The 70,689-nt window shown below is 43.2% G+C and overlaps 2 protein-coding genes across 6 annotated transcripts in view; both read left to right on the forward strand.

The window, feature by feature from the left end:
- Window positions 1–15,943: 15,943 nt before the first annotated feature.
- ZFAND6 (zinc finger AN1-type containing 6) lies at window positions 15,944–52,509 on the forward strand. 5 transcript variants are annotated; one of them, XM_059482195.1, is made up of 7 exons: window positions 15,944–16,110; window positions 18,794–18,884; window positions 41,073–41,242; window positions 42,302–42,410; window positions 44,492–44,592; window positions 50,835–50,948; window positions 51,542–52,509. In XM_059482195.1, the coding sequence occupies exons 3-7, from the start codon at window positions 41,092–41,094 to the stop codon at window positions 51,688–51,690; spliced, it is 624 nt and encodes a 207-aa protein (XP_059338178.1). In that variant the 5' UTR covers window positions 15,944–16,110; window positions 18,794–18,884; window positions 41,073–41,091; the 3' UTR covers window positions 51,691–52,509. The 5 variants fall into 5 exon arrangements, with proteins under 5 accessions (XP_059338178.1, XP_059338173.1, XP_059338174.1 ...); XM_059482190.1 differs by having other exon boundaries at window positions 15,953–16,110; window positions 42,299–42,410; XM_059482191.1 differs by lacking the exon at window positions 15,944–16,110 and adding an exon at window positions 16,612–17,362 and having other exon boundaries at window positions 42,299–42,410.
- Window positions 52,510–54,689: 2,180 nt separating this feature from the next.
- Window positions 54,690–70,689, forward strand: part of FAH (fumarylacetoacetate hydrolase) — a 17,202-nt gene continuing 1,202 nt past the window's right edge. Inside the window, exons 1-13 of the mRNA XM_059482284.1 lie at window positions 54,690–54,855; window positions 57,043–57,153; window positions 57,771–57,892; window positions 58,905–58,954; window positions 60,768–60,858; window positions 61,386–61,483; window positions 61,741–61,793; window positions 63,158–63,257; window positions 63,990–64,120; window positions 64,861–64,936; window positions 65,465–65,511; window positions 66,824–66,925; window positions 67,911–68,028. Of these exons, the coding sequence (XP_059338267.1) occupies window positions 54,775–54,855; window positions 57,043–57,153; window positions 57,771–57,892; window positions 58,905–58,954; window positions 60,768–60,858; window positions 61,386–61,483; window positions 61,741–61,793; window positions 63,158–63,257; window positions 63,990–64,120; window positions 64,861–64,936; window positions 65,465–65,511; window positions 66,824–66,925; window positions 67,911–68,028 (1,180 nt within the window). The 5' untranslated portion in view covers window positions 54,690–54,774. The remainder of the gene's footprint in view (window positions 54,856–57,042; window positions 57,154–57,770; window positions 57,893–58,904; window positions 58,955–60,767; window positions 60,859–61,385; window positions 61,484–61,740; window positions 61,794–63,157; window positions 63,258–63,989; window positions 64,121–64,860; window positions 64,937–65,464; window positions 65,512–66,823; window positions 66,926–67,910; window positions 68,029–70,689) is intronic.

A 70,689-nucleotide genomic window follows, 5' to 3' on the forward strand; every position in this document is an offset into this window, starting at 1 on the left:
CCAGCTATTGTTTCTCTTTGAGACATTGTTTTCGTCCTCAAACATCCACATTATCCTGTCCCCCTTCTTCCTTTCTGTGGATTTGCAGCCCTGTCCTGCAGCGTCACCTGCCCCTGTGTCCTCCTGCAGGGAGGGAGGCAGAATGCAGGATCCAGCCTGAGCAGCTCCTGTCTCGGGTCTAAAGGGTTCTGAACACTTCTGAGCAGGGCTGGGAAACAAAGTCTGGCCTGAAAGCTCACACTCCTGAACAGGGATCAGTTTGAGCAGTTTAATCACCTAATTCCTGGTGATATTAGCAGGATAAGAATGCTGAGACAAACATTTACAAGCCCAATAACACACTGAGAATTGTGTTCTGATATGAAAAGTGACTTGGTAAAAATGTTACTTCCAGGATGCTGGAAGCTGCCCCCACTGAGTCCAGACCAAATGTAAGCAGTTTACAAGCAAAAGTACAATATTTCTTCCTTAGCTGCCAGCCATATAAATGCCCTATGCTCTAGGTTGGTTGCCCTACAGCCCACGTAGCTGTTTCCCCAGGTAGGTGTTGTAGTCATGAATTGGTGATGCTTTGCCTCTACTTTCTATTTGCAACAGGGAGGTTGCAGCTGGATGTGAAAAAGGTCGGAATAGGTTCCTTCCTTCTGATAAATGTACACCTGCTGGAATTGGAGCATCCAGTCTGCCTCTTTGATAACACAAAACAGAGAATTTCAGTTATTACTTTCTGTATGTAGCTCATAAATGAGGTAAGACAGACTCTGCTAGCTAGGTAAACCCTCACAGCTTTATAATTTTATTCCTTTTAATGGTTTTGCAGAAATGTAACACTCCAGAATGCTCTGATTCATGTTGTGCATGCCTCAAACAACTGCTGTGGTTCTTCCCCCAGAGCATTCCCCCTTGGCTCCTGCACTGGCTCTGGAGCTGAGTGTTGCTGTTGTAAACCTTCTTTCTACCCTCAGGTACTTGTTTGATATTCAGCCAAGGTTTGTTCTGTACCAATGATAAGTTTTACAAGGGGTTCAATGGTTAAACAACAAAAATGATAGATAAGAATTTCACCATTAAAGCTGACTACCCTCACTGGTGGTGCCTTTATGCCTGTGTTTCTATACATCCCTGTACTTATTTGAGCTAGGGTATGGTGACAAAACATTCTGTCATCATTAACACTGATGCTGATGTCTCCAGTCTCCATCTCCCCCTTTATTAAAGTTTGGTATTTTGATACCTTCTGACATAACTAGATGAAGAAGAATACTGAGTCAGCACAGCTTTTTTGCTATGAATAAGTGATTGCATCAGTGTTGACTCCTAAGGAATTTGTAGAAATTTATTTCTAGAGAGCAGCTGAGATATCAGCCTCCAGAGAACTAAATGATAGAAACTGGTTTCAATAATTATAGTGCTTTTAATTTGACACATCGTCCTTTTGTCATCACAGGTTTTCTTCTTGCTTGAGGAGTCTGAAGAAAGAGAATATTGACATTTGAATGATTAAAATCTGGGAAAGTTTACTTTCAGTTTGTCTGTAGCATCTCTGCATAGACAGAACAATCTGTTGAAATTAAAAAGATTATTAAGGCAATACTGTGCAGGGAAATTTTAGTGCAAAGAATTTAGCCATGTATGTCTGACCATATTAATGGGAATCCTACCACTAAATCCCTGTGCACTCTGGTACATAATTTACCTAATGATTTCAGTTAAGCACAAAAAACAAGCACCATCTGAAACTGTTTGACCTACAGTGCTTGGTGCTTGGGAGCCAGAGAGAAAACAGCCCTGCAGTGTGAGTACCTCAGTTCCCAGCACTGGCAGTGAGGGGTGAAGATGGGCTTTGGGATAAACATATTCTGGGGCATCAGTGCACACCGTAATGGATTCATGGCATGGGCTTTGGATTCAGCTTTTATCCCACTATGAGGGATGGACCTTTCTTACCCTCAGTCTCAAGAGTCCAGTTGGGCAACACTTATCTGATTAAAGCTCCTGGCTTCAAAAATGGCACTCAGCTGTAAGCTCCAGGAAACCTTTAATTTGCAAGGAATTTGGAATTATATCCACTTTGGACATAAACCACTTATTTTACAGTAAATTTTCTCTTTATCTTCCCTGTATGTAAGATTTCATCTTTGGTGTGTGCTGGTTTGGTATTTCCCATCTGCCTTTGGCAATAATTTTTCAAGTGAAGGTGTGATCAGTTGTCTTCCCTTGTGGTACAGTTCCGTTCATATCACAATAGGTTATGCAGGCAGCATGATATGGACAGTCTGTTAGGAACACTCTGCTATTTCAGGTGATAACTAAGTCCTCTCATAACTACATATAGCAACACAGTGAATTTTTTACAGTGACATAATAGAAGAATTTCTCAGCTTCCCTATCTTCAGCTCTGATTTTATCCTTCAAGTATAGGTGTCAGAGCCAGCCCCAAAGCAGAAATTAGAGCAGACTGTGGGAGCACACTGAGGATGCTTCATCTCTCAAAGTCCAGTAGAATGCTACATATCCTCCTACTACACTTAGGAAAGATTTGCTGTCTGCTAAATAAAGTGCTATTATCTGCATTACAAGTCAGACATCAGCAAAGCACCTACACATCTCTGGCTGAAGGCTGCCTGTCATCCCCCTTCCCACACATATCACATGTTAGGGCTGGAGTGAGTGGAGCTCTGAGTGTTTAGGTCCTGAGCCAAAGAGAGTTGGGCTTCACAAGTCACTGGACTGCTTAGGAAATATTTTAGAGAAGCTCATGCACTGCTAGAAATCAACCTTCCAAGTCCCAGCCTTGTCCCTGAGCTCAGTTGGAAATACTGTGCTGAGCATGGTCACAGGGAACCTAATGCTTGTGGAAGTGCCATCATCACTCACAAGTGATGAAACGACCACAAAATACCTTGGAGCATATTTTTACAAGCAGCAGCATATCAGCTCTTATGTCCTCATCAAATTCCAAATCAAGCAATTACCTTGCAATTCCAAATGGCAATATTATTGTTTGCTTCATTACCTGCTTTGCCTGCTAATGCTGTTTGTGCAGGATGGTCACTATTTCTCCAGCTTAGCAGCAGTCACGTTCTAGCAATGAGCAAAAAGACCCATTATCAGCCTTCCACAGCACCTTGGATCTCTTCAGATGAATAGTGCAATATAAACGTAGAGGATTATTTAAAAACCCATTGCAAATATTTCTAGTGTATTAGCCATAATAATAGTCTGGCTGTTTTATTTGGCAATAATCCAATTCCTTCATCAAGATACAGTACCTGGTGCATGTACTTGCAGACCAACCGACTGGCCTATAAAATAGCAGGGTGGCAAAATTATCAGGGAAAACAATGATGTGCTTTTATATTGCTGTAAGTTATGGGTGTGTAATAAAAGGGGAACATGAAGTTCTTGAGCCAGTAAGTGTAAAGGTGAGGGGTTTACAGCAGCTCTAAGTCCTGAAGTGTGCATTTAATACTGCACAATTTTTAGCTGTTCAGTCTGATTTTTGTGTACCTGACTAATAACAATAAAGGTGAAGCAGATAATGTAAGAGTTGGGAACTGTAGCAGGACAATGCTATGAGAAAAGAGCAAAGGGAGATGTGAAACGCTTCAAATCAAGAGTAAAAATGTACAGGCCTCCAAAAGAGCACAAATGAGGCATTGACCTAAATTCACAACACACATGGTTTATTTGAAATCTGAGGAACAATCCATAGAAAACTTCACTTTGATATTTAAGCAATATAGCCATAATAATACAATTAAAACCAATGTCGTTTCTATGAGATCTAGTTTCTAATCTAGTGCTTATTAACAAATCTGCAGCCACTCTACAAAGGGGGAATGAGGCAGGGCAGGGTGCCAGCACTGACAGAAACAGATATATCACATTCATTGGCACCTCTGAATTATATATGTTTATATAAATGTTGATAATACTCATCACTATTAACCAAATAATTCCTGAGCAAATGATGCCTGGGGATCCATACAACTGGCTGCTTTTTAAAACTTCATTTTTCAACCAAGCATTTGTTTGACATGAAGAAGACCTCCCTGGAAGGGTTTCCTGCGTTGTGCCCTTGTGCTGTCAGTGGTTGGCATCAGGTTTGGGTGTTGGTATGCTGTGTGCACTCAAGGTAGGCAGAAATTCTACAAAGGAGACTTGTACTGGACTCCAAACTCAGCTCAGTCCTGCAGCAGAGCATCTCAGCCTTAAGTACCATGATCTTTAGAAGTATCTCCATGAATATATTGTGATCTTCAGCCTTTCTGTGGCTGACTCAGGTAAGGATGGAAGAGGGGCAAGGTGATCCTTCACCACCTTGCCAGCTGCTTGGCAGAGTGGGTGGCCTTGCCAACTGAGCAAACCTCAGCTGGCAGATCTTCCTTAGCTCCTGAGTGTTTGTTCCTAAAGAAAAGCCTGGAAAGGAGCAGATCCTGGTATCCACATATGGCTCAGCTAATGAAGAGATGCTTTAGGCATGGAGCTAACCAAGCCTTAGAGCCCTCTGTGCTGCAGATGCTTCTTTTCTGTGACTACAATGGGGCTCTGTCATTCACCTCCTGTGAACTGTGGAGCTCTCCCACCACAGCAATTGTCACCAGGGTAGAAAGTGTTACTCAACACAAGTAAATGAGACAGCAGCTGGGTCTATGGTTAAGTCTAATCTGCTCTGAAGTGAGAACTGGCATAGGCCTAACCCTGCTGGATGAGTCAGTGGCAGAAGCAGGGTGAGAAGAGGAATCCCTCATTACCAGCTCTGAGATATAAACACATGCCTTCCCTCTCTGCCTTCCCAACCCTTCATTAAAACAGCGGTAGCAGTTAGATTTAGCTTATTTATTTTTCTCAATAAGAACTTTCACCTATTTTTCGAGTTAGGCAGGAATCCTTCTTCTCCTTGCCTTGCTTTTCCTCTGCTTTCTCTCTTCCCAAAAAGCACCAGAGTGTCAGGCTCCTCATGTCTGCCAACATGAAACAAAAATTGATAAGAAATACAAATGTTACATGTTTGCTTGGTTGCCCCATACCTGTCACCTGGGTACAGCTCTTGGAGCTGCATTTCATTCTTTGTGGGGCACTGCAGCCCCACATGAACATTTAAAAGCTGTGAGTCAGGCCTCCAAGAAAAGCCATGCGTGACTTAAAATCACAAGGTTGATCAAAAACAATAAAATGCATATTTTCAATTTGCCTTTGGGTTTTCTAAGGTCATCAGGCACACCCATTTCAAGTGTTCAAGCCCTGATTTGCAACCATTAAGGCTAGAAATTCAGGGTATTCATTTGTCATGAGCTACACATAATTCTTGTTTTCAGAAAAACAGGAAATATTATAAGACCTAATGGCCAGAATTGGCAGCACTGGTGCTGACACTGAATGTAAGCACTGAAACTAAATGCGTGATTTTTTTCCTTTCCATCTAGAGTGAGCGTTTTGCTTTTCACTTCAGCACAATGTCTCAGTGTTCAGATATGTCAAACTACTTGAGAAAGTGTAGATTGCTTTTGCTGAGGCTTTTTAAAATTCTGTCAATGAGTTGGCTTTGGATGAAAGTCCCAGTGGGGTGGACTGTCCTCACATTCTGCACTTTCAGCCTATGTGCCACTGACTTGGTTTGGGTTAGGTATATTCATTTCAGCTCCATCTTCACACAGCTCCTTATACTGGGACTGAATTTACAGTCCAATTTACTACCATCTGAATTTACAAGAGAAAAATAAGGAAAAAAAATAAAGGCGAGAAGACTAATTTTCTTTTTCTCATTGTAAATTTTTGGACATTGCAGCAAGATGGTCAAATGGCTGGACTGGGCACACCCCATCCTCCAGACCTTCAGACTAAACACCTCACTGGCAGCTTCATCCCTCAGGTAAACAGGATTCTGCAAAATGACAACGCAGCCTGTCTGGGCAGGGGACAGGCCACATCCCAAGGTAAATAATGAGCTCCCTCAGGGGCTCATGGCCATCACAAACATCACCACCTTCTGCTTCCTGTGTGCGGTGCAATTCCTGGAGCTTGTGTTCTTGGATGCGAAGAGAGCACTAATAGTACCTGCCAAAACATGTGGCCTTCCCTTGAAAAAAAGGGTGAGAAAACAAAATACATATGATAGATGTTACTCATGTTGCTTACTGCACTGTTGGCACACTGCACCTGGGGCTCCTATACTCACATCCAGGATCTGGGCATGAGTCACACATGCAGCACATGCATTTATGGGCAATCTGAGCATACACAGAACATAATGGGAATTTCATGGTGTCCCAGCTTGCTTTTGCTTCCCTTTGTGCAACAAGACGCCTGCAAATCCTAGACAGAGCCCTTTTTCTCTGAGATGAGGTTGCTGAATGGAAAAACATAGCATGCCCACAGGGAGCTGCACGTGTGGAACATGAGGGTTTTTGCTAGAAAAATAGACTAGTGTTGCACATTACTGCTGGCCATGTGTCCTTGGTGATGATTTTCTGAAATCACCGGATTCTGATGTCATGGTAGCACTCAGGAATCTTTATTAAGCAAAAAGTTTTCAGCCTCCACATTTGTAAAATAAAGCTGGTTCCGTGTGATTCCCCAGCATATCAAAAAGTGAAGACAAATAAGAACACACTGAACCTGTATTTTGAAGACTGAAATTCTGCAAGCCAATCACATGGTTTTGGGGGACCTGAAATTATTTTTGAACAGCTTGTGTTGACAACTTTCTAATTTTCCTTTAATAGCTGTGTCTGTGCTTGTGTGGTTTGGCTTCCTACACATTCTCTAATAAAGCTATCAATGTTTTTTTGTATATGTTAAACTTTATTTTTGTCTTCTAGCTCTTCAGTCACTAACAGGAGATAGTGTTATATGCAGGGCAATATTCAGGCATTACAGGATGAAAATGTAGACTATATTTCCCTGGGAAATAAAGTTTTCAGACAGTCTTTTCCACATATGGAAAAGGAATAAAAGCTTCAACACTACTTGTTCTGGTTCCCTGCTTGCAGCAATAGAGATGTTGGTTTGTTGGAGTTTTTTCTTGCTTGAAAACAGAAAGATTGTTAAAAACAAGGATTCAAAATGGAAGGACAAAAAAGGCACAGTGCTAACACAAGATGTTGAAGGTAAAATGTTTGTTAGCCTTGAGTGGTAGTGTCTCACTTCCATGAGGTTGTTTTACTGCAGACAAAACACAACAACACAGCAATTAATAAAATATTAAACATTGTGGACATTTTTAGAAGGACATTTTTATAGTTATACCAGGTGCAGTGGCATTCTTTTAATTACCTGGGCATGACAAAGAATGCTTCAAAGCTGAAATGTTAATTCTTTGCTATGCATAAGGCAATAAAGGTAACAGATAGGGAAGGGAATGAGCTGCAGGTAGAAGATTCTGATCTGTGCACAGAAATGGTCAATGAGGTTTGTTCTCATCTCCCCATTGTGATTACACTGATAACAGGTAGAAATCATTTTGAAGGGTATAAAACACAGTCATAAAAAAATCAATTTATTTATCCATCAGATGAATTCCAAGTAGTGATGTCTTCCCAAATGCTGGCACTCTGCAGTGTTTCCTATTGTCCCTTACTCAATTTAATATATGTAACACTGTAAGGGTAACTGCTCAGTCACCTGCTAACACCCACCATTGCCTTCCTCCAGACATTTACTCAGACATTCCTCAAGACCTTACCAGAAGCTCATTCTTCAGGGGAAGAATCAGTCCTGACTCCACTGAAATATTTTCTACAAGTGGTGTCAATGAGAAATCAAACCACATTTTTTGGCCGTTAATCAAGTTGTCCCCTGAGTATTGTGAGTGTAAATACTTGCCCCTATGCTGGATCTGCTCCCTGGACGCTGGTTAGAGAAATGCTTCCTTAGCAAGAGACTGGGCCAGAGAACACCTGAGCATCTGCCATGCCTCAGCTCCTGATGACTTCAAGGACAGCTGAACTCATCCCATCTTTATCTGCCTTCTGCAGGTCCTCGCTCTTCTTCAGGACCTGATATAATCCTACACTCTTTGACACTCAGCAGCTCACAATATGATGGAGTATAAGGTAGGGAAGTACTATCTCACATCATGGCAGAGAGAAATGATGCATTTTGCCCAAGATCATTCAGAGGATCTGTTGTAGCAGTCAGAAAAACATCCCAGAGAAGTAACTTTTTGTTAGGTATGAACTAATACATATGTCTTTAATGTTTATTATTTTTCCCTGTTTTACTTATTGCTCTGTTTTCCCTGATTTACTCAAGACTTAATATTGATTTTGAACTGGGATGTTTTGCTAGTAGAAAGCTTTCTGGTTTATGGTTTGTGTTTCTCCCAGCTCCTCTCTTCTGGTAGTTTGGGCTCTGGCAGCCCAGCTCCAGCAGAGCTAGCAGTAGTTTTATATATGATCAGTGCTTCTCGTGGTATTTTCTGCATACACTACTGTAGCATAAAATAGCACAAAAGGTTGTGTGTCTGTACCACAGTTCATAACCCAGCATTTTAGCACCAATGCATCTCCATCACTTCTTTAAGCTGTGATCTGGGCCAGCTGAACTATAAACTAGGTCACCATCCTCTTCTCCTGTTCTTCCAGACAGGTGGAAACATCTCAGGGACAGGAAGATGCAGACAGAGGGGGGTGATGAACCATATCCTTCAGTGGCCAGGCCCACCAGAGCTCATCTGAGAGCTGTGACAGGGCTGTGACCACTGCTGTGTGGGTACACACTGCACAAGGTCTTCACAAGCTGCCTTGATTACCAATTATTCATATTGTAAAGCCAGAGTTTGGCACGGGCTATGACTCAATGAATATTATTGTGATTGGTTTTACAGCCCATGTGGCTCAGTGATGGCTGCTGGTAACACAGCCTGAGCTTCAGCTGAAGGTGGGTTGAGCACACCTGTGTTACATAACAGCCACATCAACGCCTGCCATGCAGACATAACTTAGTGTTGACATTTTCAACTGTGTCATTAGGTATGCCAGCAAATGAAGAGCAGCAGTACTAAGCACTGTTCTTTGTGAGCTTGGTGTGGGGTGTGTAAATATTTTGCCTCAGTTAAGGAAAAGAAATTAGGGAAAATAAATATTCCCAAGCGCATTCTAGAGAATGCTAGATAAAAGAACAAAGCAGAGTATAAAGCAGATTTTATGAGGCAGTATTTACAAAGACCTTACATATCTTACACACCCTAACATTTTCATGGCTGAACTGCACAGAAACCCACTCTATCTTCACATGCAGGACACTATATTCTAGGAGGTGTAACTTTCAGAAATAGCAGTGTTTTTTTAAGTAAAGAGGAAAAACCCAAAAAACTGCAGAGCTTTACTGTGGTATACTGCTCTGTTTCTGCAGAACTTTATTGTGGCAACTCTGATAATTACCAATTTCCCACAGGAGGGAAGATTTTGCAAGCCTGTAAGATGTCTGCTTTCATTTAGAAGAGGAGAAGTAGAAAAGTAAGGAGGAAGCAGAGAGAAGCAAGCTGGGAGAGAGGTGTGATTTATTGCTCTTCTACTGTAGACCTGTCAGTGATCCAAATCCTTAATCTTGTTCTGTGTGTACTTTTTCTCAGGAAGTCCACTGGGCATTTCCTGTGTGTAACTCAGGTAAGCTGCTAGTATGGCTTTTTAATATCTCCTGGGCAGTGCACAAGACATGAAAAGACAGCACAGGGAATCAGGCATAAGAGTTTCTTCATTTTAAATTAAATTAAACAGTATATCAGCTGGACCAGAACAGCTTTTATAAAATGCATCAGGGATAGGGTAGGAATGAGGATGGACAGGCTCCTGCTCTGATTCTGTCCCTGTGGTCCTCACATAGGCTACAGCCGTGCAGGAGCTGCTCAAATGTGATACTACCCAAGGGATTTCCATCTGTTCCAGGACAACAGGAACACGATACCTCTCTCTCTCTCTGCACCTTCCTTCTTCCTGGGTAGAGTACAAGGAGCACAGTCTGTAATCTGTGCTCACCAGCAACTCTCTGGGAAACTGCCAGCTCAGAGGAGTAAGATGGATAGACTCTGTCCCTCCTGATGTGATACAATGAGCAAAGTACTCTGCAGAAAAGCAGGAAGGCTGGGCCCAATTTCTGGCTAGGAAGACTTGGGAATTTCTGTGATTGCTTTAGAACCCTTAAATGAAAGCTACTACCCAAAGACAGCCCCCACTATCAATCTTCCAAAAGGCTTCTTTTCTGAGGAAGAATACCAGGACAGCAGTAATCTCATCTCAGCTTGATGTCCTCTGCCAGAGTTAATGAGAGAGATCAAAGCTGATTGTGACACAATACTTGGATATTGTGGGACAAAAATATGTGCTGTAGGTATATTAAAAGCCTCAGCTTCAAATTTTCTAAAGAAAGCCTACAAAATCTCATATGCATTTCGAGGATCTATGAAACTATAGAAATGTCCTGTTTCATAACTTTCTCCAGTAGAACGTTTTATTTTTTTTAATCTATCAAAATCTAATGACATTTTGACAGAGAAGAATAATTGTCTAATTTAAGGAAACTGATCAGATCTGCTTTGCAGTAAAACTTTTTATCACCTGCAAATTTCCAGCCATTCAAGTATCCAAGACTGCTTTAGAAAAATACTTCAGGCATTATAATTTTACAAGAAGTGAGTAATTGCTTGGAGAGTTTTGGAGAACAAATGGTTTGCTTCTAAGCAATCAAAGTGATGTTTTAGCTTGCCCAATGAGGTAGTTCCCTCAAGGAGCTGGAGAATACTGACACCAGATACTCCCTCTGTTGTTGCAGCAGATTCCTCTGGCATTGATAAATAACCTATCTGAGCTAGCAAGGTCAGATGGACAGGAACAGAACAAACAGGAGTGCCAAACCCAGAGCAGTCTGGTGCTCCTGGCATTCCTAAGCAGGTGGGAAGATGGCTGAACAGACATTTTTGTCATTTGGGACATTTGTACCTAGATCCTTGACAGGTGCTTCAGGCGTGTTGTTTACTTTCTAGACACCAGGATGTGTCCAGGCACTGAGTTTATTCATGCACAACAACCCTCTAAATCCAAGAATCCAGTGACAAGGTATGAGCTAAGAGCTCTCCTACATGCAGTGGAGACAACAAAAAGTTGCAAAAGCAAAAATTGGCTCAGAGTACCTTCAGGGAGGCATTAAATTCTGCTGGATTTAAAGGTCTCTGAAAGAGTGCTGCTATTAAAGGATCACCAAGCAGTGATGCCCTGACAATGGGATTTCACTCCCCTTAAATTTCAAGGGTTAGAGCAGAAACAGGTAGGGCCAGCTTTCCTGAGTACATGGAGACTTTTCAGGGGCCAAAGCCACCCTGTTAAAGCATCTCTGGTCCCTGTGTCCTAACAATTTAGCAGCAGGTCACCAGAGCAGTGGATAGCTTCTAGGCTTTCTGTGCAGTGACCCATTTATGGAAGGGTTTATGCATACGGTGAATGGCTACTTTAATATTACAGAATTTAGGAGTCCAGGTTTTAAATAGTAATTAATAGTAATTAATGCTCAAACCCTGTAGCATAGACAAAGCACAGACAGACATGTTCAGAGGGTTGTGTTATGGGCAGAGAGGCTCCCAGTGAGACTGGAGCTGCTGTGTTGATGACTAGACATGCACAACACGAGCCACTCCTGCCCTGAAAGACTTTACTATCCACACAGACAAAGCAGATGCAGGAGAAGAAAAAGCACAGAGGTGCAACATAACTTCTTTGCCTAAAGTTACTCATCAGCCCACAAAGGCACACTGTTCTCCTCAGTGCTCAATGAACTATTTAACATGGATATTAAAAGCTTAAGTGGGGAGTCATTAGGGCTTTAAAAGGCCCCAGCCCAGATTTCTAAACAAGGCTGTCTAGAAGGAAGCTCCCAGGTTTGGAACCACGTGGCAACACTATCTGCCTCATTTTGAAAGATGCTGAGGTGGGAATCGTCTGATGCCTGGCATCTCACAGGTTTCACCCATTAATTCTCAACCTCTACCTGCGTTTTTACCCATTATCCCTGATGATCACTCAGTTTTTCACCAGATGATTTTTTTTCTCCCATCCTCTGAGAGGCAGAAAAACATTTCGTTATTTCTAGGGATGGACTCATGTCTCTGATTGGGAAACCAGTATACAGAAAACAAAAGCAGAGTATTAAAGTTTTGAACAATATGAGGCTTTTTTATTCCAACCATTTTCACAACAGGCTTGATGAGTAAGGCTCCAGAATGCCATACTTAAATGCCAAGAAATTGGATTTTCATTTCTGCTCTTTTTTTTTTTTTTTATGAGAAATAGTCCCTGGGTTGTTTTGGAAAATGAATGCTGAAAGCTGGAAATCCTGATGGTAATTGATGTTTTTTCATTTCCACATGTGCATCTTTCTTGCAAACTATGTAGCATCAGCACAGTAAATATCCTTTATGTAATTTAAAAGTAAAATGCATCATGGAGCATGCTAATAGAGCTTGATGGTAATATCATATAAACAGAAGCATGAGGGAGCCTGAAAAAATCCTGGGCCAATTTCTGCTCTTGGCTAAAATCCTACAACCCCCTTGAAGTCAGTGGCATTCTGGGCTTGCAAAGCAGAATTTGGACTCTAATTCTGCAAATCCCTGAATGTGGGAATTGCAATGGAAAGCTGGCATTGCTGCTCATGAAGGCCACTGCCAAAAAACTGCTGGGCCCAATTTCCAGTAGGCCTGGGTAGCTGAAACTCCAATTCATCTTCTTAGGATAAGGCTTAGAACAGGGGTCAAAGTACCTGTGGATAAAAAAAAAAAATCCAGCGAGACTTAGAATCAAAATAAAATTTAAGATTCACTTGCTCAACAGAATCGTGTGCTTATTTCTTTCCTATTTTTATAGTCTGTCTCTCAGGAAGCAGAAGCTGATTCTGCTCTCAATAAACCTATGGTGAAAATCTCAGCAGAGTCAGGAGCTGCACACTGAGCCCCAAACAACAAGATTAGAACTGAAATGATGTTAGCACTTAACACCAGATCCAAAGCCCACGAAGGTGAAGAAGAGACTTCCCATTTTCCAGCTCTAAAGATAAATCTACCTCAAAATGAATACATTACTAAGATTCCTCTAGTGATATCTAAAGCTTTAGCAAAAGAAATAACAAGCCACTGTAGCAGAAGCAAACATAAGAGGAGGCAAAGGAAAAGGTCCTCTGTGTTAGCAGATAGATTAAACGGATTTGGGAGAAGCAAGTACAAATCAGAAGAAACCTCCTTCAGAAAAATTGTGCCCATATTTTCTAAAGAGGTACATGAATAGATAGTCCTTAAAACCATGAAAATGAGTTGTGCTGGGGAATGAAGGTGATGGGAGCATTAATATATGAAAGCAGAGCTGAGTAATGCAGGTCAAGGAGAACAAACACCGTTCCAGTTGTGACGTTACAGAAGAGGAAGTAACGTTCACTGATTACCTCTCACCAGTTAGCCACACATCATCAAATCACTGGCACAGCTGGGAAAAACCTTTCACCTGGCTCTTTCAGCTTGGACTAGGATCTCCTAATTGTTTGGAGTTTCTTTTGGATTTCTCTGTCAAAGCAAAATCATGCCTGGTAGAATGAAGTTGTTTCATGAAGAACATCCCACTGAATATCAGGCTCCCCATGCTTCAGGCAATCCTGTGCCCTACTGAACATTTGTGCACTCAAAAATAAAAACTGTTGTGATCAACTTAAGGTGGACCAATAGCCTCCAACTCCTTCTCTACAGTGGTCCACAGAAAACAGGCTTCTGTTTTCAGCTGCTGGCTCAGAATCACTTTTGACTTCTTCAGCTGATTTCAAAGCCAAGGATGCCCTTCTCTGGGTGGTTAACACCTTAGCCATTCCTCTGATTAGACACTTCCCTTTTAATCCTTATCCTACTTGACTTCAGCAAGGTTTTTTAGCCTATCAGTACCTAGATCCTCAAATCAGAAAGCTGCACACAATTCAGTATTATGCTTTTCATTCACAGTGGAACAACATGTATTTGTAATTTTTAAATGCATCCTTTATTCTACCCCAAGAATAAACCTGGCCATCTCGTTTGGGAATTTTCTTCCTCAGAGACAGCTTGACTACTGGCTTCTTTAAAATGCAAATGGCATGAAACTTTGTGTTCCCTATTTTCCTAGAGTTTGTTTGCCTCTTCTGAGCTATGGCAGCTTTTGACTGTACCAAACACAGTGATTCTGAATGCCCCAAAAACCCCATTTACTCCAGCATTATTGCCAATGAGTTTTCTCTTTTCAGCACATGAGAACTGATGAATGTCACCCGCAACTTGAGTAAGATCACATTTGAACATTCTGCTGCTCCCCCTTGACATCTCATGCCACAGCTTCACATTTGTTGCACCATGTGTTGCTGGTCAGTAAGTCCCGGCAGGAGGTGTCTGTCTTGTTCACTGTTTGCATTTCCCTTGTATTGGCACTGCTGTTCTGCCAGCTGCTGTGCCGGTCACTCCCAGCTGCAGAACAATCAGTTGGCCTTTTCCTGAACAGTTGTGCCCTACTATTCTGCATTTATATTTCCAATGATGAGATGAAATTTGACACAAAGAAAGCAGTCCGAGAACAACCAGAGGGAATTAATTCAAGATTTAAAAAAAACATATTAAAAAGAGATGATCATGGACAGGCTGGGAGGAATGCAATCATCACTCCCTGCAGCTCCTTATGATTACTGCCAAGACCATGAAAGTGCTCCAAATAATGTTGTGATAAATGCTGTGATACCCACATGCAATGCAGGTCATCTCCTGCTCATGCAACCTGGCATTTGGAAAACCTATTGCATCAGCAAAAGCAGCCAAGACTGAATAATCTCGACCAAAATAGCTGTAAAGCTATGCTAGCACTTCCATGCTGGTTGCACCAGCATTTTCTAGTGTTGATCCAAGCTCTGATATTCAAAACAAACAAACAAATAAGGTGTTTTCTTCCCTTTTAGGGCTTTTTCCAGGTTTATGGATCTACCTACTCAGCTCTAAATGTGGGGGATGGCAAGCTCTTAGCAATGAGAAGCCTCTGCTTTGATTTTATCTTTGCTGAAATCTTTGTGTCCCCTTGCAATGCTTTCCTCTGCTCAAAAAAAAGACTCCAAATTTTAAATCTCTTCAGAGTATCCCTAGGAAATCAATGATCCTGATGGGCCCATTTCAGCTCAGTATATTCTGTGATTTTATGAAATGGAAATGTCTTTTACCCAGCCTCAGCTTCTCTGGCTGCGCGACTGCACACTCGTCCTTCCCTCCTCCAAAACTCTCTGCAAGCTCCACTCACCTCCTGGCAGCTACTCCAGCCCTGGCCTGCTCCTCTCCCCTATCCACAGATAAAATTCTCCTTTTTTTGGCTTGTTTCATGTCCCTGGAATCCTGTACTCCCCATCTGCTCCCATCAAGTCACTCAGCATCCTTAAATCTCACCTTTAAAACCTCCCTGCATGGTATGGTATGGGCTGTGACAAGCAGGGAAAATATATTAAAAAAAAAAAAAAAGTAGCTATATCCATATATATCGGGTGTGAGGTGTCCATATAAAGAAGCAGCAGTGGATTGTCTGAGAGCCCCACAAGGAGAGAAGAAAACACAAACAAGAAGGTGACATTATAGATAACAAGAGACTCCAAGGGCACCGCAGGGCACAGAAGGCGAGGGGCCTGTGAGGGACTGACCCCACACATCGCCCTGGGCCCCGCCAGGAGACACCTTCCCCTTCACGGACCTGAAGGGCAGAGGGCGCATCTACGGGTATTTTACAGCAAAATGAATTTATTTGTGGGGCAGGAGCGCGGCCGCCGCCGCCCCAGCAGCCGCAGCACGCTCGCCCTCCCGCCGCCGCGTTCGCCTCAGGTCACCCCTGCGGGCGGGGGGGGCCGCGGGCGGGCGCTGTCCCTTTAAATAGCATTCCGTGGTTCACGTCGCCGCCGTCGCCGTGTAATAATTACTCGCGGGCCGTGGCGCCGCCTCCCGCTCCCCGCGGCCTCCCTGCCTGGGCTCCGCCAATCAGCGCCCGCCCGCGTCACTCCGAGGGCAACGAAACACGGAGAAAGGGGAAAAAAAAGTTTGGTGAGGAGCGAGCGGGGCCGGCGGGCACGGCGGGCCCGGCGCAGGTGAGGGAGCGCGGCGGGGCCGGGGCGGCCGGGCCGGGGCTGCGGCGGCGGCTCCGCACCGCGACGGGGCGGGGGGACGGCGGCCGCCCGCCCACCGGCCCTGGCGAGCGGCGGAGGGGCTGTGGGGAGGGTTCCCCCTTCGTGCCCCCGACCCCCGCACGCAGCGGGCGAGGGGCTGCGGGGCGGCGGCGGGCGCGGGGCCCGCGGCTCTTTCTCTGCCTTTTTTGGTGGTTCCGTCCTGCTCTCCCCACCCCCGTCGGCGGCTGCGTGCGCAGGAGCCATCCCGGGGCAGAGGTGTTTGTACTCGTGTCCTTGGGTGGAAGGGAGAGGCAGAGCCGGCCCTCGGCCAGCGCTGCGCCCGCCGGGCCCGGCCCCGCGCCCTCCGCACGGCCCGCGGGGTTCTGGCTGCCCTGGCCGCCCCTCGGTTCCCCCAGCCCGGAGCGGGCCCCGCTGCCCCTCGGGTGAGCCCGGTGCGGCGGCTTTGGCCGCTGTGGGGATGAGGTGCTCACAGGGAATCACCGTGCGCTTTGTGTTGTACCACTCTTCCAGTTGAACCAAGGGTTAACGTTTGCAAAGTCCGTCGTACTTTGGCGTTTTGCTTCATGAAAAGTTAGTGTTGTTGTTTTGATGTTCGCCCTGGAAGCCCGTGAGATTTAACCCAACTTGGCTCCTAGGCTTTGCCAAAAGCCTGGAATGATAGATAAAGGGTGTGAACATCCACTCGTGTTTCCACAGGATGTTAGGATTGGGTAACCTTAGAAAATAAAAAGGGCAGTTACCTTACTGCTAATAACAACAGCAGCAACAACGAAATACAGAAGCTTCCACCGTATGTGCTGGTGTAATGTGGAGGCATTCGGCAAAACCGTGGTGGTTTCTTCACCCCCTGCATGGCTTGACTTCAAGCGCACTGTTGTGTTCTGAAGTCCATTCCCGGGTGTTTGTCCAGGCTTGTCCTATAATAGGTGTCATTGCATAAGAGTTACAGGGAGCAAAGAGCGTGCCGAGCTTCTTTCACTCTTCTAAGGTTCTGTGCTCACATCTTAACTGTGCCAAACTCTGCACTGAATAGAGAAGGGCACAGCTTGGTAAGCTGCCCCGTGAACTTCAGCGAAAGAAAAAAAAAAAAAAAAAAAAGAAGAAATTATTCTCTTCTTCCTCCTACTTACAAGAAAACGTTTTTGTTTGTCTTGTGTCATCTTAAATAATTTTTTGCACAGAGGGCTAATCCTCTTCTGAACTGTGGCTGACGGTAAGTCAACAATTGAGGAAGTAAATATGTCAATTCATGCCTTTGTCTCTTCCCTGTCTGTCCTGTAACTTTTACAGCTTTACTCTTTGAATTTTGTCTGATTTGTTTTTGTAGTGCTGAGGTACCTGTTCTTTACTATCAACAAACTTTTAGAAAAAGGGGATTGGGTCTTTTCTGATCTGCCTTGTATTTTTCAGGCCAAAATAAATGCATTATGGGAGGATTTTTGTTCCTTATGGTACTGAGATGTTAGTGGCATAATTCCTTGGGTTTATTACTTTGCAGATAGAGAAGAAGATATTCTTCACTAGTGGGAAAACTGTCTCCTGTATATATTCATAGAATACCTTTTAAAATGTTTGTCCTAAAAACCTGTGAATCATGTTAAATTTATTTTAATCTGTTATTATTTAACTTCTTGACTAATCATGAGTTTATGGCAAAAATTAGCAGAGTTGTATATGACATAGTATCCTTACAGGAGTGTCATTGAAGAATGTAAGTTTACATTTCAACTTCTTGTTACTGCGTGGTCTCAGATGGCACATTCAAAACCTTACACAAATAGCTTGAAAGAGATAGTGGCAAGTTATCAGAGGGAGAGTAACATTAACACAAAAACTACTGAAAAGTTGCTATGGTTACAGATAAAGGTAATCCCTGTTTCTGTGAAAGTGTGTCGTTTTGTAACAGCTATATTAATCAGTCTGATTTCTGAGAAAATTGGAAGTATACAAACTTCTGGCTCCATTTTCTTGGCAGTTAATTGCTATGCAGCTTTTTTTTTTTTTAATACTGAATGGGCTGTGACTGGTATTCAAGATACATCATTTGACCTACAAAGATTATTATAGATTACCTATAAATGCACTTGGACCATGCTGAATTCAATGGAAACTGTAGTATGCTTATTTTTGCTCCACCCAAGAGTTACCTGATATCAAGGAAGTGTCTTTTAAAATGTCTAGATCCTTTTTCAAGGACTTTGGCTGAGGCAAGTGATGTGGCCCTCTGTCACCAGAGACCTTGGCTGTGCAGCTGTACAAGATAAAATTCTGTGTTCTGATTTAAAAAAAAGAAAGAGAAAACATGCAACCAAATCACACACCCTGCCAAAAACTCGAACAAGCACCCCAAAGCAAATCCATATGGCAGCTGCTGAGAAGTTAAAACCTGTTAGGGGTATCCAGCTTTGTAGGCCAGGAGGCCACAGGGCAGGGACAAATATTTCTGTTAAGGGCTTTTTGCCTATATAGAAAGAGTTGGGGTGTAACATGCTGGAACTTTAATAATATCTGAAGTCAGCTAAGCTTTGAGATAGCTGCTAAAACAATCCAGTGGGATGTGTCTGTCTGGTGTGTCTGTGCTGCTGTCCAGACAGCTCAGCAGAGCTCTCTGTGTTTACCACATGCACCTCTTTGTTGTTTCCAGATCTGATTGTTGCAGTGCAGTAGTACGTCTGGGATTGAAAGCAGCAAGAGGAATCTCTGAAGTTCAAGATTACTGAAATCTCATCAGTCTGGTATGTTGTTCTCTTCAAAGTCCTGGAATAGCAAATAGAATTCTTTGTACGTGAGGGCCTCCTTAGTTCCAGCTAAGGATAAGTTTCCTGCTAGGTTTTGGGACCTTGGCTTTTCATCAGCAGTTTCATTCTCGGGAAGCAATGTGCTGCTAAGAACTATGAACTGTGTATTGTTGGGCTTCTGTAGAAGATTGTTTTTGGTGGTGGTGTTTGAAGCAGGACAATGAACCCAAGCTCTGGGGACCTTCAGTCAACATACACTCTGAACTTGTTTTCATCTTGCTTATCCAGCTTGGAAATTCTAGGTACTTTTGCAAACTTTCAAAACTAAAACTAAAGTCACGCTGGAAAGGAGCAGACTTTGCAGACTGATGTATTGAAGAATGCATAATATGAAAAGGAATGTTTGTCTCTTCACATAGGGATTTTTTTCCCACTGCCTTTATGTAGACATGGCACTCATGAAATAATGGGGTTTTTTAGATTTGATTAAAAAAATTTATATTGTCTCAGCCATTTCTCAAATGCCAAAGTTCTGAAATTCCTATGCTAATGTACTTTTAAAATTGATCTATTTTCAGAAATACACAGCAAGTTTGGGAACTATTGTTTATAAATAGGGTTACAGCATCTGAGGGTGTGAAAGGCATGGGAAGTTAAATATTACTTTGAAAGCTGTCTGTAGTAATAAGAAAAGCTAGAAGTCTGAACTATAATAATAATAAAAAATTAAAAATTCAGCATGCTGTAGTGCAGACAACATTGACAACCAGAGGGTAAAGTCCTTTTCTCCAATGCCAGTTCAGTGTGTGTATGCAGCAGATCAGTTTCTTTGCTACTTATTAACATGTACAGAATCCAGGAGATGTGATGGATTCAGGACTGAAAACCAGGTGCAAAATAGTGAAGAAAGCTCTTGTGGTTCACACTGATCTGCTGGGGCCTGGATTGAGTAACAGTTTCTTCATCTAATCCCTGAACAGCCATCACATGTGGCTTTTGATCACTACTATTCTTGTCTCTGTTTGAACTGGTGACTTACAGATGGAGGGCTCTGTTCCTGATCTCTTGAGCTGTCAAGTCTCCCAAAGTTGCTGTCTTGTGTGTGTGTGAGATTACAGAACAAATGGCCTTTTAGCTGCTGCATGATTACCGTAGTCAAATGAGAGTCAGGTGCTCTTTTACTGTCCAAGTGCAAAGTTGGGTGGCAGCAAACTGATTTTTTTTTTAACACTGCTGTGAAATGTTTCCTGCTTAGTCTTCTTGCAGCTGCTATCTGCTGTTTTCCTTTTTTCTGCTTTGCTACAGATATTTTAATAGTAGCAAAGGCATAATTTGAGCCTGAACCTTAAAATGTACTTGTTCCATTTTTCCAGAATGTGTGTGTGTTTAGAGGGAAAATAGATGGCTTCTTGCAGAAACTGAGGCTGAAAATTAGGCTTTATAATCCAGTTTTACTGTTTCCTTCAGCATGGAATAATGACTCAAATAGCAATTTTTTTATGCATGGATTCCCAATATTTAGATTCAGATATGTTTACCTGTGAATTCTAGTCCAGTGACCTAAGGGTCAGCCATGAATCTAGTTTGGATACTCCACAGATGATGTGGGGATCTTCACTTTTATGAGGATAGCAAATTACTCTTGGGGTTTTCTTATTAGGACAGTTATGGTGTGGGTGTGTTTGGGTCTTAAATGAGGTGAGGTAAGAAAATCTGGGAGCCCAGTGCTGAGTTTGCTTTGCCATCCCCTTCTGCTCTGGGTAAGCCACTCTCTTGCTCATCAGAGGCTTCTGCCAGCTCAGAGTCTGAAGGCAGGTGGAAGGGGCTGATTAGCACCAGAGCTGGTTTCAGGAGCTGGCCAGACTGCAGGGCTTGTGGGGGGAAGAGGTGGGGAGGAAAAGGGATGGAACATCTCCCCTGCAGTGATAAGAGCTGCTAGTTGCCTGTGTGACAGAAACATGAGCTCAAGTGTGGGATGTTTGATGATAAAAATTATTTTTCATTGCCTTTACAAGGTGGTGAGACTGCTGTGGTAGCAAACAGAGCTGGAGACTTTTGGAGTAGTGTATTTTATTTGGGTTTTTTTCCCCTGTTCTTTTTAAAGTACCCCAACAACAATGTTGACTATAGGGTTCTCCTGTCTTCTAGCACTTGGCAGTTTGGTTGCTATCATTTGTGACTTGTGCTGCTGTTTCTATGGGCCTGAAGTTAATGTGCTCTGAATTGAAGCTTTCCAAGGTTGATTTCTGAGATACTTGAGGGACACTTCATTGGTTTGTTTTGTTTGTGTGAACTGTGTTCTTGGTTTTGATTGCTTAGATAAGGGTTGATAAAAAAAAGTGTCATGCACGTATGAGTTATGCTCAGGGGACCCCAGATCAGCTACCAGCAGGGCACTAGATTCAGGTGCAAGGATTAAGGTCTGGTTCTTTCAGTTTATATTTTAGGTATTGTGTGTAAGTTATGTGAATATTGTTAATTCTGTTCTTGTAGTGTTTCATACATATCAATTTATAACCAATTGCTGCTTTTCAGTCGCACTTGGATTTTTGGCATGATAGGTTGCTTTGAAATAGGTAACACAAAATGTGCAATTTCATCGTTTTAGCAGAAGTAAATGTCCCTCCTGAAGGTGTTTTTTATGCTCTCTTTGGTGTATCACAGCTCAAGGGAGCACTTAGCTGTAAATATTTTCCTGATGCTGTGCAGTATTTGCAGTAAAGCAGTGTGCTGGACTGCCTTGGACTTCATTAATCTGTATTAGGGAAGTTAAAACTTCCCTATTTTGTGGTAATGGCAGTGGGTGAAGGGAAGGCAGGCAGTTCCAGCACTGGGAAAGGTGACAAGAACCAGAAACAAGTTTTTCCTCTCTGCCTTCGCACAGGACAAAAACAACCCCAATGTGCTTATGCTGACAAGTGCTTTATCTTCCTCTGGCTTAGTATTTTTAGATATTTTACACTAAACACGTGAAAATACTTTATGTAAGGCAGCCTTGCTACCCAGATAAGTCTTGTGTAACTATGATGATGCTTGTGGGTGCAGGAGGGAACACTGACTGTGTTCTGCCTCTTCCCTGTGTTGCTTGTTAGGATGGGGCAAGGTTCGTTTTGAACCAGGTGTCCTATCTGCACAAATATTTAAGCCTTGTTTTGTTTTTACTCATCTTGTCAGTGGATAGTTGTGTTTGCACGAAGGAAAAAGAACCACTTTTAGATTAAAAGTCAGGTTTTGGTGTGGTGCCGAGAGGAAGCTGTGCCGTGAGAAACGCTGCTGTCATAACGTGACCAGGATTTTGCAAATTTGTTCAGCCAAGTGAAGCCTGAATAAGCACAAAAAGTTTCTGGCAGAAGCCGTGGTACCTTGTGGGATGGAGACAGTCACTTCCTGCGGAGCTCCTGCTGACTCATGCTTTAAATGGGTGGAAGTCTTTGGAAGCGGCGACCCGATGTATTTTTAGCCGGGGTTACTAATTTATATCGTGTGCTCGGCCTCCCGGGGTAACTCCAGTCACCCTTAAAGCGCGGATGGGCTCCAAACCCACAGCTAATTTTATCCCAGAAGTGGAGCAGGCGGCAGTTGTGTAATTGCCGCGGGAGAAGCGTTCCCAGCCCGCTCGGGTGTTATCCTCTCTCCCAGCCCCGAGGTCCCGTTCGGGAGCGAGGTGCCGGGAGGGGTGGGAGTCCCACAGGGACCGGGGTCCGTCCCGGGCATCGTTCCCGGGGTGCGCCCGCCCGCGGCTCGGGTTTGTCGCGGCGGCAGCGGGGCACGGTCCCTTTAAGAGCGCGCGCCCTGGGTGCCCGAGCCCGCCCAGCCTAACCTGCTAGCGAGGAAAAGTTCTTTGCGTGACGGGCAGCCCGTCCCGCCAATCAGCGGGCGCGGCCCGGCCGGCGGGGCGGGCCTCCGCCGGCTCGGCCAATAGGAGCGGGAGGGCGGGCCCCGTGCCCACGGTAGGTTGCGCCGAAGTGCAGCTCCAAGTGAAGTTAATCTGGGGTGAAGCGAACAGAAAATTGTGGAGATCGTGTTGGTAGGAATTTTGCCCTTCTAATCGCGTCGTGTGGCGTCGTTCCGCCCTCCGGGGCAGCGGAGTTCATGTGCGTGGGGCTTTCCTTCGTCGTTCCGCTCTCTAATGATGGCAGGATATTAACATTTATGCAGGGAAGCAGAACAAAAGGGCTCTTTAGACAGGAAATAAGGTGCTGAGAGACTCAAACTTGACCGAGTTTCTTTTGTCATCTCTCGCCTTGCACCGGGTGTTCTGGCGTGGAAGAATCGAGCGGTTCCACATTATCTTATGGAGAAATGTTAATTCTAAAATAGCGAGGATAATGCTGCTGTTTTGGAGTTACACAATGTTACAGGAAGAGAGCTCGATTTTAACTCTAACTTCCCTGATTCTGATGAGATTGGAGGTAACTAATTATGACAGTTGCTGTGGGATTATTCAGTGATAGCATTTGCTCCAAGTCATTTGTCTTAAATTGTCCTTTGTTGTATCACTGAAGGCTGCTGTGCTGTTGTCTGTGTGTTTGTTCTTGATGAGAAGAACGTCTCGCAGGTCTTTAGCATTTAGAACAAAGATATGTAAAAACTATGTAAAACATGGCAATTTTTTCTTCAATTTTAATCAGTTTTGTAGGGTGTCTGGGTCTGATTACAAACACAGGCAGGAAAAATGAAGTGTTACTGCTCTGTTGTGCAGCTATTACCCTTCCAGCTAAGGGTGGGGGGAAAAAGGGGGAGACGATTTTCTTTTTCCTTTGGAATTGGTCTGAATCCCTTTGAAAACCTGTATTGCCTAATGGTAGCAGGTGTTTTATTTGAGGGAAGATTATTTTCAGTTTCTGCACCAGTTATATCATATATGGTATTTTTAGTGCCACTTTGTGCATCTGAAAGGGCTTCAGGAGCAGGAAAAGTCTGAATTGGCATGGGATAGGGTGAGAGGGAGGAGAGCAGGAAGTGGCGAGGCAGGAAACAGGGGGGTTCTAATGGGAATGAAGACTTTCTTTTAATTGTCACCCTTTCTGTATTAGATGAGGCCACATACAGAACAAAGCTTTCAGATTGGGAAATCTATTTTCTCACTTCCCTGAATACTTCCTGTTTTTATAAAATCACTTGTGTTGATACACAGCTGCTCCTGGGAATTGGAAAGAAATACTCATGTCCGCAATACTTGTTGAGTCTAAGAAGTTTGATGGGTTTTGTGTGATTAGTCATGGTGATAGAAGAATGGATGTGAGAAATTGAGCAACAGTCTTTCAAATGACCGTGGAAAGCAATTGCTTAGACCTTTACTGAATGTAAACAAGTGTTATTTTCAAAGTATACCTCATTCTTTCAGTTTTACATTGAGGCATTCTGTTTTCTCCCAAAATGCTGGGTATAGATTGCTTTTTTTGTGTATATATATCAGTGTGTTGACACATTGGTGTCTTGCCGTGGGCCAGTGGTTTATATATCTGAATTATTAATTTGCTCCTGCTGTCTTTATCTGTTTATGCCATTTTTAAATGTCCTGAATTGTGTTTAAACTTTAAAAATACTGTTTTAGAGTGGGCAATGACTATATATGGTCTTTTAGCTGACAGCTGAGGTAGGTTTCTTGTACTGGGTTTAAGACAAGGATACATAAGTGTTTAATACCTGGATATTAATTTCTTTACTTCCATGTGATGCTAGGCCTAAGACTAAGTGTCTGGATCAGGTGTGTGAGGTGAGGGCAAGAAGAATACTAGAGTTAGCTGGAATTTCTCTAAACTGAAGAGTATGTATATTAGAATTACTAAAACTAAAACAAGCCAACTAAAGTATTTTTGTTCTATTAAATATTACATTTAGCCAAAAACTGGTTTCATTTAGAACCAGATAAAGCTGAATACATGAGGAACTTGGTTCCTGTTGCTTGATGACTGAGCAGCCATGTTTCTGAGTCCCCTCTGGCCCCCAACTTAGGGAGGATGTATTATCTGGGACCAGTTTTGCTGATTTATTCAACACAGGAGTGAAATGCTCAACCCTCTTGCCACATGTATACAGTTCTAATGCAGGCTGTTTGTAGAAAGCAAATCTGCCCTAAAGGATAAACACAGCACTTTGCTGGCACAGCTGTACAACTTCTGTATTCAGGCTACAGCAAATGTTTCTTGCCTGCATTCAAAGCCGTTGCTGGCAGGACCTGTGTTGTCCCTGCACAACCATTGGTTGTTCCAGCATTTCTTGTCCATAAAACCTTCTCCTGCACATGCTCCATCTGCACATCTTAAACACTGTGAATGTGTTGTGTGCTGTGGGATTTATGTGTCTGCTTCTGCTGCCAGCATGGAATATACATCTCTGATGTGAATAAGAGATTCTCAAAATCCACTGTAACGCTGTGTACAAAACACAGGATGAAATTTTATCTCCCCTCTTTGAGACAAAGGACATCTGTGCCCTAGAGTCCCCCAGCTGCTGGTGGCACTGCCCAGTGTGAGGTGGGTGGCCCAGCATCAGCTGGGATGGTGACCCTGCGCTCTGTTCAGTGCTGCTTGGGCTGTGTGCCTGCCATGGGCTGATCTCTGTGAAATATCCCCCAGCCTTGTGGAGGGCTGAATCAGGAGTGTGGGCTCTGGGTCCCCCTGCCTGTTGGTGGCACTGCCCAGTGTGAGTGGGTGGCCCAGCATCAGCTGGGATGGTGACCCTGTGCTCTGTTGAGTGCTGCTTGGGCTGTGTGCCTGCCATGGGCTGATCTCTGTGAAATTTCCCCAGCCTTATGGGGGGCTGCTGTCTACCCTGAACCCAGGAGTGTGGGCTCTGGGTCCCCTCCTGTTGGGCCCTCTCTGCCACACGTGTGGCCTCCTGCACACTCCCAGCAGAGTGGTTTCTGTGGCACTGCAGGCACAGGCAGCTAGGCTGGCTCAAATTGTTCTGAACTCGTGGCTGGAGCCAGCCCAACTGGCTCTTTTCCCCTTCTCTTCCTCCCCTTGTTTCCCAAGTGGTTTAGGGATCATTTCTGCTAATTGCCCTGTGCCCAAGGCAGAAGGGAGGGGGACAAGAATAATGTCATCCTAGAGCCTGTCAGTGATGCCCAAACAGGGACACCTGCCCTTGCTTTTGCTGGGAGGGTTGGCCTCTAACTGGTTTTCTTGCAGTTTCTAGGAAAGGGCTGAGCTGGGGAGGTGTGATCAGCACAGGGCTGCTGTTGCAGGGCAGATTGGTGCCCAGGACCAGCCCTGTCCTGCAGATACAGGGGCTCCTCAGGAGATAGTTGTGTGTCCTCCTGTGCTGTGCAGCTCGCTCTGGGTGGGGCAGATCATCTGCCCAGTGATGTTTACACTGTAATAAGGTTTTGTGAAAATAAGCATTTAATTGCACATGACCTACAAAGGAATAAAAATAGTTGGGATCTGTTCTTGGTTTAAACTCCACTCAACAGAGGCATGAAACATGTTTGGGATTTTTAAACCTTCTTCTTTTTTTTTTTTTTTTTTTTTTTTTTTTACCTTTACAAGTATCAGGAACATTAAGTCTTTCTTCCTTGTTCTTGTTGGATCTCTCAGATGTGTCATAAGCTTCTCAGCTGTTAATTGAAGGGGTGGGGTGGTATATTTTTAACAGATCCCTTCTTCCAAGTGTGTTTATAGGGCTTTTGAGCTAAACAGAGATTAGTTAAAACAAAGCTTTGACATTGCAAAAACTGTTTCTCCTCAATCATGTTGGGGTTTTTTACTCATTCTCCAATTATTGAAAGAAACTGAGGGGTTTTTCAATTTGAGAAGTAACTTTTTTGGCTATTAAATTATGCATTAAGAGATAAGTTGATCTAAATGGAACAGAAGATGGATCAGGTTAGGATTTAACTCAGTTTAAGACAGTATTTTGAGTATTACTTAGACAAATGAACACACTCATTTGAGTATTTCCTAAAAATAGCTCCTTTCTAAGCAGCAGTTTTATTAAACCCACAGTTCTTCCTTTAGCTTAATGCCTCAGCAGTCTTGCAGGAGCTCAGACTGCCTCTGTGCTGAAGACCACCCCTGCTCAGCTGTTCTGCCCTGCCAGGATGTATTTGTGTCACAGCACTCTAACCTTCAGGGTATGGTATTTGTCAGTCTGAAACGGAATAATCCTGTATCTGGAGAACTGAACTACAAACAGTGTGGCTGGCTTGGCAGGCCTGGCAGCCACCCCAGCAGTTCAGCCAGCCCAGGGTTTAAGGCATCACTGCACCAGTGTGTCCTGTAATTCATGATGCTAATGCATCTTTATCTGTGTGAAGAATTAGGGAGACAAATATCAACTGAATAGTCAAATTGGAATGGGAGCTTAAGAGAGGTATTTCTGAGATGGAGGTGAGGTGTTTTGGGCTTGTTGAAACCTTTTGCATTGCATGGGATTTTTTATGCAAGGCCTGAAGTTTTCACCATTGGTTTGGACAATGCAGGAGTCTGGATGATTTTCATGTGTGTGCTGTGGAATATAATTGTGCTGATGAAAGCAAAATATTGCATGAGAAAGGCAGGTACTTTCCACTTAAGGTTTAAAATATATTTGCAGCAAGAGAACCACTGATTCTTCAGGCAAAAATGTAGCATTCTGTACCTAAATTGGACATATTAATGCATTTTATACAGAATGCTATCTCTAAGTTAGATTGCCAGAAGAAAACATTCAGTGAGTTGTTGATCATGCTGGTTTCAAGGATGGGGTGGCAGGAAAGATCTAAGCCTCCAAAGAAGGACAAAATTGTTTCTCTACTACCCCTTGTATGAATTTTGTCTGAATTCAACATGTTTTTCTAAAATCAGGTACAGTCAAGTCCTTAATGCAATGCAATGTTGTCATGTACCAGAAGGTTTTCTGTGCTGTGGGAATTGGGATCTGCATCATTATCAAGGTGGGGGCAAAAGAAGTGGTTGTGAGTGTTAAACTGAAAGGTTTGGAGATTGCTGTCCTTTGCCAGCTCCTTCAGAATCAGGTAAGATGCTTATCAGGTAGCTTTAGTTGCTAATACCAGAGAGTTTTCTAAGTGAATTTTGCCAGACTTCTCATGTTGGGTTTATGCTATCCAAATATCATGCTGGTATGGCATGCTGTTGGATATTGGTGTCAAGTTCTTAAGTGATTTTGTAGGTATTAATTAGAATTAGTTATCAAATAAATGTTGTCCTTCAGGTGAAAGGTGACAAGAAAAGTAATTATTGTTTTATGATACCAAAATATTTGATTACTAACGTGCAAAGAAAGAGAAGGAAATTGTGACAACATGGAAGGACTTTGCTGAAATGCTTTTTAGGGCAAAGACTTCAGAATAGCTCAGTGGAGTTGAGTACCAACATATTTTCATGGAGTTTGTTTAAAGTATCCTTGGAGAGGAGGAAGGCAGCATTAGTAACAATAGGTCAAGGTAAGTGTATTACTATTAGTTACATAACAAACAAATTATCAGTTGTGTGTGACAAACCATGCAGGGGCTAAGACTAGTGCTGACATAAAGGAGTGTTTGATTTGTAGAATGGTCTGGCAGCTGGGAATGTTTATTGCCTTCTTAATAAGTCCAGTCCAACTTGGTGCTTTGAGTGCTTTTAAAAGAGATTTTAAACTTCTGTGCACAGCAGTGCAGTAATTGCTTTAATTTTTTTCTTCCAATATAACAACAAAAAAATCTCATTTCACACTCTGGTCACTTGGTTGATTTTGTTGCCTTCCTGCATTTGCTTTTCTCTTACTTGGTGTCATTGAAACTTTTGGCTCTTGCCTCTGGTCTCTTTCTGCAGGAATTAGCTTGTTATTCTGCAAAGTCATAATGTGACTGTGACCCATGGTCTTAAGTTTATACCCAGTCATTCTGTATATAAATAAATCCCTGATTAGTTGCTACCTACTTATCCTTCTGTCTTCAACCTCAGATCCCACACTGCACAATCAGAATGCTTGGAACATTAGTCTTCTCTGAGTAATACCTCTGTCCTTGCTGCAGCTCTGACACCTTAATTTCTCACACTGTCAAGGCCTGAAATGAAGAATTTTTTGAAACTTTTTTGTATGGCCTGGAAGCTCAGCCTGGTGAACTTAAACGGGGTGGCATATGCAGTGTAAAATTGCAGTGCAGTGTTGCTGGGTTTCCTGAAGCACCATCAAGGTTTACAATGGCACAGTTGGTTTTTGAAATGCAGGTTAATGGTTAAAATTAATGGGGTTTTTTTAATGTAAGGAATACAAATATTCTTCCACAGTTGTGTGGGGATTGTTGCCCTCACAAAGGGGGTGTGAGACAGAAGGGATTTGTGGGAGGCACTGTGAGGGCTCTGGGCTGTTCTCCAAGCCGTAGCGAGGGCGCTGCTGTTGTGGAGCCGGCGTAGCTGAACCTGCTGTGCCTGCGACTGCATCCTTAGGCCAGCCTAAAGGGCCTTGTTCTTGCTGATAACCCTCCTGTTTCTGACCCAGTACCATAACAAAAAGGAAAATACTTTGTTCTTTTTTCCATTGTTTCCTGATAATAGCCCTGTTGCCCATAGCTTGTGAATGGAAGGGAATGAACATCATGATATGAAGCCACACGTTGTTGACAGTTGAAGCTCAATATCCTGTGAGCAGATTTTTTTTCTCTCCCCATTTTTATCCATTCTGAAGTGACACTGGCTTTAATATGCCAAGCGAAATAGTTGGTGATCTGGCCTGCATTTTTCTGTTTGTGTACTTTTCCTTTATATTGTGAACTTTTCTTTCTTTAGAAAGTGCTGTTACTTTGCCATGTGTCAATCTGTCCTCTGGCAGAATACAATCTCTATGGCAAGAGGATAAAAAGAGAAATCGGATCTACTTAAGGAGTTATTGTTCAAAATGTTTCTAAAAATGTAAATTTCTGTTTATGTGGCTTGAGGAAAAAGGGGAAATCCCAGGGCACTACTTAACAGCTTGGCCTTTTTGATTACAAGTCCCTCCTGTAAAGCCATTTGTGGCTTTATTTTTCCATGTAGAATTGTAGAAAAAAACTCTGTACAAAGGTAGCAGAGTAATAAGTGGGGAGACAGTGGCACCCAGCCATGCTATTTTTAGGTGATTGTGTTCTTAACTTGCTGATCTAAGTGTTCTGGGCAGTGAGTGGGGGAGACATTGTACTAGAAATGTGTGCTCACATAGTGGAATCTTGTCTGGAAACAGAATGAATAGCAGACTTGGTTATCAGGAGGGCAGTTCCGAGAGTTGTAACTGGAGTATTTTGTAGGCAAAAACGATGCCCTGGTGATTAAAGCACAGTGTTTGCAATGCAGACTCTTACTCGAGAGCTGTCAGCTCTGGCTTTCTCCTCAGTTGAGAAACTGAAATATGTGCAGTCTGTTCTGTATGGGCTTAGGGAAGAAGTGTAAAAAACTATTTTCTGTTCCATGATGGCAGTGGGGGAAGAAATGCCAGTTGTCCTCAATCAAGTTGCTTCCAGTATTTTTTTAAGCTTTTCTTAAGCAGTGACCTCTCCATCTGAGCAAGTGGTGTACTTCTGGAAACCTTCAGAGAGGAGAGTGTCTCATGGCAAATTTCTGATAATTCCCTAGCCCCTTATCTGTTAACTTGACACTTAGATAGTTAAAGCTGACACAAGGCAACTCTCACTAATTCACGCTCTGACCTCCCGGTGATGTGGGCCTTTTTCCTTGTCTCAAGCTCTAAGAGAGGCTATGCCTTAAATTTTAGTTCTGCTACTGACTTGGTAGGTTCACCTTCCTCCTGCAGTGCAGTGTTAACTTTGACTCCTCTGGCACAGACCTACAACCATAAACCAGATAGAAGAGCCAATCCAAGATTTTGAAGAATGAAGTCTTCAGGGTAGATCAGTTCCTGTCCCAGCAAAGCTGTGACAGGTACAAAGCTGTGACAGAGGTATCTAAAGCCCCAAATTACCTGTTTCATTATTTCATCTATTCATATGCATTAGTTGCATATGAATAGATCCTGAATGCATGTTTAGAGGTTGCAGTTGGATGTTTACACGTTCCATTGTTTCAGGGAGTGTGAAAGGAAGCTGAGAGGAAACTAAGGGAAGATGCAAAACTTCAGAGTGTGACCAGTTGGTCTATTCCTATCTTCAGTGAAACTTGACAGTGTATTAAAGTGATGGATAAATACCAGTTGTCCAACATGGCAGCTGCTGATCACCTGTGAAGTATTTTCCTATGCTTTGTGCAGGGTGATAAGTTTTAGTATGTAATTTGTTTGGGATCATGTAAGCTGGCTTCCCCAGTGATTGAAATAATAATTAAGGGATAAAAAAAGCAGCAAACACCCCTCTCTTTCCAGAATAGCATTGAGGTTAAAACAAAGTAATACCTTTGAGTCCCTTGACTAAATTTAAGTGTATTGAAAGAGATGAGGAATGCAGCTTTGCCACAGGGAACGCTGTACTTACACCTCTTCTGCCGAAAACTTGTCCTTACATACCCTCTTTCTTTGGTCAGGCTTTAGGTTGAGTTCCCCATCAAACCACAGTGAGGGTATTGTATAATTTTACACACTTAAATTAGATATAGTGCATAATTCTAAATGGAGCTACACATCATGCATGATAATCACAGTGTTCTTGGAAGTTAAGCTGAATTCAAGATGCCCTAGCCAGAAATGATGACAGTTTTATTTATTAACGCATAGGAACCCCGATATTAGAGCAGGAGCTCTTAGTAGAACTGTGGCATTATAAGCTAATTAAAATTCTACATAGTGCTGTTTATGAAAACAAATTATAATGTGTTTTGTGCTTACTGTCAGTTTTCAGCAACAGGTGCTTTGTTAACAAGAAGCTGTCTATTTCAGGAACTCGTGTTAAAGCGGCTTTTATCTCTTCTGGGTTTGATATGCTTAAAATAAGTGAAACTTATGCTGTGTTGAGAGAAGATTACTTATTCACTGAAGCTCAAAAGAAGCGATTACTGAATCTATCTATTCTTTCAGTAATTATGAGGGTAATCTTGTAAGTGTTTGAATCCTTCTTACAGATTATTTCTCATCAGTGTGTTAAGTCAAACCTGTTTTAAAATACAGCGCCAAAGATAGTTTATGGAGTTGCTCTCCTGCATCCCTGTTGGCCTGGTATTCTAAAGGAATTTAGAGAATTCTAGAATCTCCTGATTCTAATTCTATACAACCTCTGATTTCTGAAATGGCCAGCTTCAATATCTGATACCAGAGAAGGCAGAGTCTGACCCTGTCTGCTCTGTTTCAGAATAGCTTTCTTACCTTTTGTAGAGCATTTTAAAAGAAGGCATTTCTGTTATATGACAGATTTTAAGTTAACCTTAAATTTATGGGACTGTGAAGGGCAACTCAAATATTCCTGCAGCACCTGAATGCCAGAATACAGGTATGAGATGGCACAAACTCCAGAGGAAAGAAAAGGGCTCCTCAAGCAATGTCTGACTTGTACAGCTTGGCACCAGTTCAGCCACACATGATGGAAGCTGTGTGAGCTGACACAACCAACTGCTGATGAGCAGTTACTGACATGGTTTGGTTTCTCTAATGGGTGTAACTTCTGAGTTTTTATTCCTCTTGAGCAGAGATGCCAGAGCAAGCACTCTAAAAGGGTGCTCTTTTAAAAGTAGCTGCATGTTCTGTCACAAGTGTAACTTCATGTAAGGTTTCTGTGTCAGTCTTGTCTCAGAGACAGCCATGTTCCAGAAATGGGCCTGCTCAGCCTGTCTGCCTTAGATCTTGGGTGAGCTGGGGAGGCTAAACTGAGTAAGTACAACTTCATATCTGGGGAGCAAGCCACTCTTCTCTGGCTTGTGCATGGACACACAGTGCTTTGGGTAGGACAGCATGACCAGATGGCTCACCAGTGTCTTCTCTGTGTTCCTCAGATATACCTTTTGAACTTCTTCACTGTGCCTCCCCCAAGGACGCCAGATCAAAACCAACTTCCTGAAACACACAATATGCTCTTTGCTCTTCACTTTTCTTTGTAACTCACTTAGAAATTGTCTTTACTATGTACTGAACAGCTACAGTTACTGTGTTGCTCTCAGTGCTTTTAATGTTTAACTAGTTATGTTTATTGAAGGCCCCTGTCATAGCTTGCTGTAAACAAGCATGTCTAGCTCCAAGGGTTGTTTGCTGTTTTTTCTCTTGAACCCAAGAAGTGAGTTTTGTTGTGTATGTGGGTTTTGTTTTGTTGTTTTCACTTGCATTCAGGTTGACCTCTCCAAAAAGGCAGCTTTGTCAGCTTAGATTTTCTGATAGTCATCACTGGAGAGACAGAAACTTAGAACATGCTGGTGGTGCCTCTTTCTGAAAGCATTTCTGTGTTGCTCTGGACTGGAGTTTGCTGGATGAATTGGGGTTGCCTACAAATGTATCGTGCTACTGGGGGATAAGAGGCTTTTAACTTTTCTAAGTCAGAAGAAAAATGATGTTTCTTTGAATCTCAGGACGTTTGGATTCTGTCATATGCAAGGGTCTAGTTCTAGTGGTGCTGCAGTGTTAGTCTAGAACAGCTAGGAAGTCTCAATGTACAGGCTTAAATGTACAAACAGTGATAATCCCTGGCATCCTGATTTGTATTTTGCTGCTTTAGACTCAGTTTGAAATACATGATAAATAGAAGTGTTGAAGGCTTTATACAGAGTGCTGCACTTAATTTTTTAGGTGTCTTAGCAGTTAGCAGATGCTCCATAAAGTAGTGGTCATTTCTGCAAAAAAACCCAGCATCACACCAGTAGCTCTGTGTGGCAGGTTTCTGCAATTCCAATGCAAATCCTTTGTCTGTACTCTGCCTCTTTGTAATCCAAAATAGATAAAATATGATTCTTCCTACTAGGTAATAAAATGTACCTCCTACATTGCTTGTTAATTGTTGGGGGGTTTTTTTAAGAATTAATCTTCAGTGGAGTAATGGCCTTCATGGAATTGGCCCTTTCTTTGGTGTGTTGACTATACTAGAAAGTTTGGAAATTAAGTATGAAAAATTTGCTTATACTTGTTTTTGTTGGTAGATTTTCAGTGGTTACTGCAAGCAATGAGATGCTTTTGCATGAGGTGAATGAGAGTCTGAGGTACCACTTTTACAGAAGTTAATCTTTGGGTCTGGTAATCCATGCTTTGCAAAGGTTAAGCGTGGTCACAAGTAGTAATTACAATTTCAAAGTAACATCTATTAATAGTGTATGTAGACAAGCATGGAAAGCTGAGTCCTTATTATCAGTGATCTCCTTGATACCAGTGTAGAATCTGTGCATCTTTGTTCTTGCTTAGCAAGAGTGGAGAGGTTGTAGTGAAATGTTCTCTTGTTCCTTGTGTAACCTTGAGTACAAGAGCAGTCAGCTGTACTTAGCAGCATACAGGCTTTAACACTGGAGGCTTTGTACCAGGTGTTCCTCCAGGGTTTATGATATTCTGGCTCAGATTAGTTACAAAAGTTGCTAATGTTGTGTCCCTTCTTAAGACCTGAACTGTCTCTTTTGTCCATCTGCCACTTTCTCTCATGAGTGTGTCTTTTTTTCACTAGAGTGATTCTTTCACAGTCTTTCTGACATCTTAAATCTGAGATATCGCTTTCTTAAGAATTCCAATTTTATTTACATTTTTGTTCTTGCATGGAAGGATTTAAGCTTGCTAACTAATAAAAATTGGAAGTGAAGAACAGACTAACTCTTTACACCTTTTTGTAAAGTTTCTGCTAGGAGTGTCTAGTATAAGTACTTGATTGTAGCCTAAATTAGGTCTATGCATGAAACAAAAATAAAAAGCTGTTCAACAGGAATAGACAGGAACATAGTAGATATTAAATAACTTGTCAAGTGAGTTAAAAGAACATCTTATGTAAGTCTTTGGTCACTAGCGTGAGTATTATGTTTTTGTTATGAAGTCATATAAATTCTATTTCACATTGCAATTTAAAACTGAGCAGGAAAAAAACTGGAGGCTCAGTGGAATGGGTGGAAAGCTTTAAAATGTATGGATTCTCTTGGTGCTGAGGAAGTTGGAACTCCTGTGTTTTGAAAAATGCAGCAGCTGTGTGTTCTGCTGCTACAGGAACAAAGAGGTCGCTGCCCTTACAGATCTGCTTGCATAGCTGGTCCTTAACCATATTCACTTTTTTTAACTCAAAGCATTCTGATGAAACTGGGTCAGAGTGTAACTACACATGTAGCTGTGCTGGCAAATGTGAACCAGCTGCAGTGCTTTAGCAAGGGTGAGCTGTAAGATGAAATGACATGTCTGACTGCAACCAGCAAGCTGGGCTGAGCTGCAGTGACTGAGGCCCCTATTCAAATCTGCCAGTTCTTCTTGGCTCCATAGCAAGTTGCTGGGACATGATAATGCCTTAAAGCAGCTACAAAAGACTGCTCAGTGAATATAAATTGGAGCCTTTTGGGAGACAGCAATGGAGTAAAAAATCCAGGACTGTTCTGTAGCTTGCTTTTAATTTGTGATTCCAGTGCTTTATACCCTGAGTAGTGTCCTGCTGGAAGCAGGACACCTCAGCAGCAAATTCCAATATGAACTGGTATGCTCAATCACAGCTAGTGCTTTGGGAGCTTCTGCTGCAAGATTCAACAGAACTTTGTTCTTGGGCTTTTATTTGCCCTTTGTTTTGATAAGCCTGTAGAGAAATGGATTTCCTATTTATTGCCTTTTGTACCAGCCTGCCTTTTCATATGGTGGTACAGGTGGTATTGGGTGTCTGTGCCAGTACATGCTAAAAAGTGAAATGTATTTTTGTGTGCCCAACTTTGTGTTTTATTTGTGCTTGGAATGAAGCTTTGTGCGTTTAAGCAGCACCCATTACCACTTCTGCAGCTCCTTCTTTGCTTCATTAGCACAAAGAGAAAATGACCATTAGTGTTGATGCTATTTCAGTCAGTGCTGAGCTACTTCATTATAAAGGTGATTATGACAGAGGAGGGAATATTTTAATCACTTGTTAAAATTGGATTTATCATTTGAGGTGAGTGTCAGGTAAAACTGTCAGTGTGCTGATTTTGACAGTGAAGAGTAGTTCACACTGTTCTGCTTTCTCTTTGAGCAGCAGTTTTGAAGCTGGCATCAGAATGGCTCAAACGGTGTCTGCTGTGCTGCTGAGGCACAATGCTGTTTGGGTGGTCTCAGCATTTGCTTTTGGGAGGGATCCTTCCCATACCAGTCACAGATTTTAGGAGTGCTTGCAGAACACAAAACTGTACTGCAGGGTGTGAGGATCTGCTTGTTTTCCTTACCAGAACCTGAAGTATGAGGGTAACTGGTGTTCAAGAGACCTTTTTCTTTGGGGAAGACAGATAAAGAGAAAGCTGGCTTCTGTGCCAGTTTTTTTTTTTTTTTCTTGTCTAGAATTGGGGGGGAGCAGTGAAAGAGATTATTCTTAAACCTTGTGTGTTTAATCCTGCTAAATGCTGCTCTCTCTGATCTTACTGATTAACATTTGAAGCCTATAAAGCTGGGGTATCAGTTATTTGAAACTAGTGGCATATAAACATTTTAATTAAAGGGAAAAGAAGAAAGGGGGTGGGGAGGAAGACCAGTATCACAGTGCCTGCTCTGTGGGGAAGAGATGTCCACAAGTATTTTGTTGCTTGCTTTACAGAATATTGGAAGATGTCTCTTTTTCCAGAGAACTTGATATCCAGAAGATTTGCTCTGCTTTGGTGTTTCTACATCTCCAATTTATACATTTTATAGGCATGTCCTTTCCATATTTTTTTGCTTGGTACAGAGAGGAATTTACTCTGAGGATGTGATGGTGAGGGAGGAAAAGCAGGACGTGTAGCAGCAGCAGTAAGAGGGCATTATTTAAATGAATGAAGTTGTGTACTGCAGGAGTGACAGGAACAGGTAGACTGTAAGTACCTTATTTGTAGGAAAAGGAGGGCTTAGCCTGCAGAGATGTGTGCTGCCATGCTTCTAGTGGCAATAGATATCTTTAAGAAACAGGTAATTTCAGCTGAAGTTTGGCAATTTTTAGCTAATACAGAAAGAGGGTGTTTATTCCATAATCTTCAATGAAGTAGATGTTCTGGGGTTGCGTTGAGAGGAGTTGTTGAAATCTCTTGCACTTCCCTCTAGTCTGTTCCTTCTCATTAGGGCTTGTACAACTGGTTATACAACTATATTGTAAAGCAAAGCAGGGAACGTGCTTAAAATATTGTGAAGAGCTCTGTCATTTTGTTGTTTTTTTTTTTTTTTCTTTAAGATAAATCAATTCTGCATTCAGAATAACCTTCAGAATTCATAGCATTACTCTATGAATGCTGTGCAGGCACAGCTCTGGGGGATCAGGCAGAGCCCAGAGGCATTTCCAGGAGCTTGACAAGCTCCACGTTTGTTTTGTGACACCTCAAACCGAGAGGGACGTACATGTTGATCCCAAGACCTTGTTGTCATTTCAGCTATGAAGCTGCTTCAAGTGTCATGCTGAAGCCAAGCTAGGGGAAGGCCAATTTTGAAATTATGGATCGTGTATGCACTTGGGATTTATTTTACAGTAGGCTTGATGCTCAGCAAGGGCTTGCTGCCCCTAAAAAGGGTTGTCCTATTTTTAGCCATGTCACTTCCTGTGCAGTGTATGTCATTTCTCTGGAGTTGATCTTCTGTCAGATGAGCAAGCTCTCCAGTGCACCAGAACAAATATTTGTGTTGTTTGCATGAGATGGCTGAGCTGATGTGGCTGCAGGCAGGGACGGGGGCAGCAGTGGCCAGAGCTGTGGGAGCATGCCTGCCCCTCTGACAGTGGTTTCAGCAGTGACTGCCCACCTCTGCTGCTCTGTGGGATGTTTGGGGTCAGTGATGCTGTGGGTCTTCTGCGTGAGCCATTACAGTTTTGAAACAAAAGTCATCTGAAGCTGAGCCAAGAACTGGGCTGGTGGGAGGTCCTTCCCTCCCCCAAACACATCTGCTCCGTGATCACTCACTGCCCCTGTTTGCTGTGCTGGGGCCAGAGTCTGGCTGCTCTGCTGGTGGCAGCTTGCCTGGGGCCCGGAGTCCCTGTGCAGCAGGGCTCTGTCATCCGTGTCTACAGGACAGGCATGGCTCGAGTGCAGGGGCAGAACTGCCAGTACTTGGGTCTCTTTCCTTCTCTTCTCAATGCCTGGTGCTGGCTAGTGGCTCTCTTAGCAGCTCTGCTGCTGAAACAGGCGTTTCCACACGTGTCTGCAGCTAGACCCTCTCTCCTGCCCAAATAGCACACGTGTGACAAATGAGCTCAGAAACCAATCTGTGTTGAAACTAATTGGCAGAAGGTGGAGTGGTTGATTTTTTTTTTTTAAGTTTGATCATTTCCTTGTTTCATTTTGGTACATGTGAGTACTGAAAGGGAGGGCAAAGCATGGGAGAGCTCATTATACTGGTTGGTTTGGCATTCTGTGGCTTTAGGGTTCAAGTAGATGAGTTCAACCATCCCAGGAGCTTACAGGCTGCTAAAACATGTGTTGTCCCTCCTGGGGACAACATGTCCTTCCTCACATCAGTTCCAGAGCCTCTCCTGTGTTGGACTTTCTACTTGTTCTGTTTTTGCATCTGTACTGCTTGAGCTCACTGAACTGTCAGAAAACTTTGTGTTGGTGATGGTCCTTTCTTTACCTGGTGGGTTTTTTTGGTAGCTCAACAGCAGTAATTGTGTGGGTGAGGGGGATTGTACCAATTGTCCCCTTCATATCCAACAAGCTGTTGTCTTGGTGCAAGTTCTCCTTTGGCTTCATAGCATTGCATCAGGTTGATCCTATCTCTTATTCATTGTATTTCTTAAATATTAGCAACCAATGAAAGATCTTCCGCTTCCTGTGGCCCTTATTAAAACTCTGCAGAAGAATCCCTGGCACTTCCCTTTGGAGATTGAAGTGTTTTGGAGCCTCATGCCAGTGGCTTGTGCTTTGACTGGTGACAGGATCCACTGGTTAATGAACTTGGGAACTGGCTTAGCTGGAACTCAGGCCAGCTTTTCTTGTTTTTCGTCTGGGCATCTTTGGGCACCTTTCACAGTTTGTTTATTGAATTGGAGGCAGAACTTTTTTTTTTTTACATCCAAGTTAGAGATTGTTATTCCGTGTTTGTGTTAGCACCTGATCCCTTCAGCAATGTTGTCTTGGAGAATATTAGCAGTGGCTGGTGCAGTTACTGAGATCCTGTGTGCTGTTTGAAGCTAATATTGAACAGAAAGAAAATCATGGTACAATCTGGAAGTTAGTGTAGGGTTCTTTAATATGCTGCTGCCTAAAGTTAAAAGGATTAATACTACATTGTGACATTGAATCTCTATTAGCTCTTGAAATATTCAGTTGAAAGTGTTTTTAATTAGTCTTTCAATCTTAAACATTCTATGCCAAAAGTGACTTGCGTAAGGTTTCAGTTTTAAATTGGTTCTGGTTACCAAAGCACAGCAAACTCATATTCATTTGCACTTCCCTGAAATGACTTCTCTGAAATGTTGGGCCCAGCATAAGAATTAAATTCCACATGCACTACTTGCAGTTTCATTCTGAAAGACTGTCTGGAGAAAAGCAGGAATGAAAGTGCTCTTTCAGCTACAAGTGCAGTACTTCAGCAAAAATCAAATTTAGCTGTCGTGTGAGGTCAATGGGGGCTTTGTATGTTGAAAGCAAGTGATTCTCTGTTGGGGTGGGGGAGTGTAGTCAACAGCTGAAATAAGCTTAATTGCAGGTTGAAGCTGAAAAAGATAGTATCAGATTTTGGTTGTCTTCCTGCCTGTACCTCTTCCTGGTCTTATATCTCGAATCCTTCCTCGTCCATAGAGAGCCTTATTGCTGTGAGCAGAAGACTTGACTTGTTTCTGTGTTGCTGTTGGCTTTGCAACCCAGAGGTTTGCTCTTGGTATCAATTTCATGTGTTTTGGGGAAATAAAAACAAGATGGAGTGGATGTGGGTGTGAGAGGAGATGAGGAGATTTCTCTGGAAATAAAATAATGGGAATGTTGTTTGTGTTTGGCTTTGAATACCTCTTATGTAAAAGGAAATCTTTTTTAGTGTGGTACTACTATGGTTTCATCTAGTTTTATAACATGGCAATTGGTGAAGTGTTCAAGTGTCTTGAAACCCCTTTCCCTCTGGATTTTTTTTTGTTTGTTTGAAATGCATACTGATGTTACTTGCAAGATTGATTTTATTTTTAATATTGCTTATCTTTGGTTTGACTTGCAAGAATTAAAATTGCCTATGCTTCAGCTTACTTTTTAATCAGAAAATGGTAGACCTAAGTTGATCTTGAATTAAGTATGAGTAATTTATACCTTGATATATCTAGATTCTTAATGTGAAGCTGTTTTTTCTTTCAAAATTGTTAAAAAAGAAATGCGATTGTATATTTATGGAGGGGGGTAGTGGAAAATAATTTTATCTCATGCAATGACTTGTCAAAAATTGTTTCCATGTTAGACCACTTGATAATAGTTAGGAGTCTCAAAACACTGATGGAAATTGTCATTTGTTGTAATTTTCTTGTAATGTCTTACAAATACCTATAAACTTGATTAATACAAGCCAGGGGTGAAAACATGATAGAGTCTTTATTTAACATCCTTAAATTTGGGTTTTATAGTGTGACAACTCATATAACATATATCTCTCAACTTATATAGCTCTTACTTCTCATTTTTACTGTATTTTCACAGTGAATTTATAAGTAGGAGGTTGTGTACATGGTCTAATACTTTTTGCCTGTAAGAGTGATTTTCTTAGTGTGTGAAAAATCACAATGCAGGGTTTGTGGCAAGCAGTTGTGTCGTCTTTCGCTAATGACGCAGTGACTAAACAGTGACATGTGGATTCATGTGACTGTTGTTAATGATAATTATGCAGCAAGTAAGCCTGTGTTAGCATGCTTGTCTCTATTTTACAGCTCTCATGCACAGTGTCAGGTGTTTAGGTTTCAGCATAAGTGTCCCCCTCCCCTGCTCTCCTCACCTGACTGCTAGAAGCAGTAATACTTCTAATATTTGATAAAATTACTTTTCTTTGTGGGGTGTATATTGAAAATAAATTGGTGGGGCTGAGAGGGTGGGTCATGCAAAGCCTACATATGACTGTATTTGTGTTATTAGGCAGACTTTATAGACTTTTTGGGAAAGGGCAACGAGTTACCCGCAAGGCATTTTTTCTGGATGGTCTTTTTGCTGAGCTATAGGAAATTCCAGATTTTCAAATGTCAGCTGTAAAAGAAGAGTTTTCTCAGGCCTCTAAATGCTGGGTTGTGTGTATCAATTTCAGGTTTATAGAAGAAGGGAGAATGGCTCAAGAAACTAACCGTAGCCAAGTGCCTATGCTGTGTTCCACTGGCTGCGGATTTTACGGGAATCCTCGCACAAATGGCATGTGCTCAGTGTGCTACAAAGAACACCTTCAAAGGCAGAACAGTAATGGTAGAATTAGCCCTCCTGGTAAGTAACCCCATCACACAGTGTGTGTGTCAGCAGCTCAGCCTGACCCAGCAGGCAGCAGCTTCCTGGCCATGTCCAGATACTGATTGTTGGGGCATTAGTGCAAACCATTTCATTCCAGCATCTTGCCTTATGGAATGAGCTTGGATGGAATTCCCATAATGTAATTGTGTTGCCACTAATCTGCTCAGAAGACTCTCACTAATACCTTTTGTATTCGAGTGTTTCTGATTTGAAATTATAAAAATGCAGAAAAAAACACTACAACATATTTTTGCTCGAATTACTGACAGAGATAGGATTGAGTTTGGGGAATGTTTGTGAAAGGCCTTTTAAGAACAGGTATTTCATCTCTGTGACCTTATTCTTAAAGAGTAACCTGTAAACACTTGATAGTGATGCCTTTTCCTTTTGAAGGCCTTCAGGGGCTTTTGTGGACATCTTTACATAACTGCCCCTGAAGATCTTCAAGAAAAGATCTGTTCTTACTAAAATTATTTTGAGTTTCGTTTCCAGGTTGGGAAAAGGCAACAATAGTTTCTCCTTAACTTCACATACTTTCAGTTCTTTCTGGCCCAGTGCTCTGTGTACTGTTGCCTTTCCTTCAAACTGACCTTTTAAGTAGAAGCAATATCTTCTATTGAAATCTGGGGATCTGGGTTCTACATGTTCAAAATGCACTGGAGTTGGCATTAGGATGTTATATTGATATTTCCCAGATCCATCTTGGTTTTTTTAAACACCAGCTTCTTGAGTCAGAGTATAGCAGTTTATGCTGAGAAAGCTGCTCATAGATGCTTTAGTTAGTAATTAATAGTAACTGCTTTAAAACTCCAGCTTCAGAATTTTCTGCCATGTAAGTTCTGGGGGGCTGGAACGAGATGAAAATATGGCCAAACATAATTACTTTTTTGTAAAATTACGTTTCCTTATGGCGTAGGCAGAGATTCATTTACTCTCCTGGCTGGTGTTGTAGGGGTTGAAGAGTAAGTGCAGTGTGTGAGTTCTGTGATCCAGGAAGCAGCATAACCCCTTTTCCCTGGGTGTGTCTTGCAGCAGCCTCTGTCAGTAGCATCACCGAGTCCTTACCGGTCCCGTGCACAGAGGGCAGTGCCCAGGAAACTCAGTCCACTTTAGATTCTACATCGCCTCCATCTATGCAGCCAAGGTAAGGTGCTTCAGTCTGCTCTGTGGCTTTACAGAAAAATCTCTGTCAGAATGATTAAATGAAGTGTGCTGATCCTGCACAATTAAATGCTGGAACCGGGATTAGGAAAAGGTGTAAGATTTCAGTGCTAACTTTAAAGCATGGGATCTCAGGGTGAATGCTAGCAGGTCTCTGTGCTTCATCTGGCATTCAAATGGAAATTTGTCTTTAGAATTTAGCTTCAAATAGAAGTTGTCAGTTTCTGTTCTACAGAGATTTGTCTGACTGCTCTTCTGCTTCCTCAACTTGTAGTTGTACATTTACCAAAGGAGAATTCTTCTCTTCCTAGAAATTTGAGGATTTTGTAAAATGGCAGGGAGCTGTTTACGAGAGCTCTCATAAATAAATGTATGATAATGTGTTAACAAGCCAGTTGCTTTGCAAGAAGTGGAGAGTACTAGAACAGGGTAAAGACACAAGTCTTGGTACAAGTTGTGCTACTGAATTGATCTCTTATTAAACAAGTAATTTCCATCTGGGTTATTCAAGGATACATAATATCCTCTTATAAATCACTCAGACTTACTAAGTGTACTCCATTTGTAAAAGCTAAATATTTGTTTATATTTAGTGGCTCCATTTCTGTTTAGAGTGACACAACCAACAGCAGCTTAAGCACTTTGGAGATTTTTTGAGTGAAAAGTGTTAGTGTGTTACATACTGTGGAAGCTAATCTTGCAGTAATACTCACTTCAACTTTTCTTTTAAAAAAATGAATGTAGTAGAACACAGGGCAAGGGAGATTTCATCAGTTCCTGCTGATTGATTCAGCTCAGACTTTTCTGCTCCTTAGCTTTTTATAGGAGGTGTTATCTCATGCTTGGATCCTGCATATGAACTGAGAGCTAGGTGCCATGCTTGATGCTATATTTAGTCTTTCCATTCTGAGGTTTATAGTTGGGGTAGAAAATATGTATCTTACCCTGAAACAACTCTTCTGGAGTGTGTAAAAAAAAAAGTTCATCCAGGTCAATGCACAGATGTGAACCAATTACAGTGCCTTGCCTTTGTTCTGTCACAACTTCAATAAAACCATGAAAGAATAGAAGTACCTCACTGATCACTAGCTTGATTACTGACTGCAGAAGAAAGAAGTGGATGGTTGCTCTTGGACTTGCACTCGAAAAAAATTAGTGTCACTTGCTTGGGTTTTTGTTTTCAAAATAAAAAAAAAAAGCAGGAATTCAATTTCAGTCTCTGGAAATACCTCAGGATACTCTGAGGACAGATAAAATTAATTGACAATGCCCTTTTGTAGGTGGCCAGATGAGCAGTTCAAGACCTATGTGCAGTTCTTGACAATTAAAATTGCAACTCCAGTGCTCCTGTTGTGCCATGGAGTGCTGGTTCATGGGCTGCTGGATAATCTGGTTTTTGCCTTCAGAGTGAATCCCTCAGTGGAAAGGAGGAAAAAAAATGCAAATGAGATAGAGCTCAAGTCCCAAGCAAGAGGTAGCACTGTCTTGTTTCATAGGAGAGCTGCTGGATGAGCAGCTTGGCTGGGAGTCATGGCCAGTGTTGAATTGCTCTTTCTAAACTGCTCAGGGTGTTCAGCCATGCTGTGATTTAGCACTATGGCTGAAGGGTTGGGAAGTTTAGCCTGCACCACTTTACACTGTGAGAATCCAAGGGGCTCTGTGTGCAGCTGCTGCAGCTTTATTACTGGAAACATTGACATGGTACAATTTTCTCGTTTGTATCACCAGAACACTGAAACTGTCTCCTCTACAATTATCTTGCTGACTTCTGTTATAAAGATCCTTGCATATTGAATGTTGCATTGTTGCTTCTGTGTGGAATGATGGTATGCCAAACCAACCAAAATATTTTTCCTTTTTTACAGTGGAACTGTTTTGTTGCGTTCAGTATGAGTTGAAAAAAAATATTTACCTTTTGTATGAGTTCAGATTGTAGCAGTTTAAGTGGTTACACAAACAACTTCAGAGTGAAATGTTCTCATCAAGAGGTGCCCTAATGTGTCTTACAGGAAAAGAATGTGAAAATGCATTATAAAAATGATAATTTTCTTCTTTTGCCTCTAGCCCTGTGTCCAGTCAGTCACTTTTAACAGAATCTGTAGCATCATCCCAACCGGATAGTACGGCTGTGGACAAAACAGTACCTGAGACAGAAGAGTTGCAAGGTTGGTGCCTGGTTTTCAGTGACAGAACTTATGAATAATGCTTTTTAAACTTCAGCTGTTCTTAATACACTCCTGTTAAAACATGTCTGATTCTCAAACCCAAATATTCTGTGAAATCAGAAAGCAGAATAAAATAAAGTTTCATTTCTTAAATGGCAAGTCAAACGGGGAATGGCAAGTGAAAGCTTATGTTTAATAAACAAGTGCTTTAATTGGTTTGGAAATGCACATCATAAATCGGCGTCCTTTTCTGTCTCTATGCCATGGCTGTTACATCTGAGTGGAGTTTTGAGTATCAGTTACTTCTCAGTGACCATTTACAGCTCATATCAGAAGTTTATGAACATATTTGTGGTAGAGGGTGTTTGACACAGCCATTGCCAGAACAGGATCAGTATCTTTTATAAACAGGAAACAACTCTAAAAGAACCTTTCCCTTCTGAACTGTAGTGGTGTAAGATTTTGAACTACTGGAATTCACTTTATCAAATATAAAATTACCAAACCACAGGCTATGTTTGCTTGAAGCACAGTGGCTAAGAGGGTCAACTATATTGGCCTAAAATCCTCCTTGCTGGTACAATGTAAAGTTTCTTTTCCCTTTTTTCTTATTTTCTATGTGAAGACTTTCAGAGCTTAAGGCTGAGAAAGGTTTAATAGTATTTTTTAGGAAATGCAAAAATGCCAGCTGGTATACAAAATGTGCTCAGACTGGTAACCTATAGGCATTATAAAAGGTATTTAAAGGTAAGTCAGTAAGTATTCTGCCTTCTGCTGAGACAGTTTAGGTTTTAGTGAGGAGGATTATTTTTCTGTGGACTAGTCTAAACATAGAAGTGTGGGGTTTTTACAGATACAACTTGTAATTCCTCTTAAACATTCTAAATATTAGTTTTTTGACTGTATCTCTGGTATCAAAGCTTTGCTTCTCAGATACTTTTCTAAACCTGACCTGTCTCTTTCTGTAGGATAGAATGTAAGAGTCATTAGTCAGCTACTGTGCTGAGTAAAGCTGTCTCCTTGGCTAATTAACTTGAAAGAAAATCTTTTAATTCCATTTTTTACCACTTTTACTAGTCTTTGAGGTGAGAAACATGTTTACTCTTGAAAAGATACATCCTAGAGATACACTCTAATACCTGTTAGGAAGTTTGTGTTGTGGAGCTGAGAGCTCTTGTCTCAGTTCTGACTGTGCATCTTCTGGCTTTTCACTGGCAGAACTTTACTTTATTTACCCTGGCACTGTGAGCTGTCTTGGGCCTTTGAAAAGACTTTTCCCAGCAAGTTTCCAGAGGCATCTCTCTTCTTACACGCTTGGATAAATTTGTGCTGCTTCTAATTCTCCACCTCTCAAGCTTATTCTCCTATCTATGAGAAGATAAAAGATTTCTCAACCAGAAACTTTGAATTTAAGGATGTATCTGCAGGATCAACATATATCAGGTGTTTAGGTTACTCAGATGTGTCCTCTGTCCTTTTCTTTGTACCCTCCTTTCTAAACTAAGAATATCACTAGCATGTAGTTGCAGCTCTAATTTACCATCTCTCTTTATAACTCTGGCAGGGTCAGCCTTACTTCCTTAAGAGTTCCTTCTGTGTTGTCCCTTGACTGAAAATCATGGGAAATGTAGTGTTTGCAGTTTTAAAGCATTTTAATTTGAAAATGTAAGTTTGGAAGGAAAGTAGCTTAGAATGGATGCTGAGAGGGATTTCATTGAATTGCTGTCACAGTTGTGCATCCTGAAGTTGCTTTTTTTTTTGGAATTTGAATTTTAGGTTGATGACAAGCATGTAATACAAACGTGTGAATCCAAGGGGTTTTTTAGCATTGCCCAAGTTTCTAACATTTAGGGAAAAAATAATTCACAGCAGTATGCTAGTTAGTCCCAGAGTGAAGAGTGTCTAATAGTGCTTTTGTTGATGTAGGGGAACAGGAGAAATAATGTCAGTATTTATTTTTATAAAGTCTTGCCTTGTGGGAATATCTGTTCTGGGCTGAGTTGTTCTGTGCTGCTGCTGTAAGTTAATGTATTGTGTTCAGCTGAGGTCCCCTTAACTTGCCATTTAACAAAAATTACCAGGTTGCAACAACATTGAATGAAGGACTGGGTGAATAATTAAGCTTTCTTAGATTACTGTTATTACTTTTCTAAAGCAGACAGATAAATGAGACTTGAGCTGTGTGCAACACAGCCCTTGCTGTTTGCAGTCAAGCTAAAACTACAAAGGGATAAAATTCCCAAAGAGCATTTCAGATTTGTTTTTGTTGGATTTATGCATTGCAGAGGAAAACTCTAGAATGTTAAAAAGTGTAGCCTTTAGAGCTAGTGTTTGATAATGCTTGTGGAGCAGTGAAAAAGGCCAGATCCTCTAAGATAGGGACTAATAAAAATTTTTAACTTTAATGTTCTTAAATACCATGAAAATGAGTTTCATTTTAGGTAATCTTTAATGGCATGAAGTACAGTCCAGCTTTTCTAGCAGCTTTCTTCTATTTCAAGTAACTTTAATTACCTCCTGGGCTATTGTGACTTTTGCTCATCATGATGATCAACATAATAATCCTTGTTAGGATTAGCCAGTCAGGATTTCTGATTTGTTAGCCAGGGCTGCCTCCAGGCAAGCCTGCAAGCAGGTAAAGAGGTACTTCACTTCCCTGGGGTAAAGGAAGATGGTTAAAACCATCCTGGTTAGGGTTCATGCTTCTGGTTCAGGGAGGGTTTTAAAGGGTGCCAGGGAAGGCAGGAGGACTCCACCACAAACATTATGGAGCTCCTACAACTGAGGAGCATGGTGGTAAAAGTAGAAATCCAACTAATGGGTGGACTCAGCCCCTCTGAGGTTGAAAACTTCTGAGAATGAAAACAGCCTTTGTGGTTTTCAAGCTTCTTGTGAATTGGAGAGGAGCATGTACTGTTAGCATTGCAAAATGCCATCACTCACGTCATGTGGTGTGGTTGTTATTTGGAAAATCAAAGTACAAAGTTAGATTGGATTAACTGTCTAAAAGGTACATGGCTGGTCTGAATGAAGTCACCTGATTTTGTGCCTATCTGGATTTTAGTGAGGTTAAATAGTTCAAACCAAGTTTAAAAAACTTGAGATTAAAATAATTAGGTTGCTACAGAATTTTATATTGGGGTTACTTGGACCTAAGGTGAATGCAGTTGAGCTGATGGCTTCAGCTTCAGTGGGCCTTATCAGGGGCTCAGTAGACAGAACTGGAAAGGCATTGATGGATGCTTTTCACTTCTGTGATAGTACCAGGCACTCAGAGGTAGAGTATGATTATGACACAAGTGTATCAGATAATACAGGATATCATGATATACTGGTTGAATGCTCCAGGGGGAGAGGAAACACTCAACAGAAAGATTTAAAACTAAATTCTGTGGGTGAATGTGCTCCTACTTAATTTGCCACTTCCTAACATTTAAACAGTGTATTTTAGGCTGATTATATCAGTTTAAAATGTTCACAAGCAGTGATGTTCTCCTTTGGATTAACTTCACATTTCACTCCTCTGGAAATGTGGGGGTGCTTCTTACACTAGTCCTAGTGAAATGCTCTTAAGAAGTAAATGTAGCTGTTCATGATCTTCTGTAGGAATGAGAAACCTTTTTCTTTTAAAAATCTGCCCAGTAATGCAGGGGTGATGAATGTAAAACATGGAGAGAGAGAACAGGATGGGTGTCTTGCTGCACACACAGAGCTGTGCTGTGCTTGCAGGGGTGCAGAGGCTGGAGTGCATTTTGTCATGTGGCTGCTGTGTTTGTGCTCAGTCAGAGCACACTGAAGCTCAGGGGGGGTTGCACGAGCAAAGCAATAGGAAAAGCTTGTGTCTTTAGAAGGAAATGCAGGCTCTGCTTGTTTTGATCAGCTAGGAACATGTTGTGTAAATCAGGGAACTTCTAGTGACCAGCCCTACTTGTCAGCTCCAGAAATATGACTGTGTTCATACCTTACTCCTTTTTGGTTAGTTGTCAGCTTGTACTGCTTCTGCCAGGGCTTCTGTTCTTTGGCTTCAGGCAGGGCTGGGGCTGGGGGAAGGGATGATTTGGTTAAAGGAAGGCAGGCAGCAGCATCCTGGAATCCAGGTGAAGTCCAGCAGCTGGGAGTGGCTCCAAGCTGGACAGTATTGCATCTTACCTGGCTCTGTTCTGCTGTGGTCATCACAGATAGCTCATGGACTGAACAGTGGCACTTGGGCATCTAAAGTGGTTGGGATATTTGTGGTTATCATGGAGGATTTTGGTTCAAATCTCTAGCTTCTATTCAAAAGCAAACTGAGACCTAAAATTTATGGTTACTACAGTAGATACAAAGTGACTTGTGATGCAGAAGAATCTTCCCACTCGGTTCCACACTGAGCAGCAGCTCTCAAATATTTTTAAACCTTTTTAATGTGAGAGCCATACGCACAAAGACAATGTAAGTAAGGGTGTATGAGAGCCTTGTTATGCAGGGAAGAGTGCCAGTTTTTCCTAAATTTAGCTAATAGTTACAGAGGCTGTTAGTGAAACTTAGATTGAGGTAACTGATTTTGCTATAACAGGAAATGCAGGCTGGACAATGTTAGCTCATGGCATGAATATGTCTTAATGAATTAATAAAGACTGCAATACTGTTTTGTGTAGAAGTACAAAAGTTCATTTGAGTAAGTCTTACCCCTTCTGGTACTTACCTCACCACTTTTAGTCCTTGCTGATTTTGGTTCTCATCTCGCAATCCTTTTGATATTGTGCCCACTCAGAAATGTGCCCTTTAACAGCCATTTAAAGGCATTGAATTTTTTTTTCTTTGCAAACTATGAATTGTTACAAATTTCAGGACAAAGAGAAGCTCTGCATGTAACATAGATGGTGTCTGAGAAGGAATTAATAGACCATGTATAATAGTATCTTTGCTAGATTAATCTGTGGAATATACTGTCCCCTCAGGCAGAGTCTTTGCTGGTGATCAGGTATCTTGCTATCCATTGATGTTGCTTAGTACAATGTTTTGATACATAGCAAAAGTGATGAGTGCCCTTTCCTTTCAAAAGAAAAAAAAAGATCAGAATAGCAGCACATGAAAAGCCCCACTGGATTTGTCATGCAGAAGAGCTGTCAGCTGGTGAAGAGCTAGCACAGAACTGCATCTGACAGTCTCTGACAAACAAAAGTCCAGCTGCACAGAGATGCCTGCAGCTTTTTCCCTGACAAATGTCTGAGCTTGCTGTTGTACTCCCTTCCTTGCAACACTGGTTCTAGCTCTGCTTCCATCCACACTCCTCCCAGCTGGAGCTTGCTTTTGTTCTTTGCTGCAAATATTCCCAACTTCTGTGTGTCTTACTCACTGGAGACTTGTCCTGCTGTGGTCCAGCTATGTCTGGTAGGCAGAGGTTGGCTCTTAGCCCTTCTTGAAATGAAGTTGGGTTTTTTCGTTTCTATTTCTGCTGTGTAATGTAAGGAATGTGCAAATACTTGAGGAAAACCAGCCAACTTCTATTTTTACCTGACTCAGGCAAATACTACTATTACATGTTCATACTCTCCCACACAACCTGTAACCTGTTTCTTTTAGAGAACACTAAAGTAGGTTGAAAGATGCCTTAGGAGAAATATCTTTAAAATTAGGTTTTTACCTGCTCCTTTCTGAGCTTCAGTGCAGTGTAGTCCCACCCTGTAAGTCTGGGTCTCTTGAGCTGGTGTTTCTCACCCCAGGCAGTGACTTATGTCCTGTGTAGGCTTTTTCCAGGTGTGCAAAGCAGCAGCATCACAGTGGTAGAGATTGTTCTGAAACACTGTGTTTTGTGTGGCCTACATGTTGCAGTCTTCTGCAAAAATAATGTTGATTCAGGATTTGAAAGAGAGTGTTTGGCTCAACTGGTCCTGTTACATAGAGTGCTTCTTGCAAGCAGATTTTGGGAGCTGGGCAAGTAACACTGTGAGGAAACACTTGGCTGTTGGATTTTCTTCCCGGATCTGACAGTGCTAAATCTTGCTGTTAAACCTATATTTGTTGTTTTGGTTGGTTTTTTTTGTGGTATTTTCAAGCATTTGGTGAATTCTTGTCTTAAATTATATCAAAGGTCTAGAAGGGGGGAGTTCCAGTTGCTGTGGAGACACCAGTGCACTTCAGACACGGAAACTGCAGCAAAATGGCCAAATGTACAGCATGGGCTTTAGATTATTGTAGGACATAAAAGGGGAGAGATAGACTTTTTTCTCCACTGTTCTTATTAACTTTTTTTATGTCAGCTTCAGTGTCAGAGAATGCAGAGCCTACACCTGAAGAACAGGACAAGTCGCTTGACAAACCAAAACAGAAAAAGAATCGTTGTTTCATGTGCAGGAAGAAGGTTGGACTGACTGGTAAGAAACACTGATTTCACTTTCCTTAGGCTTGTTTAGGCTGTGGCCCTTTGAAATGTTATCTTAAAGGGAAAATGGGGCATGGTCATTTGATATTGATTTGAAATAACAGTCAAAGGTGCTTTCAGCTGACTCTCACTAGATCAGTCATTCATGTATCATTTTGTTTTTCAGCCTCCTGTCTTAAAGTGAAGTTGGTAATTCCAAATACTTCCTTTTGGAAGTCTGCTTAGCTAAGGAATTGGATGATAGTTTGCTGCCATTCACTAGCCAGCTTTGCATTGGTCCAGTGAAAGGGCCTGAGTTCTGGAGGGTGAAGATTCATAAACATGGCAAAAGAGCAGGAGCTCTCTATGAATGTTCTGTGCTAGAGTGGCATGCAAAAAGAAGGAATGGTCAAGTCAAATCTTGCTATTATCACTTAAAAATGTATTACTTGTGATTCTTATGCTTTCTGCAGCAGAGGCTCTTTGGCTGATTGATTGACACTGGTGACTGAGATTTACTGCTAGTGAGTGAACACATTCAGGATTTAAAGCAAACCAGTGTCATCAGGAATGTTGAAATGTCTAAGCTGCTGTTTGTGTCCACAGGGTTCGAATGCCGGTGTGGGAACGTTTACTGTGGAATGCACCGTTACTCAGATGTACACAGTTGCTCTTACAATTACAAAGCTGATGCTGCTGAGAAAATCAGAAAAGAGAATCCTGTAGTTGTTGGGGAAAAGATCCAGAAGATCTGAACTGCTGCTTCTGCTGGAATACAAAAATCTTCTGACCATCTGCAGATTGAATTGACTTGAGCTTTTTTCCTTAGTCATCAGGAACGTAGAGCAGTGTATCTTGCCTAGACCTTTTAATCATGCATGTCATCAGATGAATAGATTTTTTTGTTTTTGTTTTTTTTTGTTTTGAAAATGACTCTGAACATTATTTTCATTGCAGTTTTCTGTGGCTGAAGACTTAAGTAAACTTTACAAGTATTATCCTTTAAGATCATTTTAATTTTAGTTGAGTGCAGAGGGCTTTTATAACAAACATGGAGAAAATATTGGAGGGCTGTGCTTTTCCAGGATAAAACATGCATGCGTTAACTTTGCAGTTTATTTTCTTGTTGTATATAGCTTTTCTCTGCAGCACAATTTCCTTTTTTTTTTTTTTTTATTGATAATGCCTTGTATGGCACAACTAGTTATCAGTAACTGAATGTATTTTAATCATTATGGCTGCTTCTGTTTTTTTTTTCCCATTAACGAGAGGTTATACATGTTCGCATATTAGCTTGTTTGCACCCTCTACCTATTTATGTATGAATCATTTGTAATGAGAGTGTGTGCTGAGATTGTGTGGGGTTTTTTGTTGTTTTCTTTTTTTTTTAATTTGGGTTTGTTTTTGTGTGTGTGGGGGGAAGGCTGTATGCACTTCATTGACTGCAGTTTTCATTGGGATTACATCCATCAGTTTGTCTGTACACAAATATGAAGAATGATCTGAAGTACCTGTGCTGTATTTATGTTTATCCATGTCTTAACTTTGATTAAATAAAATTTAAAAAAATCTGAGCCCCTGTGGCCGTCACTGGCATATGTAAGTTGGATTTCTCTTGCTTTATTTTAATGGGGACCTTCCATTGATGGTTCCTTTACTTAAAGAGTATTTATTCACAGCTTCCCACATGTATCCCAACACCAGCTAAATTCTGATGTGTTTTTTTAATCTCTTCACCTGTAACTACCAGAGACACTGCAGATTGCAGACCTTGTCTGTTGATTTTAAAATTCAGAACGCTCTTAAAAAGCTATGGCTGGCAATTAATAGATAAAGCATTACATTTAGGATATAAACTGTGCAGCAGAAGGAGCTTTCTCTAATGGTAACAGAAAGTAATCTGCAAAACTGAATAATAAATGAAGTAGCTCGTGCTTGCAGAAATGGCCTAACCACAATCTATGAGGCACATGAAGTTTATAGTGAAGGAAGGAAGGAATAAATAACTTACTGGCAAGTTTCAGTAATGGTCTGCCTTATCATGGGTCAGAGAGCCTGTATTTCCTCAAAGCATTTGCTAAACTTCCTCTTACACAGCACAGGGCATGGAAGAGCAGCAGTGTCATCTTTGGTGGGTGTTTCTGTTTGCTTTCCTCTCTGCTGCTACTTCCCTGTTCTCTAATCCTTCTCACTCTGAGTCCTCCCTCTTCCCTATTCTGGTCTCTTTTCCTTTTCTCTCTCCTATGTGCCCTCCTGACCAATCTTCCTTTCGCATGACAGTGATGTTTCTGGGCCAGGCAGAGAGAACATGCCATAGATTTCACAAGGTGGGGGAAAACCTGGTATGTTTGTGTGTTCTGGTGCCTGAAAGAAGGAAAAGTACAAGAAGAGTATTCACATACTTCCTATCTGTTTATAAGCTTACATTTAGGCTGGGCGTCCACCTTTCCCTGACACCTGAGAATTGTGTCATGTTTGTTTGCTTTGGCATGGCCCTGTATGGTTGATCTGCACTTCAATCTGTATTTTGTGTCATCAGCTTGAGGTTAGCAGATTAACATTTTAATTAACACCAGCACATTCACAGCACTACAAAATGCTTGGGTGTCTCCTCACGTTGATCTCTGTACTGGAACAGGTTTTCAATGTGGTTTTGTTTCAGTTTTGGAATAAGCAGGTTCTATGGCCCAGATCCTATAATCTGTCCACAAAACCTCTTCACTGTGTTTAAAACATTTCCCAGTCAGGGGAAATTTTACAGGAAGTCTTCCACAAGCTAGGTATTGTGATGTTTAAATAAGACCCCTTTTCAAACAGCACCTTGTGAGCTTGTGTCTCAGTGAGTGAGCAGTTGTCACAGATGATGCTGTTCTATCATCTTGCACTGAATCTCTGGCTGTACCATTTGCTGCATTTCTTCTAATGACTCTGCCAAAAAAGGAAAAAAAAAAAAAGGTTGAGCAGCAAACCAATTCTTTGGCTTGGCTATCACAAGTGTCTTCCTGTTTTTATTGGAAAGATGTGGCCTTTACTATTTAGTTCTAATTTCAAGCATGTTCCTTCATTGGCTTCTGCTGACAATGAGTGAATTTTGTGCTGCAGGTGGGAGAATGCTGGGACTGAGAGCAGAGGCACCAGCCTCCCTGTTCTTTTTGGTTGGCTGCACATGTCTCTGGTTTTGAGGTGGTGGAACTATCTGTAGAAAATGGAAGAACTTGACGAGGTGCAGCAGCATTGCAAAACTGAAATCCACAGAAGGTGCAGTTTCAGGTGTGAATTGTGCAACTTCCCAAGGGCTGCTGAGCTTGTGGTGGGAGAATCAGTGTGGACATGATCATTTCACCAGGGCCCTGGCACATAAATGACCCCTCCAAAGTGAAACCAGGGCAGTTCAGAGCTGCTGGATCTTTCACCCCCAGTGAGTTACCTGTTACAGGAAGGCCTCACTTTCATGTGAGAGTTTGTAAAATCATGAAGGTGTTAAAGCTGGAAGAAACCTCCAAGAACATCAAGTCCACCCCTAAATCCAGTGCCACATCTAAATAGGGGAGGTACCTGTGAGGAGAGGACCCCCTTTCACCAGGGTCACTGCCTGGCTGGGAACAGCTCCCAGCTGCTGACTCAGGCCAACCCCTGGCACTGATTAACCACTGCCAGGGCCCGGGCAGGGGGTGGGATGGCCACGGAGCAGGGATTGGTTTGTGCCTGAGGACAGAGGGTGGGATTTGATGCTCCTCTGCTCCGGGTTACAGCACCTGGAGAGGATCTTCCTCCGAGGAAGGTGTGAAGCACCTGGGAGGCGGGAGCTGTGTGTAAGCAGGGGCTGCTCAGGGCTCAGCATGTCTTTCATCCAGGTAGACAAGGACTCAGATTTTCCTCTCCAAAACCTCCCCTATGGGGTTTTCTCCACAAAGGAGGAGGTGAGTAACAGCAAACTTTGTTCTTGGGATGTTGTAATTGTTCCAGGGCTATGAGAGAGCAGAATTTCCCAGCAATGTGGGATAAAGGGAGATTTCCCAGCCTGAGAAACTCATGGGCTTCCTGACCTGATGGCAGAGCTGTAGTTGACACATTGTCTGTTTCCTTAGTGTGGTTATTTTGATTACAGCTTCTTTGAAACTGCACAAAAGAAATCAGAAGTGGTAATACTGATGAGAAATACTTTGGCTAATATGTACAGTAGTTCTTGTGTGGTTTTGATCATTTCTGTGACATCATTTAATCTGTGTTTGACCCTTCCACTCCCTATGTAGAGGCACAGTACATTTCACACTCAATTTTTTAATTTTTAACTTGGTCTTTCATTCTCTTCACACCGTGACCCTTAAGAAACCCCATTAACTACTGCTCTTGAGGAGTTTTGTTGGTGGCTGCCAAAGCATTAAACCAGGGCACCAAATATGTCTTTTACCTGTTTTTGCAGCTGACCCATTGTGTTCTATTGGGTGTAAGTTTATGCAATGCTGCATTAAGTGTGTGCAAATGTGTCATGTTTAAAGCTGGGCCCAAAGCCTGCCAGCTGAGCCAGCTCCAGGCGTTCTATTTTATAATGATCACATAAGAAGACGTGACTCAACCTTTCTACTAAAGAGGTAGCTCTCAATTCCCAATTTTCATGAGAACTGAGCCCAGCTAGGGTGGACCTCACACCTCTGAGTGCCTGACAGGATGGAGCTCCTGGAGAAAGGGAAACAAGCCAAGAGCTGCTTATCAGAAGGAAAAAGTGGAGAATTTATTTGTCATTGCCTATGGAAACTTCATCATCATCTTCTGGTTTCTGCTAGTTATCCATGTAGGTTAAAAAAAAAAAAAAAACCAACCTGAAGATTGTGTTCTCTGATGTGGCATTTTCTGAAAATAAAATGAGATGGTGTGTTTAATCTATTCCAAGATGTGCATGCTGTTATCTAGCAAGTTTGGATTATTTTTCTGCCTTCCTCAGTAACTGTTCTCTGAAAAAGACATCTTCACTCAAACCCTGTGAAATGACAGGCAAGACTTACAGAAATTATTTAGGAGAACAATGTTCTGATGGTAGCTGAATTTTTTAATGATTTCAGGCTAAAACAATTGGTGTCATTCCTGCCTATCCCAGTTACAAATTAACCTGACATGACCTTTAGTTTTTTTCTGCAGGAATGTTTGCTGAATAAGTGCCTACTACCACATTTGGAATCTTGTTTGGAAATTAAAGGTTGAAAAATAGGTTTAATAGCATGCATCTTTGAAGATGGTTATTTTGGTGAGCTGCTTTTCAGAGTGGCTGTAATAGCTTGCCTCTTTTTGCCCAGAGACACAATGATGGAGGCTGTGGTGTGTTTCTGCCCCGTGCAGCTGCCCTGGGTCTGTCGCCACTGGCTCCGCACGGCCCGGGCCATGAACAGGAGCTTTGTCTCCTGGGCTGCATCTGCGCCATTTCCCATGTGTGGGATGCTGTTCCTGCAGCCAGGATCCAGCAGGGATCCAGCCTGGGCTCGGTGTGCTGTGAGGATGGATGGTGCAGGGCAGCCTCGTCCAGCGAGGCACAGAAACCATGTGCCTGGGCATGGTGTGTCCCCAGAGTACCCTCACCAGAGCACCCTCTGTCCTCTGGGGAGGAGCTGGGCTGCAGAAATGGCTGTTTCTCCAATGGCATGCCCACAGGAATGGAATTCACCCTGCCCATGGCCTCTCTATGCCTCTGTTCCCCACTGGCAGGAGGAGCAGGAGTGTTTTCTCTCTTCGCAGCATACTATAGATGTATGGGCTTATTCTGCAATGCTTGTTGTTAATGAGGGCTGTTAATGAGCAAGCCAGCCTCCTTCTAGGGGAAAGAGGACAGGGAGAAAAACCTCTGCTTGTTGTGCTATTCTTTCCCCAAAAAGATGGGGATGAGGCTGTTTTCCACCCTCAGGGTCTGCAGGGAGTCTGCAGTGATGCTCTGCCCATAGGGCTTTACCTTTTCCAGCAGCCAGACTCAGGTGGCTCTTGATGGTTCATTGCTGTGGTTCCAGACCTTTGTCCTGGACTCTCTGTGGTCACTGTCTCCCCCTATGCCCTCTTTGGAGCATTTTTGCCTACAAGCATAAACTTTTCTTCTTTTCCCCTCTCCTCTTGCTGCTTTGCAGCCTCGGCACAGGCTTGGGGTGGCCATTGGGGACCAGATTTTGGATCTCAGCGTCATCAAACACCTTTTCAATGGACCAGCTCTTGCCAAACACCAGCATGTCTTTGACCAGGTATTTATCAGAGTCTGTTCTAATTTCCACAAGCATTTAACAAATATTCCATAAGGCACTTTAGCAACTTGTGGTGAGAAGATAAAGAACATGAACTGGAAATATGTTGTCAGGCAGGTTCTGGTAGAGCAAAAACCATCACAGGTGTGACAGCAAGGACAGCAGGGGCATGGGGGGGTCCAAAGGTCATTTTCTAGAAAAGAGTCCTCATCCTTTGGCAATGCAGGTGTCTGACACAAAGCTTAAATGTTAATTCACTCCTGCTTGTGCCCTCAACACTCCATGGGTGGGATATTACACAGGGAGATTGTGTAAAGGGTAAATATGAACAACCTCTGTCTAGAGCTGGCTGAGATACCAAAGCCAGCAGGGCCTGCAGTGGTGTGTAAGGATGGGTGATGCCAGCATGCAGCAGGTCCTGCTGCAGAGGGCTTGGGGGTGTGATGGAGATGTGGGCAGCCATGGGCAGGGGATGGATGCTCTGGGCAGCCGCAGCCACATAACCCTGGGCACGGGCATCCAACACTGGGATGGGAGTGTGGGACATCTTCCTGCAGTGAAGGATAAGCAAAATGTGATTTTTTTTCTCTGTCCCTGCCCCTGTGTGTCACTGCCAGCCCACCCTGAATGCCTTCATGGGGCTGGGCCGGCCGGCATGGAGCGAGGCCAGGGCGCTGCTGCAGAAGCTGCTGTCAGCTGCAGAGCCCACCCTGAGGGACAACACGGAGCTGAGGAGGAGGTGAGGGAGCACAGAGTGGCAGGGGGAGGTGGCAGCTGTGCCCTGTGTCACCTGAGTGACAGCACACCAAAACCAACACTCTGACGTGGCCACCTGCGTGGGAATGAACTGGGGTTTGAGCACATCCAGTGCTTCCTTCTCTTAATTACCCAAAGATTAATCTCTGATTAATCCCGTGACTGCCCGCAGAGCCAGGGTGTCACCCTCCTCCTGGGAACAGCCAGCTCTGCCCTGGGTGTGTCCAGAGCTGCTGCTGCCTCTCTGTGGGGCTGGGCTGGTGCTCTGGCCACCCCACTGCACCATGGAGACACGGTTCAAGGGTCTCCACCTCTCCCTCCCTGCCTGTCACACCTGGAGCAGGAAAGGGACATCCCCAGTTTGTCCTCAGTGACTTTGCTACTCGACTTTCCTAAAACTGAGCATGTGGTCACAAATTGGCTTCAGCTTTGGGGCTGTGCAGTGGTGTAGGGACAGGAGACTCTGCTCTGTTCTGTGCTGATGGAAAATGTGGGTGTCCATCAACCCCACACCTCTCCTTTGTCTGGAGCGATGCTTTAGGCACCACAATACCTGCCCTGGCAGTGAGCAGGAGCTGTTCCTCCCTGTCCTGCCAGAATCAGGCAGAATTTAGGATTTTAGGCGTTGAGCTGCTGCTTGCCACATGAGCAGGGCCAGCAGTTGGAATCAGAGCCCCCAGGAGCCATGAGCTCATCCTTCCTACCCAGCAGAGGCACTGCTGTCCTGGGCAGGGCTCTGGGATTTCTCTGTGCCCCTTGGGAATCCAGGGCTGCCCCCTCCCCACTCAGCCCCTGGCAGCTGCTCCCTTGCTGCAGCCATCCCAGGAACAGCAGCCTGTGCAGCCACCAGCTTTTCTGTCAGGTTTATTTTTTAGGGGTTTTTTTGCAAACTAAATTAAGGAAGAAGCTGGGGGATCAAGTCAGCCTCTTCCATGCTTCTTAGGGGTGGGAGCTGCAAGTTTTCTGAGATCTGAAGGCATCATTTTTCATTTCAGGGCATTTGTGCCTCAAGCTGCTGCGACGATGCACCTGCCTGCGCACATTGGTGAGTGTGGGGGCAGCCAGGGCACTGCCCTGTGCTCCCACAGGAGCAGCTGCTTCATTTCCAGCTGCCCCAGACAGACACATCACGGCTGTGACAGGGAATGGGCTCTGCAGCAGCCACAAGGAGATTATTGCACATAATGAAAGCTAGGTGCTGTCTGTGGCACAAGAATAAAAGCCTGGGGAAGCTCAACAGCAGCCAGAGCGCTCCTGGATGCAGTTTCCACTAAATCAGGGGTGTCTGCTGGTACATAACTCCTGTCATCAGCTTGGCATCACCACTGGCCTTTGTGACTAGAGCCAGGAAAGAAACACTTGTTCAGTTTCCAACAATTTCCCCCTTTTGCCATCAGAAAATATTTCAGATGTTGTGAAGTTTCCAAGGCAAATATTCCAGCACAGCCTCGTGAACTAGTATGAGTTTCCACTCTGCATCCCAGATCTTGCCTCCACTCCCATGAAGACTGCTTTGGGATCCCTATATTCATATAGATACATGAACATTTTCTGCTTTTAGCAGGAGTTTGTGTTTGGACCCAAACCAACCTGACCAAAGTCACCTGAGGGCATGACCTGCACAGGAACAGGGATGTGAACTTGCCCATTTTCTATCCAACTCAGTTCTGAGCTGGCTTTTGCCTTCCTGGGGGCACAGGCCTGGCTTGGGACAAAGTCTAGCCTGTCCCAGATGAACCATGAGGAGTTCCTGAAAATAGTTTCATGTTGAACATGCCCTGTCAGACAGTTGCTGGCTCCTGGCTCCCACGGCTACTGGGAATGGACTGCCCTGGTGTGACCGAGCTGGATCCCACAGAAATGAGGCATATTTAGGATTCCACAGCCCCTAGGTGCAGCTCTGTCCCATGTGTGGTCCCTGCCTCTCCTGGCTGGCTGGGTCCCCCTCTGGGAGGCTGAACTGCAGGGGAGAACTCACTGCTGGATGCTCCTGGAGCTGCTGGATAATTATTGAGCTCCCTGACCAAGATCATGCAAATACACCCTCCCAGACGGTGTTTTCCCCTCATTGCTGTGTTTTCCCGTGGCTCAGGAGTGGGAGATGTTTGCAGGGATGGCAGCAGAGGGCAGCAGATGTCCTGAGTATCGCCCGGGTCTCTGCGCTGCTGCTGCCGGCTGCGGGGAAAGCAGCGGGAATTGCTTCACTATGGAAAGGGCGCTGCTGCTTTGTGTCCTGCCTTTCCCCTTCTCTTCTCTGCAGGAGACTTAAAAAAAAAATTATAAAAGCCATTTTTGTCTGCATAATGTATAGGTGAACTGTTAATCCCCCCTTTATGCTATCACTGACATCCCTGAGTGTGACCGTGTTCACAGAGGTCCGAGGATGAGGGAAGAGACGAGGATCTGACTCCATGTTTCAGAAGGCTTGATTTATTATTTTATGATATTTATTACATTAAAACTATACTAAAAGAATAGAAGAAAGGATTTCATCAGAAGGCTGGCTAAGAATAGAAGAAGAAGGAATGATAACAAAGGTTTGTGGCTCGGACTCTCTGTCCAAGCCAGCTGACTGTGATTGGCCATTAATTAGAAACAACTAACATGGGTTAATCACAGATGCACCTGTTGCATTCCACAGCAGCAGATAATCATTGTTTACATTTTGTTCCTGAGGCCTTTCAGCTTCTCAGGAGGAAAAGTCTTTAAAAAAGATTTTTCATAAAAGATGTCTGTGACACCCGAGCGCTCCCCCGTCTCCTTCTCTGCTCCTTCCATCACCAGCAGTGCTTTAGCCCCCACAGATGAGGGACTTGGCTGCCACTGATCCCTGTTTTATGGCTTCTTTCCCCATGCAGGAGATTACACTGACTTCTATTCCTCACGCCAGCATGCCACAAACGTTGGGATCATGTTCAGGGGGAAGGAGAACGCTCTGATGCCAAACTGGTGAGTGCCTTGGATTGCTCCCTAGTGCAGCATTATTTTGCAGGTTTATCCTTACATACACATGATGTTTCAAAGGTCTGAGTAGGTTTTCAGGGCCACACTGGTTTCTGTTCTTAGCAGATGAGAATCAGTAATGTCCAGAGTTCAATATCAGAACCAAATTCCACACATCCCCAGCCTCAGCTGAATCTGCACTGCCCTTCATTGCAGGGGCCACACCAGTTACTGTGCAGCCCCCCAGTTCAAAGACAGATATACCTAAAAAAATTAGGTTTTGCTGAGTGACAAGAGAGCAGAATTTAAGATCCAAGAAATTAATTGGAGCAGTGGCACAGCAGTGCATTAAGACTGCAGCAAGGCTTTGTTATTATATTATATTTCGCTTCCATCTTTATATCAGGTAATGTGCTGAGGTCTGTGCACATGCATGCAGAGCTCCTTCTCCTTGCACCTCACACTCCTGTGGTGCTTCCACCCCAAAAGCTGCTCTGGCACCCAGCTAACCCAGGCCTGTGCTCTTTCTCAAGGCTGCATTTACCTGTGGGTTACCACGGCCGGGCATCCTCTGTTGTGGTGTCTGGGACACCCATCAGGCGACCTGTGGGACAAACAAAACCTGACAATGGTGAGTTCTGGGGGATTTTACTCTGGATTCTTATTTCTTTTATTCTGTAGTTTAGCTCCACATCATAGAGTAGTGGAGTGGAAGGGTCTGGGATGCCTTGCCTAAAGCCCAGCCTGGGGTCAGGGCAAGAGAAAACCCTGGTTTAAGTCCATTTTGTGTTCCATGCCAAGCAGCACCAGCTGCTGTTTCTTTTTGGCCATTATTTCTATTTCCCTAGCTTCCTCCCTCTTGTGATATATTCTTGCTTCTACCCACAGATAAACCTCCAGTGTTTGGTGCTTGTAAACGTCTGGATATCGAGTTAGAAATGGTGAGAGGCTTTTTTCTCCTTATGACTTCAAATATATTAAAGTAGAAACAGAGAAGAAAGGGTGTGTTTAGCTTCTTCTAAACTGAATGGCCCATGAGGCCCACTCCTGTGTTCCTCTCTGAGCTGTCAGTGCTGCAGGCAGTAAGGATTTCTGTGGCTCAAACCTGTGCTTTGGGTGAGGAGCAGGGTGCCTTATCTCACTGGGAGGTTTGCTCATACAGCTCTCAGGCTGGAAAAAGCTCACCTGGCCAAAGCTGAGCACCAGTGGTGCAGTCAGGCAGCAGAATTCTTTTCCACAGCCACCACAGCGCATTTCCTGGTCAGCAGTTACCTCTGCAGCCAGGATCCATCAGTGGACACTGGGGGTTTGAAGTCCAGGCCGTCTGCACCTTGTGCTGGAGCAGAGGAAACCCTGAGTTCTTGGCAGTGGGATTCAAACTCCTGATTTTCCTGTCTGGAAAGTTAAAACCTGTGCTGTGGGTGTTGTAAAAAATGTGGTAGGAAGGCACATCATGCTGTGGCTTAGTGTGGTCCAGCAGGGAGGGTTCCATGGGATTCTATTAAGATTTATATCATTTTAATAGCTGATATAATTTTTGTATGTTTTATTCCCAATCCCTTTTAAAAAAGTACTGGAAGGAGTGTAATATTGATGGAAATGGCTATAAAAATGTGGTGAAACTCTTTAATGCTGTCAGGGGAGATGCAGTCCCCCAAAGTGGGGTTCCCATGGTGCTGCCATGGCTCTGCCTTCCAGCCTGAGCTCTGCTGCTGGCTGCTGCAAGAACCGAAGGGAAAACTTCCTCATTGTAGACAGAAAGAGACAGCTGAGATTTCCTATAAAATCCTCTGCACGTGCAGGCTGTGGACTCCTAAGGGAATGAGTGCAGGCACCCAGTTCATGGCCTGCTTTACTTGATGGGCACATTTCTCCACCTGTTTTTCCCCACTGTCTCATCAGGCTCCAGCCACGTTCAGCATCCCCCTGGATGACTCTAAACTCCTTCCTGTTCCCTGTCTGCAGCAATCAGCCCTTCAGTGGGCAAACCTGTTCTGCATCCGGCCTCCAATTAGGAGGGACCATTTTTTCCTCCTGCGTTTTGACAACATCGTGCCCTTGTTTAATTCCTGTCTCTTAGCAACACAGAGCTTTTAAGTAATTCAAGCCTGCCAGCTTCATGGAGGGGAAGAAAAGGGGAGCAGGCCATGGGTTTTGTCCAAATGTGTGTGGGAAATGGTGCAAAACTCACCCTGTCCAGCCTCTGTTGCTGCTGACCGCAACTCTCCGTGCAGTAAAGATTTTTGGCTCCAAAAACACAATCAACACGTTGCTTTTTAATTTTTTTATTTATTTTTGATTTCAGGCATTCTTTGTAGGTCCTGGAAACAAGTTTGGGGAGCCCATTCCCATCAGCAGGGCCCAGGAGCACATCTTTGGGATGGTGCTGATGAACGACTGGAGCGGTGAGCGCAGCTCCACGGGAAACCCCAGAGAGGCACAAATTCCATATTCAAAATAGGAATTCATATTCTTCAAAAATTCATATTCTAGCAGAACTGAGCACTGAAAACACTGGTGCCGCTGAAAGGGATGAAAATGAAGTGTTCCCTGTATCAATCCATCTTTGATCAATTAGTAGAACCAGAAATTGCTGCCTAATGAAGATTTATTTACTTATGAAAGGGCTAATTTCAGTCTAGTTCCTTCTGGGCAGGGATGGAGGAGTCATAAGAATGGCGATACCAAGGATGGTGATTGATTTCAGTGTCAGGAAAAGGATTTGGGCATCACAAATCCCCCAGTCTCCGAAAGATTTAAGTGTTGAAATTCTCCCTATGGCTGGCAAAGACCATTAGCTGGGTATAAAATGATTATTATAAATCTATTTTTATAATTTATATATAATACATTATATATAATAAATTATAAATATTATAAATTATAAAAAATTAAAGCGGGGGTAAAAATACTGGTCATATGGAGATGATCTGGTTTGTTTTACTTATTGCTGAATTATCATCCTAATCTAGCTGATGTAAGAAAATTGGGTTGAAAATGGATGGATTAAAATTAGGGATTTAGGCATAACAGCTAGAAAAGGGCTGGGGATGGCAATTTCAATTCATGTTACTCTTTCATTGGTCTGATGGATGTGCAATTGCTGGGATATATTTACCTGAATGTTCTCTTCCCAGCCCGTGACATCCAGAAGTGGGAATATGTTCCTCTGGGTCCCTTCCTGAGCAAAAGCCTTGGCACAACCATCTCTCCCTGGGTTGTCACCATGGAAGCTCTCATGCCATTTGTGCTGCCAAACCCCGTGCAGGTCAGCAAGAGAAAAGGTTGAAATAAAGGAAAAGCGGTGCTGGGAAAATGTCAGCAGAGCTGGAAGGTGGCATCAGCAGGAATCACTGAGCTGCCTCCATGCCAAGGATTGTCTCCATGGAATTCACAGCTGGGATTCTGCTTCTGAGCAGATGAGGGCAACCAGGGCCCCCTGGGTTCAAGTGCTCATTGATGTCACCGGCCCTGGCACGTGTTGTGCTGTCATCCTGCTTGAGGGGGGCAGAAAAATCATCTTTAAAACGCCTGGAAAATAAACTAATCAGAGCTTCTTCTGGGTCTTTGGTAGCAGTAAGTGTTGGAGAGAGGCTGGAGTCAAGCCAGAGCACTTTGTTCAAGCATTTCCAGTTGTCTGCATTGTGCAGGTGGTTAAAACTGGAATAGATAACAGAGTCTTGCAGAGACCTCACCATCTTTGTGCAGACACAGAGCAGAGGTGTGCTGGCACTCTGTTTGTGCTGGATTAACATCCACACTGCAATAATGGGCTTGGCTTTTGCAAGCCTTGTGCAGAAAAAGGAATTGGATTACATGGATATCATGCCTGTTCAGAAAGATCTTTAAAAGTGTGTGCATTAGACCAAAGAAAAGTGATAATCTGAGCAGCAAGAATGGTGAAGTGAATGGGTTGTGCAGCACAGGCTGGATACACCAACACTCACTGGAATGTCTTGTGGATTGTTAAATTCCTTTTGGTTTATGATGTGTTTTATGTTCCTTTAGGATCCCAAGCCGCTGCCCTACCTTCAGGATAAAGAGCCCTACACTTTTGACATCAAGCTCTTTGTTGCCATTAAAGGTATGGCAAAGCTGAGTGGGTTGCAAAGCTGCAATTGCCAATTAAATTTTGTGTGCTCCTTCTTCTCCTGCTTTGCCCAGGGAAAGGGGCAGAGCTGCTCTGCTCCCTGCTGGCTGTGCAGCACTGTGCCAAGCAGGGAGTGCTCCCCTCGAGCAGGGTCCCTGAGGGCTCTCCCTGCGCAGCCAGGGCTCACCAGGGCATGGAATGAGCAGATTTTGGGGGATCCAGATGTTAACCCAGCTCAGACCCCACCTTAGGGCCCTGCTGACCACAAGGTCCAGGTGTTTCTCCCACAGGAGAGCAGAAAGTGGGAAATGGGCAGCTTGATGCTGCTCCAGTGCAACCCACGCACTTGTTTTCTATGAAATCCCGGTCTTCATAGCAATAGAAAATGTTATTACTGCTTTCTCACTAGGGATTACAGTGATAAAAGAAGTCTCCATCCATCTGTAAAATAAAAAGACTCCGACATCATTCATCCAACACAAACAAATTGCTTCTCTTCTTTTTATCCTTTATTTTCTGCAGGAGAAGGAATGAGCACGCCAGCTACTATATGCAGATCCAATTTCAAGGTAAGGCTCCAGCATCTTTTGTTTATTTGCAATCTTGCTGATGCCATCAGCTCCAGCCCAGGCAATTTCAAACCCTGCTTTTTGCATTAGACTCATAGAACAGGATCATAGAACCACTAAGGTTGGAAAAGACCTCCAAGATCATTGAGTCCGGATATTAACACAGGACTGCCAAGCCCACAAGTAAACCATGTCCCTCACAAACCTTTTGAACACTTCCAAGGATGGTGAATCCACCACCTCCCTGACCAGCCCAAAATTTTCCAAAAAACTTAAAAAAATTTATTTTTGAAAGATGAAATGAAGATGGTGATGGTTCCCCCCTGTCAGGTGGGAACACCTGAATGCTTGGTGAAGGGGACAGCTCTCCCTGCTGCTCACTTTGGGGTGCTCAGAGCATCCTTAGCTCTGTGCATTTGGCAGGGAATTGTCTCTTGCAATGCAGCTCTGCAGCCACAGCTCTGATTTGGATGCCACTCACTGCTGCCAGCCTGAGCCTGGATCTGCCCCATCCCCTCTGTGGCTCTGCCTCCACCCCCTGAATGAAACCAGGAGATTTATGTGCCAGCTGCAGCAGTTCTCAATCCATTTCATATTCACATTTGGCTCTTTGCATAGTAATTACCTTAATCAGTAAATCAGTAGTCAGCAAATCAGTAATAAGCAGATTTTTCTACAAGGCTGCTAAAACACTGGGTGTAATCATGGAGCTTGGGTCAGCAGTACTGGTCTTTGAGGGGAAGAAGAGGAAAAATGAAATCCAGCTGAAATAAGAAAAATTTTGTGACCGTGTTCACAGGAGTCTGAGGAAGAAGGAAGAGATGAGGATCTGACTCCATGTTTCAGAAGGCTTGATTTATTATTTTATTATATATATTATATTAAAACTATACTAAAAGAATAGAAGAAAGGATTTCATCAGAAGGCTGGCTAAGAATGGAAAAAGAAAGAATGATAACAAAAGTTGCTGTCTGGGACGGAGAGTCCGAGCCAGCTGACTGTGATTGGCCATTAGTTAGAAACAACTGCATGAGACCAATCACAGACGCACCTGTTGCATTTCACAGCAGCAGATAACCATTGTTTACATTTTGTTCCTGAGACCTTTCGGCTTCTCAGGAGAAAAAATCCTAAAGAAAAGATTTTTCATAAAAGATGTCTGTGACAAAATTTTAAGGGACTAAATTGCATGTTAAAGTGTGGGGTTTATGAATGCCGCAGACCAGGCCACACTCTGCACAGCCTAATGGCCACCAGAGAAGTTTGTCCTTTGTTGCCTCCTTGCTTCAGCCCCTGTTCCTCCTTCCCCCAGCACATGTACTGGACCATGAAGCAGCAGCTGGCTCATCATTCCATCAATGGCTGCAACCTCAGGCCTGGAGACCTGCTGGCCTCTGGCACCATCAGTGGACCTGTAAGTGTTGAAACCGTGCCAGTCACTGGTCAGCAACCCAGAGCCAACAGAGCAGGGCTATGGGCTGGGCCCTTCCTGACCTGAGCACCACAAAACCATCTGCAGCTCTCCCAGGCACTCTGGGGTGCTGCTTTGGTAGCCCCAGATTCACACTGAGAAGGGGTTTGGTTTGGGTAGGGTTTTGCTTTGCTGGTTTTTTATGTTGTTGAGTTTTGGGGTTTTGATCTCTCCTGTACTTGTTTCTCTAAGAACTATTTTACAACAGATGCAAAATAACTTCTGTGTGGAAGCATCCTCACAATCCATTTGCCCTCTATGAAATGCAGCTTTTTATTTCTGAAAAGAATGTAAAAGATGCCTGGGTATAACTTTTAGTTTCTCCAATGAAGCTGGAGCCAGCTTCACAAGCTTTCACTCCCCTTGAGCTGCCATTTGTGGCAACCCTCACTTTCTGAACCACCAAACACAAATCCTGTACATGCTGACTCAAACACAGCCTCAGGTAAGTTGTTTGCAAGCTGGGATGCCTGTACTTCACTTTTGAGCATTTCTGAGGTGCTTTTTGAGTCTTCAGATTATTGTACTGCAAAAGACATTAAGAACTCACAAACACCAGCTTTGCTCTTCTGAAGAACAAAATGTAATTAAAAATCTGAAAGTGATTACAGAAAAGCACTGGATTTGTAGAAATCTCCTCCACTTCTTTCCATTCTTGCTGTGGCAGACTCAAAATGCTTTTACAGGTTGAACACTATGTTAAATACACCAGATAACAGCTGTAAGCATCACTAATAATTCTTGTTAATAGCCAGCAAGAAATTAAAATGCAAAGTCAGGAAAAGGACCCGATGTATCAATGAATTAAATCAACAGCAAAACTCTGTTCTGGAGAGGTAACATTGTGTGTCTGCTCCCAGCAGCAAGAAGCTGAACAGCAGGAAAGACACTAAAAAGTTGTTTATTTGTTTCTGAACTCTTGCTGCAGGAGCCAGAGAGCTTTGGCTCCATGCTGGAGCTGTCCTGGAATGGCACAAAAGAAATCCCTCTCGGCAGTGGGCAGTGTCGGAAGTTCCTGCAGGATGGAGATGAAGTCATTCTGACAGGTAAGGGCTGGAGAGCTGCTCTGGCCCTGCAGCAAGGACACATGGCCATGGGCTGAGCCAGCAGGACAGCCCCTGGTGCGGAGCTGGGCTGTTCTGAGCACGCCTGCCGTGCAAGCACAGCTGTTTCCATCCTGCCTGTGAGGAGGCCAAAGCTGTGGATGGATATTGCCCTGCCATAAATGCTCTCTAGAATGGATTATTTGCTTTGCTAAGTCCCCAGTGCTCTTGCTATGCCACTGTGTGAGCACCAAGGAGATGATGGAGGTAGGTTTGCCTTTATGGGTAAAAATACTCCAGGACTAGGAGCAGTTGATCGTTGAATTGTTGAATTGTTTCCTCCACAGTACAACTTTGCATGTGGAGCAGAGCTTGGAAAATGCTAAAAAAAGTTATTTTTCAAATAATATTTCATTTGTAACCTAGGCCTATTCAGAGAAGTGTGTTGCAAATCAAGTATGAGTGAAACAGCATGGAACCTTCTAGAGCAGCTGACCAGCTCTCCTCTGAAGAGGGCTCTGCTTGAGAGCAGTTTCATGCTGAGACATGGTTTTAGTGTTCATCTTGATAATCTAAGGATTTTATGAATTAAAATCTACCACAGTGTTTTGTGATCTAAATCTCACTCCTACTTCATTTTAACCCAAAGCCTAGTGCAAAACAAATCTATTTTTTCCTTTCCTCTCATCTTTGGGGTGCAAATATTTGGCAAGAAACTTTTGTTTCAAGCCTGCAGTGTCTTTGCTGTGTGACCTGCTGGGATTTTGGGGAATGTCCTGTGGGATGTTGAGTGTCACAGCTGAGCCCCAGCCAGTGCCAGCCCTGGCTCTGAGCAGCTCCGTCCTGCTGATGTGACCAGAGATGTCTGCACATGGCTCAGGCAATGGGGAAAGGCTTCACAGGAGTGACTGAGGGCAGGAAAATGTGAGTGACAAACTCCTGGGCAGCTGCCTCGTGCTGTGATGTTAATGAGTGCCTGTGAGCCTGGGCTCAACCCAACCTGGACTCCTAGGGTTTTTTTTGACAAAACAGTTTAAAATTATAAACTGGTTTTCTCTGAAAAAAAAAAAAAACCTAGGAAAAGTGAAGAATTTTCGGTGATTAAGAAAAAATAGATAATATGTAAATGTAAAATATATACTGGATAATATACTGTAATATATACTGTAAAATATATACTATATATACACTATATATATATATACTGTAATATATACTGTAAAATATATACTATAGATATACTATATATATATACTATATATATTATATATATAAATAAATGTAAAATATATACTGGAATGTATATATTCCAGTCCCCTGGCAATTCCAGTGCCTCCTGCCTAGCAGCCCATCCAGTAGCCTTGAAAATCCTGTTTCTGTGAGCTGCTGCCAGTTTGACAGAGGAAGATGCTGAGACAGCTGGAGACTGAAATATTCTAGAGAGAGCCATAGGTGATGAACCTGAGCAGTCCCCAGTGCCCCTGACACCCTCCAGCCCCCTCCAGCCCAGTGAGTGTCCGTGCTGCAATGTGGAGCCACCTGAGGCTGCTCTCTGCAGGCTCCCACAGATGCAGGGACCCTCCTGCAGCAATCCCGAGTGCCACACTGCCCTCCAGTCCTCAGTCTCCCTCAGCAGCTGTGCCAGAAGCCCTAAATAAGGGTGCAGTGAGGGCTGATGCACATCCCTGTGGATTTGCACACCCCCTATCCCTTTTGGCAAGGAGCCCCTCACAGTTTGGGATGGGGAGCCAGCCTGGGGACAAATGTGACCAGCCCAGGAGCCATGCTCTGCCTGCCCAATTAACAAGCTGTGTTAATTCATTAAGTGCTTTGAATCCTGAATGTCTTTAATGTTTAAAGGTGGCATGATGGCATTGCTGTAGGCTGGGGAAGGCAGGGGGCAGTGCCAGGGCAGTTGTTCTGCTGGGCTGGTTCACACTGGCACCGTTTGTGGCTGTGGCACCAGGGCAGTGCAAGGAGCTGGGGCTGTGTGGGAGCTGCTCCTGTTTATTTATTCATTTATTGATGTATGGCAGGTCCAGGGCCTTAGGGCACCCCTGGGGCAGGGCTGGTGCTATTCCATCCCCTCCCAAGGTGCTGCAAAGTGCTCAACACATCATTTCTGGTTTTCTCTTTCAACTCTGTATTCTTACTCCCCACCCGGGACCTATTTCAGAGACTTAACACACAAAATGAGAGAAATGTATTTCTCCCAAGAAGTGGCTCAGCACGGCAGGGGAAGGCTCCTGGCGGTGCTGGGCAGCCAAAACCCCTCAGCAGCTCCTTGGCACCCTCAGAGCTCAGGCCAGGCATGCTGGCAGACCAGGGCTGGCTCTGTTCAGTGTGCTGCTCCTTGGTGCTGCTCTAAACTGTGCCTGACAGCAGGGATAACCAAACTGGGCTGAAATCATCAGCTGCTGCTCAAAGGAAAGCTGGCAATGAAGCCTAATGAGGCACATGGAAGCTGAGCTGAGCCTTACAGTGCCTTTTTCCACAGCTGCTTGAGGATGAGGATTACCTGGCAGGTACCAGGGTGGTGTCTGTGGTTTACACAAGCTCTTAGAGACACCACTGGCCTTGGAAAACTTCATTTCAGCCTGGCTGTGAGGGCTGCACTGTGGCTTAGGGCTGGCAGGGTCTCTCTTTGTGCTGCAGTCACTTTGG

Source organism: Ammospiza nelsoni, chromosome 14 (assembly GCF_027579445.1).
Source record: "Ammospiza nelsoni isolate bAmmNel1 chromosome 14, bAmmNel1.pri, whole genome shotgun sequence".
Taxonomy (NCBI): domain Eukaryota; kingdom Metazoa; phylum Chordata; class Aves; order Passeriformes; family Passerellidae; genus Ammospiza; species Ammospiza nelsoni.

Coding starts and splice junctions, on each gene's coding strand:
- ZFAND6 (XM_059482190.1), top strand. CDS start 41,092: ATGGCTCAAGAAACTAACCGTAGCCAAGTGCCTATGCTGTGTTCCACT. Junction 42,411..44,491: donor CCTCCATCTATGCAGCCAAG/GTAAGGTGCTTC, acceptor TTTTGCCTCTAG/CCCTGTGTCCAGTCAGTCAC. Junction 44,593..50,834: donor TGAGACAGAAGAGTTGCAAG/GTTGGTGCCTGG, acceptor TTTTTATGTCAG/CTTCAGTGTCAGAGAATGCA.